This window comes from Cololabis saira, chromosome 20 (assembly GCF_033807715.1).
Source record: "Cololabis saira isolate AMF1-May2022 chromosome 20, fColSai1.1, whole genome shotgun sequence".
Taxonomy (NCBI): Eukaryota; Metazoa; Chordata; class Actinopteri; order Beloniformes; family Belonidae; genus Cololabis; species Cololabis saira.
Window position 1 is genome coordinate 6,476,698 of NC_084606.1, and position 52,500 is coordinate 6,529,197.

The following is a 52,500-nucleotide window of genomic DNA, read 5'->3' on the forward strand; positions in this document are numbered from 1 at the left end:
GAAACAAATTATAATTTAAGAAGGCTGCAGGTCTTTGAAATATGTCGTGTGAGGACTAATTAAATTAGATAAGACTAACTTAAATATAGATGTGTTTCATTTTTGGGAGTCAAATTATGGAATCAACTTAGTGATGAAGTGAAACTGTGTAAATCTCTGTTGAATTTTAAAAAAATATTGAAAAGTAAAATAATTAAGGATTACAATGCTAAATGATTGGAGTATAATTTGGTTAAGCAGAACAATTTAAAGGGAAATTTCTCTTTTGTTTCTTTTCATATTGCAGATAATCTGGGTTTTCTGTTGGAAAGTACAGGGTAGGCAAATATAAGCTTTGGCTTCAGCCTATTCCTTTTTCGGTTACAGAGTTTATTATTATTTTTTGTGTGAAACTGATGAGTGTAAAGTTGTATGAAAGTGTTTTGTCATTTACACACACACAGTTTGAATTGCAAATAATGTAATGTAACGTAATGTAATGTGAAAAAAATAAACAATTCATTAGGTTTACTGAACATAAAAGTTTTAAGTTTTAAGCAATCCAGGAGAATAAAGACTTCCCCGATGCAGTTCTGCGTTGAGGTCCACGACACTCGCCCTGGTAGCAGATCTGCTTGTTCGTGTTGAACTTCTCAGAGCAGAGAGTAACACATTTTCTCAAGGGGGAGCAGCAGCATTATGGATAATGTTGTGCGTCGCCCATGTGAAATCTGGACTTATAAATGTATGAATATTTTGTGATTTTGAGGACTTGTAAAACCAGACTTTGCCCCTTCTTCCTGAAGTCCTGCGACCCCCTGCTGCTAACTCCTGGTTATCTCGGCCTGGGTCGAGATAGTCCGTTTACGACCCCACTGCATGGACGGAGATCAAAACAAGGACCCAGCAGGGTTTCTGCCAGGGAAAACAGACTTCCTTGGGGGTTTTATGACACCTAAGCAGGGGTCGGGATGCAGCGGAGCCAAAACCAGACCTCAAAATGGTACTGCTTCTTTGAACCCCCCCTTTTCCGCTTTAATGTGCCTCATAAAATGGCGCTGTTGCCTGAACTACAACCCCCAGCATGCCTTGCGGGGGGGGGTGGCGCCTACAAGCGGCGTTCATCCAATCGCAATGAGGCACCGATGACGTCACCGCAGCGCGCGTAGGATCAAAACCCCTGCCGCTGCTCCTCCTCGCTCTCTTCCGATCACCCTCTCATCCGAGCTGGATCGTTTGGCTCTGGGCCAAGATCCCATCTCCCTTTCTCCCCCCGGCTGGGGGGAGGTGTAAGGCCCCATCGGGCCGCTCCGTTGGACCTGCAGCCCGTTGAAGCCGCGGTGCACGGAGCCGCCCCCCACCTCTTCTTCTCAACTTCATCTCATCGGCGCAGGCCAAAGCATCCCATCTCCTCTCTCTCCCCCCGGGCTGGGGGGAGGCAGGAGGCCCGCACCGGACCGGGCCCTGCGGGGTCCGGCCGTTGAAGCCGCGGTCCCCCGGGAGGCTCCGATTTCTCACTAAACTCTGTTCCTCTTTAAGTTCACAGATCCAAGCTTCCGACGCCCACGCCCTCCCGGCAACCAGATCGGGACACAGCTGCGATTGAGTTCTCTGACTGAACCCCCCTCCCCGCTCCGAGCCCCTGTCTGCGAACCGGCGCAGGGACCGGGGACGGACGGCCGGCGTCTCGCCCGGCGTGAGCTCTCCCGGGGCCCGGACGGCCGCGCGTCGGCGACCGGCGCAGAGAGGGAAGCACGGCAAGGAGAGTCCGGTCCCCCCCGCCGCGCCTAGGAATGCGTGTGAGCCTCCGTTTGGTCCGGAACCACGGCCCGGCACGAGGCGGCCCCGCCGCTGTCTAATCCGTTTCAGGGGAAGGGACGGGACGCGATAGCCTGACTGCGAAACCCCAGCAGGACCGCGAACCCAGTCGACAAACCCGCAGGCACCCGATCCGGATCCCAGAGGAGACGTGAGCCCGTGTAGCAGTGATCAGTAGGATTTAAGAGTGTTCAGAACTGTGTGTGAGATTGTGAGACCTGGGTTATCAGTAACTTAAGAGTGTTACAGAGCTAAATCTGTGTTCAGAGCTGAGATTACACCACCATCATTATAAGGACTGTTTTCATTAATTTGTAGTCACTACTTTCTGCTAGTCATTCATGTTTTTTAGCGCTGTTTTCTGCAGTTGATCACGGTTTAACACCGGGATCACCATCCGTTCTAATTGCACGTGGCCAAGAGGGCGCGTCCATCTTTAAAAGACCACAGGAACCCTGTTTGAACTGTAGATGTTCTGTATCTTCGTTATTATTGCTTGATTCCTTTTCTTTTTCATTCCATGCATTTAACGTTTATGTTTCATTTTATTGATTGTTGTTTTTCTAGTTAATTAATTGTTTTATGATACTTAAGCCACTTCGCCATCGGGATTTATTGGGTATTTATTTACCATCTTTTGATACCCGTATGTAAATAAATCCTGATTGATGTTTTAACGAGTGGTTGTGTTATTTCATGCAAGATTTGGTCACAAATTGATTTGTTTAAGCAGAGCCTAGTGTTCGGATATCACGCCTTCACTGTTATTCTGTAAGATATAGTAAGATTTGCTGTTCTGCAGGATAATTCAAATCATAATGAGACTGATTTTCTGCTGTTAGTTATCGAATCCCACCGGAAGTAAGGCCCCGGCGGTGGTGCCCCTACGAGAATTATCATTTTTGATAATACAATTTGATAAATAGTCAACTTTATTAATTATTAATAATTCTTCAATAGAATTATCATTAGCCTTGATAACTGGACAGCCAAGCTACCTATGAGTTGCACAACATAAATGGCGCCCCAGCGTGAGGCTCTCTCGAAACGATATTTGTGACCAGTTTGTATGAAATAACAGAACATTAATTTTGATCGGGAAAGAAAATATTTTTATTTTTCTTCCCCCTCATTATCTGATTCCTACGGTTATTTTAAAACATCCCTGTTCTAATGGCAACCTCGCCTCACTAAAGGGTGATTGCTTTGTTAAGTTCTTTAATTTTATTAATTTGAACTTTTATTTTTCATCACACGATTATTAATCTTGTGATTGATTTCCTCTGCAACCTTGCTTCACTGAAGGTAATGGTTGGGTTTGCTTTAAGTTCTGTTAATTTTATTAACCTGAACTTTTTCTATCACTCAATTTTTGTGAATCTGTTTGAGTAATTTCCTCTTGCAACCAGGTTCCATGGAAACTAATGGTTGGCTCGCTGTAAATTCCTGATTTTTATTAATCTGAACTTTTATTGAGGGATCACTATTTTATTAATCTCTGATTAATTCCCTTTTGCAACCATACTTAACTGAAGGTAATGGTTGACTTAATTTCTTTAATTCTATTAATTGAACTGTTGCTGATTACCCCATGTGAGTTATTAATCTTCTCAGATTAATCTCTACTGTGTTTTAAGTTGAATCTTTAATTTAAAGTTATTTAAAGATTCCTCCCTTTTTATTCACTTTATTAATTCCTTTCAGTTGGTTCTTGCTTCTAAGGTTATAACCAATACCCCAGTCTCTCAGGGTTTGTTATCGGTTTAATTTCTTCTAATCTGGGTGATAACGTGAGCTGACTTCGTTAATAAGTGTAATCTCTTGCCAGAATCCCAAGCGAAGCGCTGGGGCCTGGATCGTGAGCTGAGGTGTGGTTATTAATGGCAGAGAGCTCATCGCAGTGGACGGAGAACCAGCAGAGGTGGACATGCAGGCTGATAGAGATCGACCGACAGGCAAGTCTGTTCTTAGGCTGGACCCAAAAGTGGTGAGCCCGGTCATCTCATCCCCTGAGCCCCCTGGTCAGACGCCACCCTGAGTAAGCCAAAAATTAATTACCCGAAAGGAGCTGCGGCCCTTCCCAGTTTTCACTGTTACTGACGCTGAAGAAGCAGCTCAGCGTTTTCTTAAAGTAAACCAGAGGAGAACAGATCACGATTAACAACCAAGGCGCAGACGCCGTACCTCAGAGCGAGGGGGGTCCCACGTTTGACCTTTTTAAGCCAAAGAACACTGAACAGCTGCATTACCTTGTATGCAGCGGCCCCCTCACAATTTTTCTGACCCAGAAGTGGAAGCCCGCTCCACACCTGAAAGGGGGGTAGGATACTTTGGGGCGTTAAAAAAAAATTCACGCCTACACACAATTTCCAGGCTTCCATAGCCGACGTAAGTTAATTTGTGTGTTTTTGTCGCCTAGCAATTAATCAAAGAGTGGTTAAATTGTTGGTTTTTGTTTTTAGGTACAGTGTACATACTGAAACCTAACTAACCCCTCCTTTTATCTTTCATCTACCGCACTTTAAGAGTGATATCACTGTGTTAGGTAAATGAATGATGTTATTGCTTTGAATATGTTTTTCTTTTCATATTTTTGTGCATGGCTCGCCTAGTGGAGGAAACCAGGCGAGCTCACGCCCCCAACCAGAGTTTATGACCACATGGACTGGTGCACCGTTGTTAGATTCGACAACCAGACCCTGCATTCCGGTTTTCGATTCGAAGGGGGGAATGTTGTGCGTCGCCCATGTGAAATCTGGACTTATAAATGTATGAATATTTTGTGATTTTGAGGACTTGTAAAACCAGACTTTGCCCCTTCTTCCTGAAGTCCTGCGACCCCCTGCTGCTAACTCCTGGTTATCTCGGCCTGGGTCGAGATAGTCCGTTTACGACCCCACTGCATGGACGGAGATCAAAACAAGGACCCAGCAGGGTTTCTGCCAGGGAAAACAGACTTCCTTGGGGGTTTTATGACACCTAAGCAGGGGTCGGGATGCAGCGGAGCCAAAACCAGACCTCAAAATGGTACTGCTTCTTTGAACCCCCCCTTTTCCGCTTTAATGTGCCTCATAAAATGGCGCTGTTGCCTGAACTACAACCCCCAGCATGCCTTGCGGGGGGGGGTGGCGCCTACAAGCGGCGTTCATCCAATCGCAATGAGGCACCGATGACGTCACCGCAGCGCGCGTAGGATCAAAACCCCTGCCGCTGCTCCTCCTCGCTCTCTTCCGATCACCCTCTCATCCGAGCTGGATCGTTTGGCTCTGGGCCAAGATCCCATCTCCCTTTCTCCCCCCGGCTGGGGGGAGGTGTAAGGCCCCATCGGGCCGCTCCGTTGGACCTGCAGCCCGTTGAAGCCGCGGTGCACGGAGCCGCCCCCCACCTCTTCTTCTCAACTTCATCTCATCGGCGCAGGCCAAAGCATCCCATCTCCTCTCTCTCCCCCCGGGCTGGGGGGAGGCAGGAGGCCCGCACCGGACCGGGCCCTGCGGGGTCCGGCCGTTGAAGCCGCGGTCCCCCGGGAGGCTCCGATTTCTCACTAAACTCTGTTCCTCTTTAAGTTCACAGATCCAAGCTTCCGACGCCCACGCCCTCCCGGCAACCAGATCGGGACACAGCTGCGATTGAGTTCTCTGACTGAACCCCCCTCCCCGCTCCGAGCCCCTGTCTGCGAACCGGCGCAGGGACCGGGGACGGACGGCCGGCGTCTCGCCCGGCGTGAGCTCTCCCGGGGCCCGGACGGCCGCGCGTCGGCGACCGGCGCAGAGAGGGAAGCACGGCAAGGAGAGTCCGGTCCCCCCCGCCGCGCCTAGGAATGCGTGTGAGCCTCCGTTTGGTCCGGAACCACGGCCCGGCACGAGGCGGCCCCGCCGCTGTCTAATCCGTTTCAGGGGAAGGGACGGGACGCGATAGCCTGACTGCGAAACCCCAGCAGGACCGCGAACCCAGTCGACAAACCCGCAGGCACCCGATCCGGATCCCAGAGGAGACGTGAGCCCGTGTAGCAGTGATCAGTAGGATTTAAGAGTGTTCAGAACTGTGTGTGAGATTGTGAGACCTGGGTTATCAGTAACTTAAGAGTGTTACAGAGCTAAATCTGTGTTCAGAGCTGAGATTACACCACCATCATTATAAGGACTGTTTTCATTAATTTGTAGTCACTACTTTCTGCTAGTCATTCATGTTTTTTAGCGCTGTTTTCTGCAGTTGATCACGGTTTAACACCGGGATCACCATCCGTTCTAATTGCACGTGGCCAAGAGGGCGCGTCCATCTTTAAAAGACCACAGGAACCCTGTTTGAACTGTAGATGTTCTGTATCTTCGTTATTATTGCTTGATTCCTTTTCTTTTTCATTCCATGCATTTAACGTTTATGTTTCATTTTATTGATTGTTGTTTTTCTAGTTAATTAATTGTTTTATGATACTTAAGCCACTTCGCCATCGGGATTTATTGGGTATTTATTTACCATCTTTTGATACCCGTATGTAAATAAATCCTGATTGATGTTTTAACGAGTGGTTGTGTTATTTCATGCAAGATTTGGTCACAAATTGATTTGTTTAAGCAGAGCCTAGTGTTCGGATATCACGCCTTCACTGTTATTCTGTAAGATATAGTAAGATTTGCTGTTCTGCAGGATAATTCAAATCATAATGAGACTGATTTTCTGCTGTTAGTTATCGAATCCCACCGGAAGTAAGGCCCCGGCGGTGGTGCCCCTACGAGAATTATCATTTTTGATAATACAATTTGATAAATAGTCAACTTTATTAATTATTAATAATTCTTCAATAGAATTATCATTAGCCTTGATAACTGGACAGCCAAGCTACCTATGAGTTGCACAACAATAATATTAAAAAGTAAGCAGACTTAAAGCAGATCAATGATAAAGCAGAGTGTTTTATCATATTCTCCAAGTTTAAAATGTCATATTTGTTGAGTAAAAGATTACGGAAGAGTATTAGGGCCATGCAGGAGAAAAAATATTTAAGACGGGAAGATTTTTTTATTGTGCACTTCGAGAAAAAAGTCGAAATGTCGAGATTAATGATGGAATACAATTTCAAGAACAAAGTCGAAATTTTGCCTTTTTTCTCGACATTTTGACTTTTTTCTCGAAATTTAGATTTTTTTCTCGAGATTGTACTTCAACATTAATCTCGACATTTCGATTTTTTTCTCAACATTTCGACTTTTTTCTCAAAATTTTGACTTTTTTCTCGACATTTTGACTTTTTTCTCGACATTTCGATTTTTTTTCTCAACATTTTGACTTTTTTCTCGACATTTTGACTTTTTTCTCGAAATTTAGATTTTTTTCTCGAGATTGTACTTCAACATTAATCTCGACATTTCAATTTTTTTCTCAACATTTCGACTTTTCTCGAAATTTTGACTTTTTTCTCAACATTTCAACTTTTTTCTCAACATTTCGACTTTTTTCTCGAGATTGTACTTCAACATTAATCTCGAAATTTCTAATTTTTTCTCGACATTTCGACTTTTTTCTTGAAATTCGTACTATTTCCTCGACATTTTGACTTTTTTCTCGACATTTTGACTTTTTTCTCGACATTTTCGACTTTTTTCTCGACATTTCAACTTATTACTCGAAGTGCATAATGAAAAAAAAATCTTCCTCCTCTAAAATATTATTTTTATTTTTCTCCTGCCTAGCCCTAATACTCTTCCATATATGACAGTGATGATAGCGACGTGTTTTTTTGTCATGTATTTTCAGGGCACATTTGTATAATGACTCAAGTGGTTTTGGAACTGTTTTATTTGACAGAGACCAGCTGAATACAGGGGTCGGCAACCCAAAATGTTGAAAGAGCCATATTGGAACACAAAAAACTAATATGTCTGGAGCCGCAAAAAAAAATGAAAAGTCTTGTATAAGCCTTAGAATGAAGGCAAAAGGCGGAATGTTGAGAAAAAAGTAGAAATGTCGAGAAAAAAGTCAAAATTTCGAGAAAAAAATCAAAATGTTGAGGAAATAGTCAAAATTTCGAGAAAAAAGTCGAAATTTCGAGAAAAAAGTCAAAATTTTGAGGAAAAAAGTTAAGATTTTGAGGAAAAAAGTCCAAATTTGGAGGAAAAATGTCGAAATGTCAAGAAAAAAGTCAAAATTTTGAGGAAAAAAGTCAAAATTTTGAGGAAAAAAAGTTGAAATGTCAAGAAAAAAGTCGAAATGTCAAGAAAAAAAGTCGAAATGTTGAGATTAAAAAAGGAAAAAGGAAGAAATAAGAGGAAAAAAAGAAGGAAAAGAAAAAAAAGAAAAGGAAAAAAAAGAAAAAAAGAGGAAAAAGAAGGAAAAAAAAGGTCAAACATTTTTGAAAAAGCTCCAGGAGCCACTAGGGCGGCGCTAAAGAGCCACATGCGGCTCTAGAGCCGCGGGTTGCCGACCCCTGAGCTAGTAAAACAATATAAAAAATGCGGTATAATCATAGCATTCAGATACGTACTGGAAGCCTCAACTGTGAGTGAATTCCTTATGTATCTGAAGTTAGCAAGATTACATTTCAGTGTGTTTCTCATTTTTTTAACATGGTTTTTAAAGCTGAGAGTTGGGTCAAGGGTAACACCCAAATACTTGAATTTGTCCATTGTTTATTGTTTGCCCATTTACTGAGACGTCTGGGCAATCTTTCACTACGCGCCTGTTGGTGAAAAACATGGTTACAGTTTTTTCTAAGTTTAAGGTGAGGCATGAGTTATATAACCAGGCAGCAACCTTTTGCATTGCCTTTGTTAATTTATTGGCAACTCTGTAGCTCTTACCATGACTATATATAACAGTATCATCTGCATACAGTGTTATGCTGACATCATCACACATGGAAGGCATAGTCAAGGGGCAACTTTATAAAAAGCCTCCGTTAAGACTTTTGCTCACATGTCTGGGTAAAGTTTGACAACCTATTTTTTTTGTTAGAACAAATCTATAGAAGGAATTTTAGGGGTGTTGTCATCTTGAATTATTTAGCTGGTGACCACTAGAGGCGCTAGAATATTCATGTTCTCAATTCAGGCATATGGTCAGTTTTGGTCAACGTGTACAATTTATATGCATAATTGTCAAGATTAAAACATTGTATATCTAAGGAAATAGATAAAACAATACTAAAAAAAGCCTTTATGAATCATATTGTAATATTTTAGCCAATATTGGATACAAAATATCACTTTTTTATAGACGTTTTTGACACAGGATTTCATAGAAAATGTGTTTCACTGCAAAAAAAAAAGAGAAAAAGATGGTTATTATGTGTGTGTTAGAAACACCTATAAAAAAGTTTCAACTTTTTTTCTCAATTTCAACTTTTTTTCTCGACATTTTGACATTTTTTCTTGACATTTCGACTTTTTTTCTTGAAATTTCAACTGTTTTGCTCGACATTTTGTCTTTTTTATCGACATTTTGACTTTTTTCTCGAAATTGTACTTCAACATTAATTTGGACATTTCGACTTTTTTCTCGACATTTTGAATTTTTTGCTCGACATTTTGAATATTTTGCTCGACATTTCGACTTTTTTTCTTGAAATTTCAACTTTTTTGCTCGACATTTTGACTTTTTTCACATTTCGACTTTTTTTCTTGAAATTTCAACTTTTTTGTTATTATGCGTGTGTTAAAAACACCTATAAAAAGTCATATTTTTTAACCAATATTGGACAAAATATAGCAATACAATTAAAAAAAAAGTTTTTCAATTGATGTTTTATCCATTTCCCTAAATATAAAATCTTGAACATTGAAGATTTTGCATAAAAACTGTACATTTTGACCATTATTGTGACCATATGCATGAATTGAGTATTTGAATGTTACAGCGCCTCCAGTGGTCACCAGCAAAACAATCCAAGATGACAACACCCCTATTATTCCTCCTAGGGGTTCCTTCTAACAAAGAAATAAGGTTGTCAAACTTTACCCAGGAGCGTGAGCATAGTTATCAATCTTAGGGTTTGCCCCCTGACTAGCAGGTAATTTATATATACAGGACTGTCTCAGAAAATTAGAATATTGTGATAAGTGCTTTATTTTCTGTAATGCAATTAAAAAAAAAAAAAAAATGTCATACATTCTGGATTCATTACAAATCAAGTGAAATATTGCAAGCCTTTTATTATTTTAATATTGCTGATCATGGTTTACAGTTTAAGATTAAGATTCCCAGAATATTCAAATTTTTTGAGATTGGATATTTGAGTTTTATTAAGCTGGAGAAAAACAGCGTAACAGCAGAATCAAATTCACATCTTCCTAACTTTTTCACATTTTTTTTCCCCCCGAACAATGAATTTAATAATTGTTCAACCCGTAAAGCCTCCCAGCTTCAGCCCCGACAATCTTCTCAATTTAAGAATAATAATTTGGAATTCCCTTCCTCCCCACCTGGTCAAACTTTCTCATGAATTATTTAAAAAATCTGTGAAACATATTTTTCTTGCCATATCAATAGCTTAATAATATGATGTAAACTTCTACTTACTCACATTTGTCTTTTTTCTTCATTTTTATACAGTATTGTAATTTTTTTTTTCTTTCCTTTGTCTTTTATTTTTTTGGGTGTGTACTTTTCTCTTTCCTTGTGTGTGATCTTAGCTCATTCTGCTTTGTGTGTAATTTTCTGTATGTAATATTTAAGATGAGAAGCTTTCCATGTTCTAGCCAGGAGGCAAACTGGACATCAGAAGTTCTACAAAATGTCATTCCAATGTTATGTTAACTTACTTGAAGTGATTTTGACGCTATGAAAATTTGCATCTGTGAAATTAAGGCTTTTCCAAATAAAATACCGTATTTTCTGGACTATAAGCCGCTACTTTTTTCATAGGTTTTGAACCGTGCAGCTTATACAAAGGTGCAGCTATTCTGTGGATTTTTCTTCCACCGCTAGGGGGAGTGCTAACCGGAATTAGAATAAAAACTAAGACAAAATAAATGCAAAGAAGAATACACTACTTCTTTTTTAGCAGATAGAAGTAGGTAGAAGCAGATTTCAAACAGATAAATAGATAAATAAATACCTCTTGGTTTTGTCCCGTTTTAATCAGCAAAGTTGCTGCCGTGTTAAAAGACACTGTTAGGAAAGATCTATTTAGGTACAAACATGTACATCATTTACAGTTCAAAATCCTTCTGTACATGTAGTAAATATCTAATATAACAACATAAATATCTGCGGCTTCATATCTTTTTTTTTTAATAAAAGTGGGTGCGGCTTATACACAGGTGCGGCTTGTATATCTTTTTTTAATTGTTTTTTAAAAAATAGAGCGGGTGCGGCTTATATACAGGTGCGGCTTATATATCTTTTTTTAATTGTTTTTTTTTTTTTAAATAGAGCGGGTGCGGCTTGTATATCTTTTTTAATTGCTTTTTTAAAAATAGAGCGGGTGCGGCTTATAGTCCAGAAAATACGGTATTAAAAAAAAAGATGTGATTCACAATAATGACGGCGGGCGAGAATCGATGAATCCAGTTAAACATAAATAAAACTCAGCAGGAAAGGCTTGGGCCTCCAGCATCTTCACATCTTCACTCTGTGAACTTCTTGTTCTCTGCGTACCACCGGGCTCTGGCGATCACGTCGTTGGAGAAGTCCCGCGTCGGCGTGAGGGCGTCCAGCTCCTCGGCGCTCGCCGGAAGAACCTTGTCGATGCCGGAGATGTAGGCGACCAAGCCTCCTGGAACAGACCCAGATTCAGACGCTTCACCCCCCAGGAAACATGGAGGAGCAGCTAGGAGCTAGGAGGCACCGCTAGGAGGCACCGCTAGGAGCCACCGCTAGGAGCCACCGCTAGGGATCACCGCTAGGAGGCACCGCTAGGAGGCACCGCTAGGAGGCACCGCTAGGAGGCACCGCTAGGAGACACCGCTAGGAGGCACCGCTAGGAGGCACCGCTAGGAGACACCGCTAGGAGGCACCGCTAGGAGCCACCGCTAGACTCTCAGACCCTCAGCGTCAGGCGCCTTCACCCCCCCCCCAGGAAACATGCAGAAGCACCGCACCTTTGAGCTGGTCCGCTCCGCTCCAGTCGCTCCTCTGGATTCTCACCGTCTTCAGCAGGTGCACCAGGTGCGTCGTTCCGGATTGTATGTGTTCAAAGCTGCACGGGCCATCCTTTTCCGTCACGTGGTGGAAGTTCTTGTTGATCTGCGGAGGAGACACGATGTCAGCAGGAGTCCTGCGGCAGGATTCACCGCTAGGAGGCACCCCTAGGGAGGCACCACTTGGGATGCAGCACTAAGGTGCACCAACAGGGATCCCCCTGGGATCCCCCTTTTTTTTTATCGTCATTTTTATCGTTATCAGGATAAATGCCAGAAATTATCGTGATACATTTTTTAGTCCATACCGCCCATCCCTACCAGGAACTACGTCTGACCAGGAACTACGTCTGACCAGGAACCAAATCTGACCAGGAACTAGCCTCCATGTTGTGTGGTGGATGTAGCTCACCTGCTTGTCCACTGCCCAACTTGAAGGTCTTTCTGAAGAATTCTGTGATGAGAGGAAACACAGGTCCGAGTCAGGTACGAGCAGAGGTGGACAGAGTACTCGACCCCAGTACTTGAGTAAGAGTACAAATACTACTGGTCAAAATTTACTGTTACAAGTAAAAGTAGCTCAGTCAAAATATTACTCGAGTAAGAGTAGAAAAGTACTTGCTTTTAAAGGTACTGAAGTATCCAAAAGTAAATGCTTTTAAATTTACTTTAAGTAAGAGTAAGAGTAAGAGTAAATTTCTTCAGTAAATTACTATATTTTTTCTAAAGTAATTGAAGGATCTTTTAACTCTTGTTTCTGAGAATTAACTCTTTGAAACCAGCTGCACTGATGTGCTGCTTTTAGAACCACATTGTTATATAAAACCTGCAGAAACACCAAAAACAAATCAAATGAATGGGATCATAAGAGGACAGCAGATGATGCAGTTTATTAACAATCATGAACTGAAACCAAATGAACCTGCACCATCCAACTAAGTCTGGATCCCCCTCAAAGACCACTGCTTTACAAAAAACTACATCTCTGCTTTCAATAACTCAATGTTGAAGTCACTTAACTTTACAGGAAGGACATGTACCAGTACAATATAGCAATATAGAGCATAACAAACTGTCCTTTGACAAAAACAGCTTGTGTCCAATAGGATTTTAGGGAAGAAGAAAAAAGAGCAGACCTGAAAGTAACGAGTACTTTTCAGCCTTCCTAGAAATTTACTCGAGTAAAAGTAAAAATATTTGTCTTGGAAATGTATTCAAGTAAGAGTAATAAGTACCAAAGAAATCTAATACTCAAGTAAAGTACAAATCCTCTGGATATGTACTTAAGTACAGTACTAGGGTTGCCACCCGTCCCGTAAAATACGGAATTGTCCTTTATTTGAGAAAAAAATGTTGCGTCCCGTATTGAACTAATACGGGACACGATTTGTACCGTATTTTCATTAACTTTTACTATATTCTAGTTGAATTATTGAAATAAGTTAACATTTACACCATATTCTAGTTGAATTATTGAAATAAATTAACTTTTACACCATATTCTAGTTGAATAATTGAAATAAATTAACCTTTACACCATATTCTAGTTGAATTATTGAAATAAATTAACTTTTACACCATATTCTAGTTGAATTATTGAAATAAATTAACCTTTACACCATATTCTAGTTGAATTATTGAAATAAATTAACTTTTACACCATATTCTAGTTCAATTATTGAAATAAATTAACTTTTACACCATATTCTAGTTGAATTATTGAAATAAATTAACCTTTACACCATATTCTAGTTGAATTATTGAAATAAATTAACTTTTACACCATATTCTAGTTGAATTATTGAAATTAATTAACTTTTACACCATATTCTAGTTGAATTATTGAAATAAATTAACCTTTACACCATATTCTAGTTGAATTATTGAAATAAATTAACTTTTACACCATATTCTAGTTGAATTATTGAAATAAATTAACTTTTACACCATATTCTAGTTGAATTATTGAAATTAATTAACTTTTACACCATATTCTAGTTGAATTATTGAAATAAATTAACCTTTACACCATATTCTAGTTGAATTATTGAAATAAATTAACTTTTACACCATATTCTAGTTCAATTATTGAAATAAATTAACTTTTACACCATATTCTAGTTGAATTATTGAAATAAATTAACCTTTACACCATATTCTAGTTGAATTATTGAAATAAATTAACTTTTACACCATATTCTAGTTGAATTATTGAAATAAATTAACTTTTACACCATATTCTAGTTGAATTATTGAAATAAGTTAACTTTTACACCATATTCTAGTTGAATTATTGAAATAAATTAACTTTTACACCATATTCTAGTTGAATTATTGAAATAAGTTAACTTTTAAACCATATTCTAGTTGAATTATTGAAATAAATTAACTTTTACACCATATTCTAGTTGAATTATTGAAATAAGTTAACTTTTACACCATATTCTAGTTGAATTATTGAAATAAATTAACCTTTACACCATATTCTAGTTGAATTATTGAAATAAATTAACTTTTACACCATATTCTAGTTGAATTATTGAAATAAATTAACTTTTACACCATATTCTAGTTGAATTATTGAAATTAATTAACTTTTACACCATATTCTAGTTGAATTATTGAAATAAATTAACCTTTACACCATATTCTAGTTGAATTATTGAAATAAATTAACTTTTACACCATATTCTAGTTCAATTATTGAAATAAATTAACTTTTACACCATATTCTAGTTGAATTATTGAAATAAATTAACCTTTACACCATATTCTAGTTGAATTATTGAAATAAATTAACTTTTACACCATATTCTAGTTGAATTATTGAAATAAATTAACTTTTACACCATATTCTAGTTGAATTATTGAAATAAGTTAACTTTTACACCATATTCTAGTTGAATTATTGAAATAAATTAACTTTTACACCATATTCTAGTTGAATTATTGAAATAAGTTAACTTTTAAACCATATTCTAGTTGAATTATTGAAATAAATTAACTTTTACACCATATTCTAGTTGAATTATTGAAATAAGTTAACTTTTACACCATATTCTAGTTGAATTATTGAAATAAATTAACTTCTACACCATATTCTAGTTGAATTATTGAAATAAATTAACTTTTACACCATATTCTAGTTGAATTATTGAAATAAATTAACTTTTAAACCATATTCTAGTTGAATTATTGAAATAAATTAACTTTTACACCATATTCTAGTTGAATTATTGAAATAAGTTAACTTTTACACCATATTCTAGTTGAATTATTGAAATAAATTAACTTTTACACCATATTCTAGTTCAATTATTGAAATAAATTAACTTTTACACCATATTCTAGTTGAATTATTGAAATAAATTAACCTTTACACCATATTCTAGTTGAATTATTGAAATAAATTAACGTTTACACCATATTCTAGTTGAATTATTGAAATAAAGTAACTTTTACACCATATTCTAGTTGAATTATTGAAATAAATTAACTTTTACACCATATTCTAGTTGAATTATTGAAATAAATTAACTTTTACACCATATTCTAGTTGAATTATTGAAATAAATTAACTTTTACACCATATTCTAGTTGAATTATTGAGATAAATTAACTTTTACACCATATTCTAGTTGAATTATTGAAATAAATTAACTTTTACACCATATTCTAGTTGAATTATTGAAATAAATTAACTTTTACACCATATTCTAGTTGAATTATTGAGATAAATTAACTTTTACACCATATTCTAGTTGAATTATTGAAAAAAGTTAACTTTTACACCATATTCTTCACCTGTAGGCTATATTCTACATCTTGGCTGATGTGGACATACAGAGCATAGGAGGCTATTTCAGTTACTAGTATGGTTGTCTGTCTGTACAGTCATGCAAGTTCAATGCTATTAAAGCACTTTAAACTTTAAATCAAAGCATTTTGTTTTTTTCATATAAAATAAACACATTTTTATTCAGTTTAGAAGTTTTGGGGCTTTTTTTTGGCGCCTGCGCTGCTGAAACCTGGGCGTCCCTTATTTCTATTTCTGAAAGGTGGCAACCCTATACAGTACTCAAGTAAATTTACTGCGTTACTGTCCACCACTGGGTACGAGTCCCTCCACGTCTCACCTTCCAGGTTACTTTGCCAGCCCTTGTTGCAGCCCAGTTTGAAGCCCAGCACCGTTGCCACGGGGACCAGGACCGCCAGCAGGATGGAGACAACCAGAATAGTCCAGGACAGAGGACCAGGTCCGGCTTGGGGACTGAACTGGTCTGAAAAGACCAACAAGGGAGCAGAAACTCCTGAACTGCTGATACAAAGTCGCCATTACGACAACCGTTTAGTGATCATTTACCAGCGATCCGGATCCTCCGGTCCTCCACCAAGTCCAGCTCCGGGACCTGCAGCCTGCAGGTGAACATCCCGCCCTCCGGGGGTCCTGGAGACAAGCAGTTAAACCACTTCCACTAGTCCTGGTTTCAGTTCTACTAGTCCTGGTTTCACTTCTACTAGTCCTGGTTCCAGTTTCTACTAGTCCTGGTTTCAGTTCTACTAGTCCTGGTTTCACTTCTACTAGTCCTGGTTCCAGTTTCTACTAGTCCTGGTTTCAGTTCTACTAGTCCTGGTTTCAGTTCTACTAGTCCTGGTTTCAGTTCTACTAGTCCTGGTTCCAGTTTCTACTAGTCCTGGTTTCAGTTCTACTAGTCCTGGTTTCTACTAGTCCTGGTTTCAGTTCTACTAGTCCTGGTTTCAGTTCTACTAGTCCTGGTTTCAGTTCTACTAGTCCTGGTTTCAGTTCTACTAGTCCTGGTTTCAGTTACTAGTCCTGGTTTCAGTTCTACTAGTCCTGGTTTCAGTTACTAGTCCTGGTTTCAGTTATAGTCCTGGTTTCAGCTCTACTAGTCCTGGTTTCAGCTCTACTAGTCCTGGTTTCAGTTCTACTAGTCCTGGTTTCAGTTACTAGTCCTGGTTTCAGGTCTACTAGTCCTGGTTTCAGATCTACTAGTCCTGGTTTCACTTCTACTAGTCCTGGTTCCAGCTCTACTAGTCCTGGTTTCAGTTACTAGTCCTGGTTTCAGTTCTACTAGTCCTGGTTTCAGTTACTAGTCCTGGTTTCAGTTCTACTAGTCCTGGTTTCTACTAGTCCTGGTTTCAGTTCTACTAGTCCTGGTTTCAGTTCTACTAGTCCTGGTTTCAGTTCTACTAGTCCTGGTTTCAGGTCTACTAGTCCTGGTTTCAGGTTTACTAGTCCTGGTTTCAGTTCTACTAGTCCTGGTTTCAGTTCTACTAGTCCTGGTTTCAGATCTACTAGTCCTGGTTTCAGCTCTACTAGTCCTGGTTTCAGCTCTACTAGTCCTGGTTTCAGTTTTACTAGTCCTGGTTTCAGTTCTACTAGTCCTGGTTTCAGTTCTACTAGTCCTGGTTTCAGTTCTACTAGTCCTGGTTTCAGGTCTACTAGTCCTGGTTTCAGGTCTACTAGTCCTGGTTTCAGTTACTAGTCCTGGTTTCAGGTCTACTAGTCCTGGTTTCAGTTACTAGTCCTGGTTTCAGTTCTACTAGTCCTGGTTTCAGCTCTACTAGTCCTGGTTTCAGGTCTACTAGTCCTGGTTTCAGTTACTAGTCCTGGTTTCAGGTCTACTAGTCCTGGTTTCAGTTCTACTAGTCCTGGTTTCAGCTCTACTAGTCCTGGTTTTATTTCTACTAGTCCTGGTTTCAGTTCTACTAGTCCTGGTTTCAGGTTTACTAGTCCTGGTTCCAGGTCTACTAGTCCTGGTTCCAACTTTACTAGTCCTGGTTTCAGGTCTACTAGTCCTGGTTTTATTTCTACTAGTCCTGATTTTATTTCTACAAGTCCTGGTTTCAGGTCTACTAGTCCTGGTTCCAGGTCTACTAGTCCTGGTTCCAACTTTACTAGTCCTGGTTTCAGGTCTACTAGTCCTGGTTTCAGGTCTACTAGTCCTGGTTTCAGTTCTACTAGTCCTGGTTTCAGTTCTAGTCCTGGTTTCAGTTCTACTAGTCCTGGTTTCAGATCTACTAGTCCTGGTTTCAGTTCTACTAGTCCTGGTTTCAGATCTACTAGTCCTGGTTTCAGTTCTACTAGTCCTGGTTTCAGATCTACTAGTCCTGGTTTCAGCTCTACTAGTCCTGGTTTCAGTTCTACTAGTCCTGGTTTCAGGTTTACTAGTCCTGGTTTCAGGTTTACTAGTCCTGGTTTCAGGTCTACTAGTCCTGATTTAATTTCTACTAGTCCTGATTTTATTTCTACAAGTCCTGGTTTCAGTTCTACTAGTCCTGGTTTCAGTTCTACTAGTCCTTGTATCAGGTATACTAGTCTTAGTTTCAGGTCTACTAGTCCTGGTTTCAGTTCTACTAGTCCTGGTTTTATTTCTACTAGTCCTTGTATCAGGTATACTAGTCCTGGTTTCAGGTTTACTAGTCCTGGTTTCAGCTCTACTAGTCCTGGTTTTGGATCTACTAGTCCTGGTTTTGGATCTACTAGTCCTGGTTTCAGGTCTACTAGTCCTGGTTTTGGATCTACTAGTCCTGGTTTCAGGTCTACTAGTCCTGGTTTCAGGTCTACTAGTCCTGGTTTCAGTTACTAGTCCTGGTTTCAGCTCTACTAGTCCTGGTTTCAGTTACTAGTCCTGGTTTCAGTTCTACTAGTCCTGGTTTCAGCTCTACTAGTCCTGGTTTCAGTTCTACTAGTCCTGGTTTCAGCTCTACTAGTCCTGGTTTCAGTTACTAGTCCTGGTTTCAGTTCTACTAGTCCTGGTTTCAGCTCTACTAGTCCTGGTTTCAGTTCTACTAGTCCTGGTTTCAGTTCTACTAGTCCTGGTTTCAGTTCTACTAGTCCTGGTTTCAGGTCTACTAGTCCTGGTTTCAGGTCTACTAGTCCTGGTTTCAGTTCTACTAGTCCTGGTTTCAGCTCTACTAGTCCTGGTTTCAGTTCTACTAGTCCTGATTTTATTTCTACTAGTCCTGGTTTCAGGTCTACTAGTCCTGGTTTTATTTCTACTAGTCCTGGTTTCAGTTCTACTAGTCCTGGTTTCAGGTCTACTAGTCCTGGTTTCACTTCTACTAGTCCTGGTTTCAGCTCTACAAGTCCTAGTTTCAGGTTTACTAGTCCTGGTTTCAGGTCTACTAGTCCTGGTTTCAGTTACTAGTCCTGGTTTCAGTTCTACTAGTCCTGGTTTCAGGTCTACTAGTCCTGGTTTCACTTCTACTAGTCCTGGTTTCAGCTCTACAAGTCCTAGTTTCAGGTTTACTAGTCCTGGTTTCAGGTTTACTAGTCCTGGTTTCAGGTCTACTAGTCCTGGTTTCAGATCTACGAGTCCTAGTTTCAGGTTTACTAGTCCTGGTTTCAGGTCTACTAGTCCTGGTTTCAGTTCCACTAGTCCTGATTTCAGATCTACAAGTCCTAGTTTCAGGTTTACTAGTCCTGGTTTCAGGTTTACTAGTCCTGGTTTCAGGTCTACTAGTCCTGGTTTCAGGTTTACTAGTCGTGGTTTTATTTCTACTAGTCCTTGTATCAGGTCTACTAGTCTTAGTTTCAGTTCTACTAGTCCTGGTTTCAGATCTACGAGTCCTAGTTTCAGGTTTACTAGTCCTGGTTTCAGGTTTACTAGTCGTGGTTTCAGGTTTACTAGTCCTTGTATCAGGTCTACTAGTCTTAGTTTCAGTTCCACTAGTCCTGGTTTCAGTTCTACTAGTCCTGGTTTCATGTTTACTAGTCCTGGTTTCAGGTCTACTAGTCCTGGTTTCAGTTCCACTAGTCCTGGTTTCAGCTCTACTAGTCCTGGTTTCAGCTCTACTAGTCCTGGTTTCAGTTCTACTAGTCCTGGTTTCAGGTCTACTAGTCCTGGTTTTATTTCTACTAGTCCTGATTTCAGATCTACTAGTCCTGGTTTCAGGTCTACTAGTCCTGGTTTTATTTCTACTAGTCCTGGTTTCAGCTCTACTAGTCCTGATTTTATTTCTACTAGTCCTGGTTTCAGCTCTACTAGTCCTGGTTTCAGTTCTACTAGTCCTGGTTCCAGTTCTACTAGTCCTGGTTTCAGTTCTACTAGTCCTGGTTTCAGTTACTAGTCCTGGTTTCAGCTCTACTAGTCCTGGTTTTGGATCTACTAGTCCTGGTTTCAGTTCTACTAGTCCTGGTTCCAGTTCTACTAGTCCTGGTTTTGGATCTACTAGTCCTGGTTTCAGTTCTACTAGTCCTGGTTTTGGATCTACTAGTCCTGGTTTCAGGTCTACTAGTCCTGGTTTCAGGTCTACTAGTCCTGGTTTCAGTTACTAGTCCTGGTTTCAGCTCTACTAGTCCTGGTTTCAGTTACCAGTCCTGGTTTCAGTTCTACTAGTCCTGGTTTCAGCTCTACTAGTCCTGGTTTCAGTTCTACTAGTCCTGGTTTCAGCTCTACTAGTCCTGGTTTCAGTTCTGCTAGTCCTGGTTTCAGTTCTACTAGTCCTGGTTTCAGTTCTACTAGTCCTGGTTTCAGGTCTACTAGTCCTGATTTTATTTCTACTAGTCCTGGTTTCAGCTCTACTAGTCCTGGTTTCAGGTCTACTAGTCCTGGTTTTATTTCTACTAGTCCTGGTTTCAGTTCTACTAGTCCTGGTTTCAGTTCTACTAGTCCTGGTTTCAGGTCTACTAGTCCTGGTTTCAGTTCTACTAGTCCTGGTTTCACTTCTACTAGTCCTGGTTTCAGTTCTACTAGTCCTGGTTTCAGTTCTACTAGTCCTGGTTTCAGGTCTACTAGTCCTGGTTTCAGTTCTACTAGTCCTGGTTTCACTTCTACTAGTCCTGGTTTCAGTTCTACTAGTCCTGGTTTCAGTTCTACTAGTCCTGGTTTCAGGTCTACTAGTCCTGGTTTCAGTTCTACTAGTCCTGGTTTCACTTCTACTAGTCCTGGTTTCAGTTCCACTAGTCCTGATTTCAGATCTACAAGTCCTGGTTTCAGATCTACAAGTCCTAGTTTCAGGTTTACTAGTCCTGGTTTCAGGTTTACTAGTCCTGGTTTCAGGTCTACTAGTCCTGGTTTCAGATCTACGAGTCCTAGTTTCAGGTTTACTAGTCCTGGTTTCAGGTTTACTAGTCCTTGTATCAGGTCTACTAGTCTTAGTTTCAGTTCTACTAGTCCTGGTTTCAGATCTACGAGTCCTAGTTTCAGGTTTACTAGTCCTGGTTTCAGGTTTACTAGTCCTGGTTTCAGGTCTACTAGTCCTGGTTTCAGATCTACGAGTCCTAGTTTCAGGTTTACTAGTCCTGGTTTCAGGTTTACTAGTCCTTGTATCAGGTCTACTAGTCCTGGTTTCAGTTCTACTAGTCCTGGTTTTATTTCTACTAGTCCTTGTATCAGGTATACTAGTCCTGGTTTCAGGTCTACTAGTCCTGGTTTTGGATCTACTAGTCCTGGTTTTGGATCTACTAGTCCTGGTTTCAGGTCTACTAGTCCTGGTTTTGGATCTACTAGTCCTGGTTTCAGGTCTACTAGTCCTGGTTTCAGGTCTACTAGTCCTGGTTTCAGTTACTAGTCCTGGTTTCAGCTCTACTAGTCCTGGTTTCAGTTACTAGTCCTGGTTTCAGTTCTACTAGTCCTGGTTTCAGCTCTACTAGTCCTGGTTTCAGTTCTACTAGTCCTGGTTTCAGCTCTACTAGTCCTGGTTTCAGTTACTAGTCCTGGTTTCAGTTCTACTAGTCCTGGTTTCAGCTCTACTAGTCCTGGTTTCAGTTCTACTAGTCCTGGTTTCAGTTCTACTAGTCCTGGTTTCAGTTCTACTAGTCCTGGTTTCAGGTCTACTAGTCCTGGTTTCAGTTCTACTAGTCCTGGTTTCAGCTCTAGTAGTCCTGGTTTCAGTTCTACTAGTCCTGATTTTATTTCTACTAGTCCTGGTTTCAGGTCTACTAGTCCTGGTTTTATTTCTACTAGTCCTGGTTTCAGTTCTACTAGTCCTGGTTTCAGGTCTACTAGTCCTGGTTTCACTTCTACTAGTCCTGGTTTCAGCTCTACAAGTCCTAGTTTCAGGTTTACTGGTCCTGGTTTCAGGTCTACTAGTCCTGGTTTCAGTTACTAGTCCTGGTTTCAGTTCTACTAGTCCTGGTTTCAGGTCTACTAGTCCTGGTTTCACTTCTACTAGTCCTGGTTTCAGCTCTACAAGTCCTAGTTTCAGGTTTACTAGTCCTGGTTTCAGTTCTACTAGTCCTGGTTTCAGGTCTACTAGTCCTGGTTTCAGATCTACGAGTCCTAGTTTCAGGTTTACTAGTCCTGGTTTCAGGTCTACTAGTCCTGGTTTCAGTTCCACTAGTCCTGATTTCAGATCTACAAGTCCTAGTTTCAGGTTTACTAGTCCTGGTTTCAGGTTTACTAGTCCTGGTTTCAGGTTTACTAGTCCTTGTATCAGGTCTACTAGTCTTAGTTTCAGTTCTACTAGTCCTGGTTTCAGATCTACGAGTCCTAGTTTCAGGTTTACTAGTCCTGGTTTCAGGTTTACTAGTCCTGGTTTCAGGTTTACTAGTCCTTGTATCAGGTCTACTAGTCTTAGTTTCAGTTCCACTAGTCCTGATTTCAGATCTACAAGTCCTAGTTTCAGGTTTACTAGTCCTGGTTTCAGGTTTACTAGTCCTGGTTTCAGATCTACGAGTCCTAGTTTCAGGTTTACTAGTCCTGGTTTCAGGTTTACTAGTCCTTGTATCAGGTCTACTAGTCTTAGTTTCAGTTCCACTAGTCCTGGTTTCAGTTCTATTAGTCCTGGTTTCATGTTTACTAGTCCTGGTTTCAGGTCTACTAGTCCTGGTTTCAGTTCCACTAGTCCTGGTTTCAGTTCTACTAGTCCTGGTTTCAGGTCTACTAGTCCTGGTTTCAGCTCTACTAGTCCTGGTTTCAGTTCTACTAGTCCTGGTTTCAGGTCTACTAGTCCTGGTTTTATTTCTACTAGTCCTGATTTCAGATCTACGAGTCCTAGTTTCAGGTTTACTAGTCCTGGTTTCAGGTTTACTAGTCCTTGTATCAGGTCTACTAGTCTTAGTTTCAGTTCCACTAGTCCTGGTTTCAGTTCTACTAGTCCTGGTTTCATGTTTACTAGTCCTGGTTTCAGGTCTACTAGTCCTGGTTTCAGTTCCACTAGTCCTGGTTTCAGTTCTACTAGTCCTGGTTTCAGGTCTACTAGTCCTGGTTTCAGCTCTACTAGTCCTGGTTTCAGGTCTACTAGTCCTGGTTTTATTTCTACTAGTCCTGGTTTCAGCTCTACTAGTCCTGATTTTATTTCTACTAGTCCTGGTTTCAGCTCTACTAGTCCTGGTTTCAGTTCTACTAGTCCTGGTTCCAGTTCTACTAGTCCTGGTTTCAGTTCTACTAGTCCTGGTTTCAGTTACTAGTCCTGGTTTCAGCTCTACTAGTCCTGGTTTTGGATCTACTAGTCCTGGTTTCAGTTCTACTAGTCCTGGTTCCAGTTCTACTAGTCCTGGTTTTGGATCTACTAGTCCTGGTTTCAGTTCTACTAGTCCTGGTTTTGGATCTACTAGTCCTGGTTTCAGGTCTACTAGTCCTGGTTCCAGGTCTACTAGTCCTGGTTTCAGTTCTACTAGTCCTGGTTTCAGTTCTACTAGTCCTGGTTTCAGCTCTACTAGTCCTGGTTTCAGTTCTACTAGTCCTGGTTTCAGCTCTACTAGTCCTGGTTTCAGTTCTGCTAGTCCTGGTTTCAGTTCTACTAGTCCTGGTTTCAGTTCTACTAGTCCTGGTTTCAGGTCTACTAGTCCTGATTTTATTTCTACTAGTCCTGGTTTCAGCTCTACTAGTCCTGGTTTCAGGTCTACTAGTCCTGGTTTTATTTCTACTAGTCCTGGTTTCAGTTCTACTAGTCCTGGTTTCAGTTCTACTAGTCCTGGTTTCAGGTATACTAGTCCTGGTTTCAGTTCTACTAGTCCTGGTTTCACTTCTACTAGTCCTGGTTTCAGTTCTACTAGTCCTGGTTTCAGCTCTACTAGTCCTGGTTTCAGTTCCACTAGTCCTGGTTTCAGATCTACGAGTCCTAGTTTCAGGTTTACTAGTCCTGGTTTCAGGTTTACTAGTCCTGGTTTCAGGTCTACTAGTCCTGGTTTCAGATCTACGAGTCCTGGTTTCAGGTCTACTAGTCCTGGTTTCAGTTACTAGTCCTGGTTTCAGTTCTACTAGTCCTGGTTTCAGCTCTACTAGTCCTGGTTTCAGTTCTACTAGTCCTGGTTTCAGCTCTACTAGTCCTGGTTTCAGTTCTGCTAGTCCTGGTTTCAGTTCTACTAGTCCTGGTTTCAGTTCTACTAGTCCTGGTTTCAGGTCTACTAGTCCTGATTTTATTTCTACTAGTCCTGGTTTCAGCTCTACTAGTCCTGGTTTCAGGTCTACTAGTCCTGGTTTTATTTCTACTAGTCCTGGTTTCAGTTCTACTAGTCCTGGTTTCAGTTCTACTAGTCCTGGTTTCAGGTATACTAGTCCTGGTTTCAGTTCTACTAGTCCTGGTTTCACTTCTACTAGTCCTGGTTTCAGTTCTACTAGTCCTGGTTTCAGCTCTACTAGTCCTGGTTTCAGTTCCACTAGTCCTGGTTTCAGATCTACGAGTCCTAGTTTCAGGTTTACTAGTCCTGGTTTCAGGTTTACTAGTCCTGGTTTCAGGTCTACTAGTCCTGGTTTCAGATCTACGAGTCCTAGTTTCAGGTTTACTAGTCCTGGTTTCAGGTTTACTAGTCCTTGTATCAGGTCTACTAGTCTTAGTTTCAGTTCTACTAGTCCTGGTTTCAGATCTACGAGTCCTAGTTTCAGGTTTACTAGTCCTGGTTTCATGTTTACTAGTCCTGGTTTCAGGTCTACTAGTCCTGGTTTCAGATCTACGAGTCCTAGTTTCAGGTTTACTAGTCCTGGTTTCAGGTTTACTAGTCCTTGTATCAGGTCTACTAGTCCTGGTTTCAGTTCTACTAGTCCTGGTTTCAGTTCTACTAGTCCTGGTTTCATGTTTACTAGCCCTGGTTTCAGTTCTACTAGTCCTGGTTTCAGTTCTACTAGTCCTGGTTTCAGGTCTACTAGTCCTGGTTTCAGCTCTACTAGTCCTGGTTTCAGTTCTACTAGTCCTGGTTTCAGGTCTACTAGTCCTGGTTTTATTTCTACTAGTCCTGGTTTCAGATCTACGAGTCCTAGATTCAGGTTTACTAGTCCTGGTTTCAGGTTTACTAGTCCTGGTTTCAGCTCTACTAGTCCTGGTTTCAGGTCTACTAGTCCTGGTTTTATTTCTACTAGTCCTGGTTTCAGCTCTACTAGTCCTGATTTTATTTCTACTAGTCCTGGTTTCAGCTCTACTAGTCCTGGTTTCAGTTCTACTAGTCCTGGTTTCAGGTCTACTAGTCCTGGTTTTATTTCCACTAGTCCTGGTTTCGGATATACTAGTCCTGGTTTCAGATCTACTAGTCCTGGTTTTGGATCTACTAGTCCTGGTTGCAGTTTAGGTTTTAAATGATCATCTCTGGACAGGTTGAGTACAAATGTGTAAAGTATCGATCAGGTTTTGTTTACCTCGGGGGGGGAACCTGGCTCTGACCGAGTGGACCTGATCCGCACCGACCCACGACCCCGGCACCAAGGGGAGGGGCTTCCCGCCGGCGTCCAAAAGGGGGAGGGGCTTCCCGCCGGCGTCCAAAAGGGGGAGGGGCTTCCCGCCGGCGTCCAAAAGGGAGAGCTTCAGTGGCATCAGGGGGAGGGGCTTCGGCGGCAGGTTCCGGACCCTGGTCTCACACAGGATGAGCAGCTGGTTGTCCGCGGTCCGGGACACGCCCACGTCCAGCCTCTCCACCTGGACTGCAAACACACACGTCTTTTTCCCATGAACACTAGTTCCTGGAACTCAATCAAGTCCAACACGACGGGGAGAACTAAAACCACTAAACTGAAGATGACGCAGAAAAACACTCAGAACTTACAGACGCGGAGCGAGACTGAAGCTTCGGCTCTGGACCGTCTCCAAACTACACACCTGGACCAGAAGAAAGATTCAAACATCAGCCGCAACATGTGGAACATGTTCCGCTCAGAACATGCTAGGACAACATGCTAGGAGAACATGCTAGGAGAACATGCTAGGACAACATGCTAGGGGAACATGCTAGGAGAACATGGTAGGAGAACATGCTAGGATAACTTGCTAGGATAAAGTTTTATGAGAAAGTGCTAAGGCAACTTGCTAGGAGAACATGCTAGGAGAAAGTGCAAGGACAACATGCTAGGAGAACATGCTAGGAGAAAGTGCTAGGACAACATGCTAGGAGACCATGCTAGGGCAACATGCTAGGAGAACATGCTAGGACAACATACCAGGAGAAAGTACTAGGAGTCCATGCTAGGAGAAAGTGCTAAGACAAGGAGAAAGGAGTCAAGGAGAAAGTACTAGCTGTCCATGCTAGGAGAAAGTGCTAAGACAACATGCTAGGAGAAAGTACTAGCTGTCCATGCTAGGAGAAAGTGCTAAGACAACATGCCAGGAGACCATGCTAGGAGAAAGTGCTAAGTGTGGGAAGCAAGAGAGGGGTGTGGCTCTATAATTATGTGCAATTTGTGTTTATGGAGCCACACATAGATCGGATGTGGGCCAATATATATTATAATTATAGTAAGGGGGATGATGTAATATATTATTTAAATACTCTTGGCCAAGTGATGAGCGCTATGTGTTTGTGTGTGTAAACTGAATCCCTATGCTGGAATGTGGTCTTGCCCAATCTATGTGGGGAGGGTTTATAAGAGCTCAACCGGGGTGGTGAAGGTTGTTGTCAGTGATCTGTCTTATGGTATATAATAAATGCCCACACAAGGGTTAACTTTATTTCTGCCTCAGCCGCCTTACTTCCCCTTATTTAAGGCCGCCCATTCACAGAGAACATGTTCTCCTAACATGTTAGGGGAACATGTTAGGAGAACATGTTAGGATAAAGGTTTATGAGAAATTGCTAAGACAACTTGCTAGGAGAACATGCTAGGAGAAAGTGCTAGGACAACATGCTAGGAGAAAGTGCTAGGACAACATGCTAGGAGAAAGTGCTAGGACAACATGCTAGGAGAAAGTGCTAGGACAACATGCTAGGAGAAAGTGCTAGGACAACATGCTAGGAGAACATGCTAGGGGAACATGTTAGGAGAATATGTTAGGGGAACATGCTAGGAGAACATGCTAGGAGAAAATACTAGGATTCCATTAGGGGTGTAACAATATATCGTGCAACGAAATTTCGGGATACAAAAACGCCACGAAACGTGTCGTGGAGGTGACTAAGTGTATCGCGATATTGGGTTATTAATATTAATATATTGTTTTGACTAAAAACGCGCATCCGACCGCGCCTCGACCCGCAGACCAAAATCTTACTCCACTCAGAAGAAACTAGTACCGTTTTGGTCCCGATCACGGGACTCTTGCAGGGTTTTGAGCTCTGAACTTTTACTGATGTAAGGCTGGTGTAGAGTTAAGCCTTACCTTATTAAAATTAAACCTTTTTGGGGTTGTGAGTAGGATAAACACGGGGACAACTTCTGCTGAGCTCCAGTGTACCTTTATTTAACCAGGCAAGCAGATTAAGAACACATTTCTTATTTACAAATGCAGCCTAGGGGGGTAAGGGGAGGGAGCTAGGGGAGGGAGCAGTACGGCACCTAGTGCCGTACTGTGGCGTATCACTACGCCCAATCTAAAACAGACTAATCACTACAGATAAACTGACTAGTGTCATTATAGTCCCTGATTTACATCAGAATATAAAGAATATATTTATAAAATAATGAACCCTGAATTACCAAAATAACCTTCTTAACAAAAATAAATCTCCTCTTACACTTATAAGGTGAGCATGAATCAATCTTTTTATGATGTAAAATTATGTATTTATTTACTTTTATTTATTTATTTATTTAATTTTAGTTGTTAAATTTCTGGAAAAGAAAAAAGTCAAATCATACATGAGAGCAACTATTCAGTTTGTGGCAAAATATTTGTACTTGTATGAAACTGAAGATGCATAATGCAAACCTGACATTTACTTTTAGTTCAGTTTGTGGAAAATGGTTGGCCTGGCTTTCTCTTTCAAACTTAAACAGTTATAAATCATTACAAACTGTAACAATAGGGCAAATGCACAGTATTGTTTTGTATTTTGTGTCTTTCAAATAAAATACATTTTTTCCAGTCATATGTTCCTCATTCAAGGTTGTTAAAAAAATACTGCTATAATATTGTATCGTATCGTTATCGTGACCTCAATATCGTGTATCGTACCGTATCGTGAGATTAGTGTATCGTTACACCCCTAGATTCCATGCTAGGATAAACTGCTAAGACAACATGCTAGGAGACCATGCTAGCACAACATGCTAGGATAGATTGCTAGGAGGCCATGCTAGGACACCATGCTAGGATGAAGTGGAGAACACGTCTTCCCCTGCACCTTAGCCGGTACCCACCGGTACTGGCCGCTGTCGTTGGGCGTGAGGTGTCGTATCTTCAGGGATCCGTCCTCGCCGAGCTCCGTCCGACCCCGGAACTCGTCTGCGATGTCCTTCCTCATGTCCTCGTTCCTGCGGTGGACGTAGGCCGTCCGCTCGGACCCGCCGCTCACGTGGTACCACTCCAGCATCTCCACCTGCAGCCCGCGGACCGGCGGCGTGACGTCACACGTTAGCACGCCGTCTCCGCTAACGGCTGCAGCCACCGCCGAGGGGGGCGGAGCTCTGCCTGGACACACACACGGGTGGACAACTGTTGGTCCGGGTCCCGGGAGGAGAGACCGGTCAGAGACGTTCTATAAACTCTACCGTCTAAAGTCGTTTTCCCATCAGATAAACTGAAATTTAAAATTAAAATGAAACTTGCTTCTTTGCTTAATAATACCGTTATTGTTATTATTGAAGTCTTTTTGGAAGGGAAAAAAAGAATATTAGACTGATCCGATGATTGATATCAGGTTGATATCAGACATTAAAGTAGCAGATAAAAAACAAGCGGCAAAATAAGGCGCAAATATTAAAGTTGTACTGTATCTAGTGTTGTATGTTCCAAAACGATGTGGGGAGAGGGGCGGCCACGCCCACTTAGGAGACAGGAAGTGAGGTCAGAGGGGCGGCCACGCCCACTTAGGAGACAGGAAGTGGATACGATTTCATACCATTGGCTGTAACGGTAATGCGCTATCTTCTGTATAGAGGATCTTTGGACCTTTAGATCCTGGACGAGAGACCGGTGTTCTGCCAATTTCTGCTGCTTTGCGAAAAAGTGCTACCTAATGGTTTTTTACCTTTGTAGAGCTACAATTTTACTCTGTTTTATTCCCTAAACCACTTCCTTTCCCCTCCAAGTGATCCTTGTCTCTTGCCAGGCCGTCATTGTAAATAAGAATGTTCTTAATGACCTGGGGCCTCATTTAAAATGGAGTGCGTAGGATTCATACTAAAAGTGCACGTACTCTCAAAAGCCGAAAATGCCGTGCGCAAAAAAAAATCCGGATCAATAAAACCATGTGCACGCAGACTTCCACGCAGTCCAGCTGGAAGGTTGCGTAGCTGAATCCGCCCCTTTACACGCCCAGAAATGCATATGGATGAGCCTGCTGAGCATGCGCAGTGGCTTTCTGCAGCCTGTTTGGCGCAGATCCATGGTTTGGCGTCAGAATGAATTAGAAGTAGCAGCCACCGTGACACTGACTTTCACGGAGACCTAGATGTTGTAGATGATGTGGAGGACAGGAAAACCACATTATTTGGTGGTCACAGTAAAAGTTAGAATAACTACCGGTATATAAATAGTATACAATAAAATAAAGTGAGTGGGTGGCAGCACGCCGTTGCTGCGCTAAACGCCGTGAGTTCCCTGGCGCAACAGGGGGGACATGCCCCCCGTCTTTTCGAAACCATGTTTTTTTTCCCCCTTACTTTTTACAGTTTAAAAACTAACGGTAGGATCAGCCTTAAATTGCAAATTATCAAGACACTGTATGAAAGCGATACGAAAACGGCCCCGCAGCCCCACTCCCCCTCCTCCCCCCGTCTCCCCTCAGAGCTGCTCAGGGCGGGTTTATGGTTCCGCGTCACCGACGCAGACCCTACGCCGTAGGCTCTGCGTCGTTTTAACGCGGGACCCTAATTTAGGCACCATATACAAGCAGCACATAAAGGTTTCACGCGCGCGTAAAACTCATATATATGAAAAAAAATCTGTGTCCCTTTAGGGAAGAAATGAGGGGCTCCGTGGGGCTCCCTAAACGCAGCCCCTCATTTGTTCTGTCCTAAAGCGGGTGAAGAAGAGGCTGCAGCTCCAGCAGCTCCAGAGTCCTGACTGACAGCTTCACACACAGACGGACACGATCAGCGCTATATTATTTTATTTTATTATTTTATTATTTTAAGCCTGACATATGTTGTGATATGTGATGACATTATTAAGAGTATGACATGAATCTGGCTTCATTTCACCACCTCACAGCCTGCCTCGCCAGTTCCCCGTGTCTTAAGTAGATTCTTACGGGAGGGTCCTAGTTGCCGTAAAGATACGCAGATTTTTCGGTTAGTTTTTTCTTTTTAGATCCGAGGATTTGCGTGGAAGGTGGCTTCCGCAACTTTCAGGCGCTTTTTCTGCGCAAGCAAGCTTTATAGATGAGGCCCCTGCCTGGTTAAATAAAGGCCAATGACTGAATGAATATCAAATGAAGCCATAGAATTGTTGTTTTCTTTTCCTCTTTATCGTATAATGTTCACAAAGTGTAATGCAATTCATGTCATGGGTCATGTATTTTGAAGGATCCGTTTAGGAAACTTCACATATTGTCAGTATACGATATAAACATACTTCAATCATGCATATTTATTTATAAATGTATCAATTTCTCCCACTTGCTTCCTAAATCTTTTCATGAATTGTTTACAGCCAACTCTCAGGTCCGTTCTTACAACACAAGACAGTAATAAACTTCCTCCCCCTTTTTGTCGCACTACACACAGCCAGTTTTCTTTTGCTTATAGAGGCTCCTTAATCTGGAATTCCTATCAGTTTGTGGTAAGACGCACTAAGTGCTTATTTGTGAGTGAGGAGCCTCGACCAATGGCGTGCGTCGCTGGCCTATTTAAGGGGAGGTGATGGGGAACCCGGAAACAAAGCGCGACTCTTCGCCCCCGCCCACTGCGGGTCCCGGTCGGTTTCCTGTCTCGTTCCTCTCCCACCTGTGGCTTCGGCCGGCTCGTGTCAGAAGCGGATCTTGCAGCAAGATTCCGTGCTTAATTGCAACTGGTACGTAGTCTATGTTTTCAGCATGCTGTGATGGCACCTTTTCTACTTTTAATTTACTGCCGACCTGTATGGAGCCAAATCAAGGCCAAAAGTTTTGCTAATTTGAAAATAAAATTTGAACCTGAAAATTATTTTTTACAGTTTCAATTTTATTTTTTTCAGTATCAGATCTTTTTTTCAGTTTCACATATTTTTATTTCAGTTTCAAATCTTTTTTTCAGGTTCAGACTTTTGGCCCCGATCTGGCGTGGGGGGCGTGGCATCAACTGAGAGGGGCGTGGCATCATGAGTGACAGCAGAACAGAGAGGGCGGGGGACGTTCCTCAGTCATGTTGCCTTCAGGAAACATAGGTTGCAGAAGATATCAGTAGAAGTTTGATTCAACACTGTATATACACCATATTCACGTGATTGGCAGTGGAAAAAACTGATATTAGTGACACATTTCTGTTTAAAAAGCTGTTTTAGACCGTACTTGGCACCAATCGCAGTATAAAAGCAATAAACTATGCCAGACTGTACAGTTCAACAGCCACACTTTAAAGTTTGACATTTCCCACTTCCACATACTACCAAGTACGGTCTAAAACAGCTTTTTAAACAGAAATGTGTCACTAGTATCCGTTTTTTCCACTGCCAATCACGTGAATATAGTGTATATACAGTGTTGATTCATACTTCTACTGATAACTTCTGCAACCTACGTTTCCTGAAGGCAACGTGACTGAAGAACGTCCCCCGCCTTCTCTGTTCTGCTGTCACTCATGAAGCCACGCCCCTCTCGGTTGATGCCACGCCCCTCTCAGTTGATGCCACGCCCCCACGCCAGATCGGGACCAAAAGTCTGAACCTGAAAAAAAAATTTGAAACTGAAAAAAAAAGAAGTGAAACTGAAAAAAAAAGACGTGAAACTGAAAAAAAAAAGATTTGAAACTGAAAAAAAGATTTGAAACTGAAATAAATATATTTGAAACTGAAAAAAAGATCTGATACTGAAAAAAATAAAATTGAAACTGTAAAAAAGAATTTTCAGGTTCAAATTTTATTTTCAAATTAGCAAAACTTTTGGCCTTGATTTGACTCCATAGACCTGCACCTGATCGCTTTTTCAGCATGTTCCGGCGTCCAGTTTCCTTCCAGTCTGCGCAGCGCGCATTCTGTGAGTTTTGGGGCTCGCTCCGAGCGTCTGTTAATCAGGCGACTTGTGGAATTGGGCGAGCCTCACTAGGATTAATTAAGACGCCTGGCATCATCTGGTATGTGCTCTTTTAACGAATCTTGCTTTCAGCAGTTATTATTTGTAGCATCAATTAGCCTAAGTGTGTTTATGTATTTTAGGGGTTGCCGGATTTGGTCCCGCTGCCGTTCTTGTCAACGGTAAATTTACTTGAGTACTGTATAAGGTTGCCACCTTTCAGAAATAGAAATAAGGGACGCCCTGATTTCAGCAGCGCAGGAGCCAAAAAAAAAGCCCCAAAACTTCTAAACTGAATAAAAATGTGTTTATTTTATATGAAAAAACAAAATGCTTTGATTTAAAGTTTAAAGTGCTTTAATAGCATTGAACTTGCATGTCTGTAGAGACAGACAACCATACTAGCAACTGAAATATCCTCCTATGCTACGTATGTCCACATCAGCCCAAATGTATAATATAGCCTACAGGTGAAGAATATGGTGTAAAAGTTAATTTATTTCAATAATTCAACTAGAATATGGTGTAAAAGTTAATTTATTTCAATAATTCAACTAGATTATGGTGTAAAAGTTAATTTATTTCAATAATTCAACTAGAATATGGTGTAAAGGTTAATTTATTTCAATAATTCAACTAGAATATGGTGTAAAAGTTAATTTATTTCAATAATTCAACTAGAATATGGTGTAAAAGTTAATTTATTTCAATAATTCAACTAGATTATGGTGTAAAAGTTAATTTATTTCAATAATTCAACTAGAATATGGTGTAAAAGTTAATTTATTTCAATAATTCAACTAGAATATGGTGTAAAAGTTAATTTATTTCAATAATTCAACTAGAATATGGTGTAAAAGTTAATTTATTTCAATAATTCAACTAGAATATGGTGTAAAAGTTAATTTATTACAATAATTCAACTAGAATATGGTGTAAAAGTTAATTTAATACAATAATTCAACTAGAATATGGTGTAAAGGTTAATTTATTTCAATAATTCAACTAGAATATGGTGTAAAAGTTAATGAAAATACGGTACAAATCGTGTCCCGTATTAGTTCAATACGGGACGCAACATTTTTTTCTCAAATAAAGGACAATTCCGTATTTTACGGGACGGGTGGCAACCCTAGTCTGGAGTGTGGTGTGGGGGATGCTCCTTTTGGGTTAATTTGGGGTAACTTGGGTTTTGTCGCCCTTGTTACCTTGTGTAACTGATATATTGTGCGTGGTCAGCAACCACAGTGGTCAATCTTTGGTTTTGTCCCCTCCCATTACTTTTGAGCTGTTTATATTGGTTTCATATGTTTGTGTACTTATTTTGTTTTCCTCCTTAAACCCCTTTTTGTTTCTTTGCGTTTCCCGGCAGGGTGGCAGCCAACCCTTTCGGTGGTGGTGTCCTACTTCTGTGTGTATGCATTCCACGTATGCTCAGTTTTTGGTTTATTTAATTTACTTCTTTGGTTTGCAGTGAGTGTGACACGTGTGTTCGCATGCTATAGTTCGGACTCTGGCTTCATCCCTTGGTGGCTTGCCCCCCCTGCTGGTGGGCCTCAGCCCTGTCAAGCGTGAAAATCCCTTCATCCCTGCCCCAAAAATATTGTCGAAGTGTGACTCCATTGCTGATTATGGCTTACAGTTTAAGATTCCCAGAATATTCGAATTTTTTGAGATAGGATATTTGAGTTTTCTTAAGCTGTAAGCCATGATCAGCAATATTAAAATAATAAAAGGCTTGCAATATTTCAGTTGATTTGTAATGAATCCAGAATGTATGACATTTTTGTTTTTTTTAATTGCATAACAGAAGATAAAGGACTTTATCACAATATTCTAATTTTCTGAGACAGTCCTGTATTTTTCATTGAAGTTCCCATCTTTCTCGTGTTTATTATCATTTGCCACATAATTAAAGCAACATACTAAATTTAAGAAAAAAATACTAATTATCCGATTAGTCGACTAATCGTTTCAATAGTCGGTGACTAGTCGACTATTAAAATAGTCGTTAGTTGCAGCCCTAGTTGAAAGAGCCATATTGGACCAAAAACACAAAAAACGAATATGTCTGGAGCCGCAAAAAATGAAAAGTCTTGTATCAGCCTTAGAATGAAGAAACACATGTTGCATGTTTCTATATTAGTTATAACTGGGGGATGATTTTTTTTTTTCATTATGCACTTCGAGAAAAAATTCGAAATGTCGAGAAAAAAGTAAACATTTCTAGAAAAAAGTCAAAATGTCGAGAATAAAGTCAACATTTCCAGAAAAAAGTTGAAATGTCGAGATTAATGTTGAAGTACAATCTCGAGAAAAAAGTCGAAATGTGGAGAAAAAAGTCGAAATGTTGAGAAAAGTCAAAATTTCGAGAAAAAAGTTAAAATGTCGAGATTAAAAAAGGAAAAAGGAAGAAAAAAACAGAACAAAAGGAAAAAAGAAAAAAAGAAAAAAGAAGGAAAAAAGAAAAGAAAAAAAAAAGAAGAAAAAAAGGAAAAAAAGGTCAAACATTTTTGAAAAAGCTCCAGGAGCCACTAGGGCGGCGCTAAAGAGCCGCATGCGGCTCTGGAGCCGCGGGTTGCCGACCCCCTGTTTACACGGAAAACGAAGCTCAAAGTCACCAAAAACCATCATTTCTGAAAACTCCAGCCAAAGTGCAGATTTGCAAAAACTCTGTCTTCACGTTTGCTTGTAAACGGAGAGAAACGGACATTTAGGCTTCAGAACGTCACATTATGCGACAGAAACGTCACCAGCGTCATGAGTGCCACCTGTGTTTACAATTTATTTGGCCCCCGTCAATATTTTCTTGTATTTTATCTGTTTTATATTCTAACGTCACACTTTAAGGGGACCTATTATGAAAAACAAGTTTTTTCTTGTTTTAACACATATAAAGTGGTCTCCCCTCACCCTGCCAGCACAGGGGACATGAAATCCCATGAATTTCTGCAAGGTCTGTGACTAGGGTTGCCACCTTTCAGAAATAGAAATAAGGGACGCCCTGATTTCAGCAGCGCAGGAGCCAAAAGAAAAAAGCCCCAAAACTTCTAAACTGAATAAAAATGTGTATAAATGTGTGTAAAAGTTAATTTATTTCAATAATTCAACTAGAATATGGTGTAAAAGTTAATTTATTTCAATAATTCAACTAGAAATCCGGTGTAAAGGTTAATTTATTTCAATAATTCAACTAGAATATGGTGTAAAAGTTAATTTATTTCAATAATTAAACTAAAATATGGTGTAAAAGTTAATTTATTTCAATAATTCAACTAGAATATGGTGTAAAAGTTAATTTATTTCAATAATTCAACTAGAAATCCGGTGTAAAGGTTAATTTATTTCAATAATTCAACTAGAATATGGTGTAAAAGTTAATTTATTTCAATAATTCAACTAGAATATGGTGTAAAAGTTAATTTATTTCAATAATTCAACTAGAATATGGTGTAAAAGTTAATTTATTTCAATAATTCAACTAGAATATGGTGTAAAAGTTAATTTATTTCAATAATTCAACTAGAATATGGTGTAAAAGTTAATTTATTTCAATAATTCAACTAGAATATGGTGTAAAAGTTAATTTATTTCAATAATTCAACTAGAATATGGTGTAAAAGTTAATTTATTTCAATAATTCAACTAGAATATGGTGTAAAAGTTAATGAAAATACGGTACAAATCGTGTCCCGTATCAGTTCAATACGGGACGCAACATTTTTTTCTCAAATAAAGGACAATTCCGTATTTTACGGGACGGGTGGCAACCCTATCTGTGACCCCCGCCCGGCAGAATCCCCCAGTGTCATGTGACATTTTTGAGCCGTTCAGAATCTGCTCCCGTTGTGACGTCACGACGGGAGCAGATTTCCATAGGTCGGCCTCCGCTGCTGAAACCACGCCCACAACTATCTCCGCCGGCTGGAGCTTCAGCCATTGTTTAGAAGCGGTGGCTGTTTGAACAGCGAGGGAACAGTAAAAATGAGGTTTTGCATCGACATTTACCCTCATAAAAGGATCAGTTCCCACAGCACGGACCCGGCAACTGCACACGAGTCAGCGGTAAGTGACGTTATTTTTTTTATGTTATTTATATTTATCTAAAAAGTATGATCTTTGCATGGGTTAAGTATTTAGCTTAGCTCCGGAGCACCGGAGCTGCTGCCGGAGCTGCTCACGGACCGGACCGTCGAGGAGCCCCGGACCCGGAGCTCCGAGCCCGGAGCGCCGGGCGCCGGCGGCTCTATTAGTACCGTAATACATTTTTCTTCTCTTTATGGTTTCAGATTTTCCAAGCACCTGGAGCTGTTCAACGACACCTTTAGAAGAAATGCACGGTCCTTCCTGAGCCAGCAATGTTATTTATATATTTCAACAATAAAGTTGCCATTTGTGAAAATTCAGTGTTGTGATTTCTTTACAGTTAACATGATTCATTTGTCTTGTAACATAAATGAAATGAGGAATCGGAGTAAATAACTGTGGTGTAACTGTTTAGAATTAAATTAAATCTTCCTGTGTGAAGACGAGGTGACTAAAGGCTGATTTATGGTTCCGCGTTACACCAACGCAGAGCCTACGGCGTAGGGTACGTGTCGATTTAACGCAGAACCGTGGACACGCTTTGCTACGCAGCCGCTGCTCTCTTCCCCGGAGCGACGCTTTGTCTCCTCCCCTCCTACACGTCATTCAAGCAGCCAATCAGCGCAGAGCCTCATTATCATAGCCCCCCCCTCAGAATGAAGCAGAGAAAAAGGCTTTAGAAGCGGTAAAACTAGAGACATGGCCCACAGGCTGAATTTCTGATTTATGTAGAAAAAACAAGATTTAGATTGTTTTTAAGACATTCAAGGCCTTTTTAAAATATACATTAAATGCCATAATATGTCCCCTTTAAAAGTAACTCCACTTCTCTGTCACTCCAAACCAAAGACTCTCGTTCATCTTGGAAGTAACTGGAAGTTACACGTGTCATTTGTTGATGTTTTTTTCCAGGATTCTGATTGGCTAGCATGACTTTATCTTCTCGTTACACTGCCCCCTGTAGGTTTGGCTGCTCATAGCACCTTAACAGATATTTATGCAGGTTCCTGGAAATGATGGTATTTTTCAAAACGTAGAGGGGAAAATATCCGTTGTTGAGAAATTTTGAGAAAAAAGATGAAATGTCGAGGAAAAATAGGACATTTTGAGAAAAAAGTTGAAATTTTGAGAAAAAAGTTGAGAAAAAAGTTGAAATTTTGTGACAAAAGTCGAGAAAAATGTTGAAATTTTGAAAAAAAATATAAATTTTGAGAAAAAAGTCGAGAAAAAAGTTGAAATTTTGTGAAAAAAGTCGAGAAAAAAGTTGAAATTTTGAAAAAAAAAGTTGAAATTTTGAGAAAAAAGTCAAGAAAAAAGTTGAAATTTTGAGAAAAAAGTCGAGAAAAAAGTTGAAATTTTGTGACAAAAGTCGAGAAAAATGTTGAAATTTTGAAAAAAATTAAAAATTTTGAGAAAAAAGTCGAGAAAAAAGTCGAGAAAAAAGTTGAAATTTTGTGAAAAAAGTCGAGAAAAAATTTGAAATTTTGAAAAAAAAAGTTGAAATTTTGAGAAAAAAGTCAAAATGTCGAGAAGTAACTCCACTTCTCTGTCACTCCAAACGAAAGACTCTCGTTCATCTTGGAAGTAACTGGAAGTTACTCGTGTCATTTGTTGATGTTTTTTTCCAGGATTCTGATTGGCTAGCATGACTTTATCTTCTCGTTACACTGCCCCCTGTAGGTTTGGCTGCTCATAGCATCTTAACAGATATTTATGCAGGTTCCTGGAAATGATGGTATTTTTCAAAACATGGGGGGGAAATATCCGTTTTTGAGAAATTTTGAGAAAAAAGACGAAATGTCGAGAAGAAAGTCGAGAAAAAAGTCGAAATTTTGACAAAAAAGTTGAAATTTTGAGAAAAAGGTTGAGAAAAAAGTCGAAATTTCGAGAAAAAAGTCGAAAAGTCGAGAAGAAAGTCGAAATTTTTAGAAAAGAGTCGAAATTTTGAGAAAAAAGTCCGAATTTTGAGGAAAAAGTTGAGAAAAAAGTCGAAATTTTTAGAAAAAAGTCGAAATGTCAAGAAGAAAGTCGAGAAAAAAGTTGAAATTTTGACAAAAAAGTTGAAATTTTGAGAAAAAGGTTGAGAAAAAAGTCGAAATTTCGAGAAAAAAGTCGAGAAGAAAGTCGAAATTTTTAGAAAAGAGTCGAAATTTTGAGGAAAAAAGTCAGAATTTTGAGAAAAAAGTTGAGAAAAAAGTCGAAATGTCAAGAAAAAAGTCGAAATGTCAAGAAAAAAGTCAAAATGTTGACTCCACTTCTCTGTCACTCCAAACGAAAGACTCGTTCATCTTGGAAGTAACTGGAAGTTACTCGTGTCATTTGTTGATGTTTTTTTCTAGGATTCTGATTGGCTAGCATGACTTTATCTTCTCGTTACACTGCCCCCTGTAGGTTTGGCTGCTCATAGCACCTTAACAGCTATTTATGCAGGTTCCTGGAAATTATGGTGTTTTTCAAAACGTAGAGGGGGAAATATCCGTTTTTGTAAATACCGGCTCTGTGTAAACGTGGCCTTAGTTAGTAGTCGTGTTAATCCTTAAAAGCACTGCAGTCAATCCTCCAATATGGCAAGCCTTGCAAACATTGCAGATATTTACAACTGCATTTTGACTAGTCGTAATTACATTGTGACTAGGCATGGGAAGATATGAAAATTTCATATCACGATATTAGTGGACAAAAATATCACGATTACGATATTATCACGATATTAGCGTGTCGCTTATAAAATTCTTAAAATGCAAGGAAAAACACTAACCGTGGATCCACTGGTTCCTTCAGAACATTTATTCTCAAATCATTCTCAACACAGTGACACTTGAGGTCGAGAACAAATAGTGTACTGTAAATGTTATGCATTACATAGTGTAAACTATAGTACCGGTACTTATTTGAACTTTCTTTTTTTGTAAGAAAATACTTCCCTGAGAGTCGAAAGAAATAAGTGACAAATAGAAATAAAGTGACAAAGTAGAGCCAAATGCACACTGATTGTATTACTCTCTGAAACTTTAACAGTGGCTGGCTGCCTGCTACTTAGTACGGCTCTCTGGAAAAATAATAAAATAAAGGCACTGCTCTGTAGTATACAAAACAAAAGCTGCATGGCCAACACAAAGATTGAGTGAAAATAAAGTGCCACAGTAGTCAAATGCACACGGATTGTACTACTCTCTGAAAAAATATTAAATAAATAATAATAATAAATAATATTAATAAAATACATGAAAAAAATAACACTGGCTTCTACCTGGCTGGTAGCCTTGTGTGACAAAAAAAAAAAAAAAAAAAAAAAATTGGCGATAATTACAGTACCCCACGATAACGTTATCGCGGCCGTTTTTTATCGCGATATACGATAATATCGTATATCGCCCCATGCCTAATTGTGACTAGTCAGAATTGTCATTCTAGATATCTATAACATCATTTTGACTAGTCAAAACTCTAATTCAAGATAACTGTAATTACATTTTGACTGGGCAGAATGGAAGTTAAAGGTATCTCCAATTTGAGATATTTCTAATTAAAATTCCTTTCAAGATATCTATCACTTGATTACAGATGTCTACAATTAAATTATGACTATCCGTAATTCCAGTTTGAGATATATGTACAACGTCATTTTGACTAGTCATAATTCAAGTTCAAGATATCTACAACTTCATTCTGACTAGTCAAAACTTTTAAGATATCTAAAAAAGACAATGTAGATGTCTTGAATTGAGGGGAATTAAAGGTATCTTGAACTGGAATTATGACTAATTAAATTAAATTAAATAAGATACAGCTAGTCGTAATTCAGTTGCAGATATCCGTAATTCACATAGCGGATATCTGCAACTGAATTGTAGATGTCTGTAATCAGAAACCCCACACACATGACTGGCAGAATGACGTTGTAGATATCTGAAATGACAATTGTGGACAGGAAGAATGTCATTGTAGATATCTGAAATTCTCTTTTTGACTAGGAAGAATGGAATTGCGGATATCTGCAACACATACCCATTATGTGAGTTTCAGCTTCACTGTTATGGGCTCAAATTAAAGCCATAAATATTTTGTATCTGTAAATAAACTTTGTACTTGTAGAAATATTTTGTGCATGTGTAAAACATTTTTGTAGCTGTGGAATTAATTCGTCTGTGTGCAACATTGGATATACAAAGCTACAAACTTTTTTTACAAAAGCTACAAACTTTTTCTACAACTACGAATTATGGCGAATTATGGCACTGTTTTGACGTGCCAATAATAAGAGCCAATCAGCGATCTTTGGCACGGGTTTCAAAGCATTTCTGGAGAGCCAATCAGCACATTGCATCGCCTACTGACGTCGCCGCCATATTGGATGTTCAAGACTGCGCTGCAAACTAATACAAGTAAATGGACTTATTTTCATAAAGCGACTTTCTACAAAGAAATGTACGTTTTACGTCTCATTTATTCATTCACACACGCACTAATATACTTGGGAAACAGTTAGGCACCAAATATAATATATTTAATTTTCTCAGATGGCAAAAATAATAACTTTATTGATCCCACAGAGGAGTAATTCATGTTATATCAGCTATAGAGAACAAGGTAGTGCCGGAAAACAATATATATCCCCCCTCACAAAAATAGAGACATATTTTTTCATCAACAAAACAAATTTAAAAAAATTCAAATAACAAAATAACATATTTGAACCATTAAATAAAATACATAAAATGTAATGTAATGTATAAAAATGTAAAATATGCTTGAGTTATTTGTGACTTATTTTTATTTGGTGCCTAACTGTTATATATATATATATATATATATATATATATATATATATATATATATATATATATATATATATATATATATATATGTATATATATATATATTCCTGTATATCCAATGTGCTGATTGGCTCTCCAGAAACGCTTTGAAACCCGTGCCAAAGATCGCTGATTGGCTCTTATTATTGGCAATTCAAAACAGTGCCATAGTTCGTAGTTGTAAAAAAAGTCTGTATAAAAAGTTTGTAGCTTTGTATATCCATATTAATTCCACAGCTACAAAAATGTTTTACACATGCACAAAATATTTCTACAAGTACAAATATGTTTTGCAAGTACAAATATTTTTTGCACAAAATATTTCTACAAGTACAAAGTTTATTTACAGATACAAAATATTTATGGCTTTAATTTAAGCCCATACACTGTTTTGGTCCAATTATTACGGAGTAATCCTTCTCATTTCATCAGCGGGCGGCGTGCACATTTAAAATATTCGAAAGAGATGACGTCTTCACACTACATTACCCACAATGCAGTGCATACATCAGCATAACAACGGGCACCATCTCCATGGCAACAGCGGCCCGAGCCCGGTGCATCTTTACATGACCAGTGAAGAGAGAGACGTTGCAGACGCAGCGTCAGATGATGATCCGCTTATCACTATCTGCAGGAATTTTACCAGTGTTGTGCAAGTTCATACTTTTCATGAACTCATTCAAAGTTCAGTTCACATAGTTTAAAAATGAACAGTTCACGTTCATAGTTCACCATTTTCATTTTGAACTAGTTCAAATTCAGTTCATTTCAATATTTTTAGGTGAGAACTATGAATGAAACCCGAATATTGGCAATAACCCGAATTTGCACGGCCATGTAAACGCCAATAACCCTTTGAATAACCCGAATTTGCTCATATTTTGGTTTTTAAAAACCTGAATATGACCCCTGGGTTACTCCTTTTAAAACCCGAATATTCGGTCATATAAACGCCTAACGGAATATCCCGATCAAACGGAACATGAATTTGTTTTCTGCGCATGCTCTGTTCACAAGGAATCTTGAGCTGCGTCCGAAATCACATACTTCCACCCTAATGAGTAGCAAAATGAGTATGCAAGATTTTTTAGTGCGTCCGAAACATTAGAACGTACTCAATAGTAACTCTATCCATACTCATTATGGAGAATTTTTTTGTGTGGATTGATGGACACTAGAGGAGCAGAAACTTCCCACAATGCAATGCAGCGGCGTTTGGTTGCTAGGTGATACGTATATGTTAGGGGTGTAACAATATATCGTGCCACGAAATTTCGGGATACAAAAACGTCACGAAACGTGTCGTGGAGGTGACAAAGTGTATCGTGATATTGGGTTATTAATATTAATCTATTGTGTTGACTAGTAACGCACATCCCACCGAGCCTCGACCCGCGGACCAAAATCTTCCTCCACTCAGAAGAAACTAGTCCCGTTTTGGTCCCGATCACGGGACTCTTGCAGGGTTTGAGCTCTGAACTTTTAAGTCTGGTGTAGAGTTAAGCCTTACCTTATTAAATTAAACCTTTTTGGGGCCGTGAGTAGGATAAACACGGGGACAACTTCTGCCGAGTTCGAGAGCACTTTACTGTCCGCACAACAGTGTAGGATTTTAGAACATCAACACAGCACCTAGTGCCGTACTGTGGCGTATCACTCCGCCCAATCTAAAACAGACTAATCACTACAGATAAACTGACTAGTGTCATTATAGTCCCTGATTTACATCAGAATATAAAGAATATATTTATAAAATAATCAACCCTGAATTACCAAAATAACCTTCTTAACAAAAATAAATCTCCTCTTACACTTATAAGGTGAGCATGAATCAATCTTTTTTATGATGTAAAATTGTATGTATTTATTTACTTTTATTTATTTAATTTTAGTTGTTAAATTTCTGGAAAAGAAAAAAGTCAAATCAAACATGAGAGAAACTATTCAGTTTGTGGCTAAATATTTGTACTTGTATGAAACTGAAGATGCATAATGCAAACCTGACATTTACTTTTAGTTCAGTTTGTGGAAAATGGTTGGCCTGGCTTTCTCTTTAAAACTTAAACAGTTATAAAGCATTACAAACTGTAACAATAGGGCAAATGCACAGCATTGTTTTGTATTTTGTGTCTTTCAAATAAAAGACAATTTTTTTCCAGTCATATGTTCCTCATTCAAGGTTGTTAAAAAAATACTGCTATAATATCGTATCGTATCGTATCGTTATTGTGAGATTAGTGTATTGTTACACCCCTAGTATATGTCATAAGTATAATCTTAAGTATAATAATATTATTATATAATATTAATATTATAATATTCGTATTTAATAACATTATATAATGTAATCTTGTTTCGGCCAGAAAACACGGGAAAGAGCGGAGCGGTGCTGCTACCGCTGCTGTTACCATGGTAACAGCTGCTACTGCTGCTGTGACAGGTTACCATGGTAACAACCCCCCCCCCCCCTCCCAACGGCAGGAAGTGCCGTGTGCGCTCTCTTAATAGTACGTCTGAATTAATGCACACTACTGATATTTACTCAAAAGCGTGCCGAATTTAAGTATACTTTTTAGTATATACTGTTTAGTACGGCATTTCAGACTAAACAGTTGGTCTTTTGAGTCCAGGAAGTATTTCTCCAAATATTTCTTCAATTATGTTAACAGTGTGTATACATTTTTTATTATCAATTCTTTTAATACATTCAAGGTAGTTATTGAAATCAATTTCAAAAGCAGGAAAGAAAGGTCGACCTTTGGAAAATTTGGTTTTATGTATGTGGAATTTTGCAATTAGAATAATCAGATTAATTAAGTGTTGCATTTTCCTATCTTTATTATTATAGTATAACAGTATATCTTTGGCATTCAAATTAATTGGTATGTTGGAATGTGATGTGATGTAAGCTTCAATTTTTTTCCAAAAAATCTGGGAAAAACTACATTCAAAGAAAAGGTGCCTAATCGTTTCCACTTCAGCATTACAAAATACACAATTGGCCTCAATATTGACAAATTTTGACACAAATTTGTTAGTGGGGTAAATGTTATGTGTAATTTTATATTGAACTTCTTTAATTTTATTGGAGATAGCAAATTTATGTGGAAGGAGCCATGTTGTTTTCCAATTAATGTCAGAGAAAGAGGAAGACCATACACATTTTCCTCGAGGTGTAATTTTCCTTTTCCTGAAAAAATGATTCCTTATATGTTTATTGTTACAATGGTGACTCATAATGTTTATACCAATAATAAAGAAGGTAAAGACAACTTTCTCTGCCTCTTGCCTTTCAAAATGACCTTTTATTAATTGGAGAATGCCACTGGGAATAGCTTTTATCACTGTTTGAAATTCTTTATAGGTAACAGGGAAGATTTTAGATCTAAGAAATTCTTCATAACTAAAAATTTCACCTACATCATTTTGTAAATCCTTAAGATATATTATTCCTTTTTCAATCCGATGTTTCAGAAATAGTGATTTATTTTTCCTAGTTATGAACTCATTGTTCCATATAATAGTTTTATGTGGAGAGAAGTTATGGATAAAGCATAGTGTTGCTGCTGAAAGGGCTTGTTGGTGAAATTTAGATAATTTTAGTGGTAATTTTGAAACATCATAATCACAATTTAGGAGAAAAGGTAACCCTCCAACTTTCCCAAAAATATTCTGAGGTATAAAAAACCAAAGAGATTCTGGGTTTTTCAAATATTCTTTTATCCATTTTGTCTTAAAGGTATAGTTTATATCCATATAGTCTAACATCTCCATGCCGCCCTCCCCTCTCGGGGCTGCCAAGATCTCTTTTTTTAAACGATGGCATTTGTTTTTCCAGACAAAACTAATTAGGGTATTATTTATTTCTTTACAAAGGGATTTTTGAACAAAAAGAGAGAGAGTAGGATATACAAATCTAGAGATACCGTCTGCTTTACTAGTCCAGGAAGTTCTTATAAACACGGAGAAACGCAAGACCACGCCACACTTTTGGAGTGAGGAGACTAATCACTTCATAAAGTTTACAAGAATGAGTCCATGAGAAGCAACTTGCACAACACCTGCAACTTTCCACGTGACTTTCTGAGCCTCCGAGCGTTTGTGGATCTAAACCCCCCCGGTAAAAGTGGCCCCCTCACCTTCAGCAGGGGCCGCGGGGACCCGGGGGACCCCCAGCCCCCCCAGCCCGCAACAGACCAGCAGCAGCAACGACAGCTGCATCTCCGTCTCTGGACGAAAAACTAACGGAAATGAGCTGCGTTCAGGGGAAGCTGGGAACTCGCAGCTCCCCGTCCTGAACCGAACCCCCCGACAAACACACTAGGGTTGCCACCCGTCCCGTAAAATACGGAATTGTCCTTTATTAGAGAAAAAAATGTTGGGTCCCGTATTGAACTAATACGGGACGCGATTTGTCCCGTATTTTCATTAACTTTTACACCATATTCTAGTTGAATTATTGAAATAAATGAACTTTTACACCATATTCTAGTTGAATTATTGAAATAAATTAACTTTTACACCATATTCTAGTTGAATTATTGAAATAAATTAACTTTTACACCATATTCTTCACCTGTAGGCTATATTATACATCCTGGCTGATGTGGACATTATTATAGTCCCTTATTTCTATTTCTGAAAGGTGGCAACCCTAACACACACAGACACACACACACACAGACACACACACACACACACACACACACACACACACACACACACACACACACACACACACACACACACACACACACACACGGGGGGGGGCACACACACACACACACACACGGGGGGGGGTTACGGAGTTACTCTCTCTGTCGGGGCGCTTCACTCCAGCGCTGCTGTTTTCGAGGTGCACGTGAAAGCAGCACGAGCGTAACGTCGATTGTGTTGTACCCGGTTGGGCGCGGTATGGCAGCCACACTTCCGTCAGTCTGCCCCAGGGCAGCTGTGGCTACAGAACTCACATATATATACACATACATATATATATATATATATATATATATATATATATATATATATATATATATATATATATATATATATATATATATATATATATATATATATATATATATATATATATAATATGTATGCAGTACTTGAGATGAGGGGGGATGGCATCCCCCCTGAAATAAAAACGGTCCAAATCATCCCCCCCTGTAAAACTGCCATCCCCCTTTCCATCACTTATGTCATTTCATCAATGAATGTGGTTTTACTGCTATTTCAACATTTAGAGTCATCACCAGAAAAATAACACCAGAAAAATAACTTATTTGACAATTTTCACCTGTTTCAAGTAAATTTTCACTTGAAATAAGTAGGAAAATCTGCCAGTGGGACAATATTTATCTTCTTATTACAAGCAAAGCAGATTTTTCTGCTTATTTTAAGTGAAAATCTACTTGAAACAGGTGAAAATTGTTGTTTTTTTCCAGGGATGAGTCTTGTTTTAAGTGTGATGAGATTTTTTTTACTAAAATGAGACATTTTAACAAGAAATAAGACAAATATTCTTGTTAAGTTTGTGAGTTTTTGCAGTGATCCATGTTACTTATCCTGTGAAGGACAGAGTCATATTGAAGTTCAGAAAACTGTTTTTATTGTTGTGTTTTGATGTATTTGATGTAAGCCCAGTGGATATTTAAAGCTTACAGAAGGCTGCATTTAACTGCTGCTATGTCATTCCTGCAGTATTTCTGCAGGTGTTTTGGTCACTGCTATTATTTGTGATATATTATATTATTTGTAATCAGCACAAATTATCTGTCCCCATATGATAAAATCCACCATCCCCCCTGATATTTGTATGTATGTATTTATACATATATGTATACATGTACCGTATATATACATACAGCCATCTTGAAACAAAGTTTCAAGATGGCTGTATGCAGTAAACGTTGGTCAAGAGCAGAGACCATTTATTTAATAAATAGCTTGGAGGACCTGGAAATAATTAAAAGAACAGATGGCAGGAAACATAAATGATGCTAATAATGTGGTCCTCCATGTTGTTGCTAATCGAGTATTTTGTAGTAGTTTGTTTTCTTCCTGTAGACGTAAATCCATAAAGACGTCCGTGTCCCTGGTACCACCCAACCGTCTCAGGCCCCTGGTACCACCCAATTGTCTCAGGGCCCCCAGTCCCAACCAACTGTCTCAACCGTCCAACCTGGACGGTTGAATGTTGGCACTTTCTTTTTATTTCAATCATTTTAGGTTTTATTCATTAGTTCATCTAATGTCTGAAGAGCTGTAAAGGTGCAACGGCTGCAGAGGTCGTCCTGTAGAAGACAATCAGACGCTGCTTCTGTCTTTAGCTGCATTTCATGTTTATTAGCAGGTACAACAGTAAAAGTACATCCAGGAAAACCAACGGTTTCAAACATAAAAACACATTTCTGATGCAGTGATGATTAAAACAAAGTTGAGATGCAGTGACAAGCTCATGCTGACGGGGTTTCCCCCGCAGGTCTGCAGGGGCTCTACAGAAGGACAGGGGGGGACAATGTCCACAACGGGACAATAGGAGTAATAGAAGACACCTGGACTGTAGCTGTAGCTATAGCTCAGCGGTCGGCAACCCAAAATGTTGAAAGAGCCATATTGGACCAAAAACACAAAAAACAAATATGTCTGGAGCCGCAAAAAATGAAAAGTCTAGTATAAGAATGAAGGCAAATGGCGGAGGCGAAATGTCGAGAAAAAAGTCGAAATGTCGAGAAAAAAGTCAAAATGTCGAGGAAATAGTATGAATTTTGAGAAAAAAGTCGAAATGTCGAGAAAAAAGTCGAAATTTCGAGATTAATGTTGAAGTACAATCTCGAAAAAAAGTCGAAATGTCGAGAAAAAAGTCAAAACTTTTAGAAAAAAGTCGAAATGTTGAGAAAAAAATCGAAATGTCGAGATTAAAAAAGGAAAGGAAAAAGGAAGAAAAAAAAGAGAAAAAAAGAGAAAGAAAGAAAGAAAGAGGAAAAAAAGGTCAAACATTTTTGAAAAAGCTCCAGGAGCCACTAGGGTGGCGCTAAAGAGCGGCATGCGGCTCTAGAGCCGCGGGTTGCCGACCCCTGCTATAGCTAAATAAATAAACTGTAGCTGCTACACAGGAAGATCCATCACAAGCTCCTCCCACTGGCGACATCACTTTGCCGCCTCATGCTCAGGGGGTGTGGCCACCCCCCAAGGCATGCTGGGTAAGTAATGTGCCAGCCACTCCCCCCAGCTGCTCCGTGGCTCCTCCCCCGTCTCCCACCCCCCCACCACCCAGTCTAGCCCCTCTCTGCCCCCCCCCAGCTCCTCCCTCTCCTCCCGCAGGATCAGGCTGTAGCGCTTCCTGGACGCCCCCCCCTGATGCTGCCCCTGTCGCCGGCTCCTGCTGCACCCCGCCTCGCCAGAGACCCGGGACTCCTCCATCACGTCCCTCCATCCCTCTATCTCCTCCTCCCTGCTCTGCAGCCGGTACAGGGTCTTCCTGTACACCCCCTTCCCCTCCATCCCACCTCCAGCCCCCGCCCCTTCTCCTGCCGGCGTCAGGGCGATAACTTTCCTTGCTCCCTCAGTCGCTGCTACCCCTGCTGCCCCTATCACCTCGGCTGCCCCTGGTACCACTGCCGCCCCTGCCGCCCCACCACCCTTCGCTCCTGCTACCCCTGCTACCCCTATCGCCCCTGGTACCCTTGATGCCCCATCGTCCTCCGCCGCCTCCCTCTGAATGAACAGCACGGAGCGGTACAGGGCCACCACGCCCTCGTCCTTAGCCCTGCCGGCCACCAGCAGCATCATCCCCTCGCCGCCTCCCCGTCTCACGGCAACGGCGGCACTCAGCGGCCGGTACACCCTCCGGTACCATGTGACCAGCCACACCGCGGTCGCCAGGACGCTGGCCGCCGACGCCGCACACAGCAGCAGGCAGCCAGCGAACAGCCAAACGCAGAAAACCCCAGCGGTCCCTGCAGAGGTGACCCTGAGACGCCGCTGGACGCCGACGGGCGTGCTGGTCGCCGGGGAGGAGCTCGGTGCCGCGGTCGGTGGTGCAGTCGGTGGTGCGGTCGGAGCTTTGGTGGCCTCCGTTGTGGTGACCACCGGGAGTTTTGGCGTCGTGGCCGCTTCTGTTGTTGTGACCACCAGGAGTTTGAGCGTTGTTGGCATTACAGGAGCACGTGTGGTCGGTCTGGCGGTCTCGGTGGTGGTCTTGGCGGCGGTCGTCGGCGCCGCGGTGGACAGTCTGACTGCAGGAGTCACATGTGAGGTCACGTCAAACTTGTCCACCACCGAAGCCCCCGTTTTCACCTCTGAGCCGTGGTCGGACCACTCCACGAAGCTGGTGAAGGTCTGGTACCAGGACCAGGTCACCACGTTGTAGTAGGCGGTGTGGGTCTCCAGGACCGGGACTGTGGACTCTGGGAAAGGGGTCGTAGGTGCAGGGGTCGTCCGGGACGCAGGGGTCGTCCGGGACGCAGGTGTCGTCCGGGACGCAGGGGTCGTCCGGGACGCAGGGGTCGTCCGGGACGCAGGGGTCGTCTGGGACGCAGGTGGGTCGGTCGGTGGCCGGTAGTCACCAATTTCTTCCTCCAAGGACTGGCACAGATCCGACTCTTCCAGACTCATCACGGGTTTACTTCGGTGCTCCGGAGGAGAGTCACACACCTGCAAAACAGAACACACCGACCAATGACACCTGGATCCGGTTCTGGTCCAGTAAAACCGTTTACTCCAGGACACTGGACTCAGCAAGTGAAGCTTGCAGACTAGATAAACTAGAAATCTAGAGTCTCAGAGCCTCCAGACCCCCTGAGTAAGTCAGACGTTCAGATCCAGGACAGAAGAACCAGGACCAGGGTCGGGTCTTAGGGGGGTCTGGGATCGGGTTCAAGGGGTCAGGGATTGGGGTCCAAGGTTTAAGGGGTTCAAGGGGTTCAGCGTCTGAGGGATCAGGGTTTGAGGGGTCAGGGTTTAAGGCGTCAAGGTTTAAGGGGCCAAGGTTTAAGGGGCCAAGGTTTAAGGGGTCAAGGTTTTAGGGGGTCAGTGTTTGAGGGGTCAGGGTTCGAGGGGTCAAGATTTGAGGTTTAAGGGGTCAGGGTTCAAGGGTTCGATGTTTTAGGGGGTCACGGTTCAAGGGGTCAGGGTTTAAGGGGTCAAGGTTTGAGGGGTCACGGTTCAAGGGGTCAAGGTTTAAGGGGTCAAGGTTTGAGAGGTCAAGGTTTAAGGGGTCAAGGTTTGAGAGGTCAATGTTTAAGGGGTCAAGGTTTGAGGGGTCAATGTTTAAGGGGTCAAGGTTTGAGGGGTCAATGTTTAAGGGGTCAAGGTTTGAGGGGTCAATGTTTAAGGGGTCAAGGTTTAAGGGGTCAAGGTTTGAGAGGTCAAGGTTTAAGGGGTCAAGGTTTGAGGGGTCAATGTTTAAGGGGTCAAGGTTTAAGGGGTCAAGGTTTGAGGGGTCAATGTTTAAGGGGTCAAGGTTTAAGGGGTCAAGGTTTGAGAGGTCAATGTTTAAGGGGTCAAGGTTTGAGGGGTCAATGTTTAAGGGGTCACGGTTCAAGGGGTCAAAGATTGAGGGTTCAAGGTTTAAGGGGTCAAGGTTTGAGGGGTCAGGGTTTGAGGGGTCAGGGTTTAAGGGGTCAGGGTTTGAGGAGTCAGTGTTTAAGGGGTCAAGGTTTGAGGGGTCAGGGTTTTAGGGGTCAAGGTTTGAGGGGTCAGGGTTTGAAGTTTGAGGGATCGGGGTTTGAGGGGTCAAGGTTTTAGGGGGTCACGGTTCAAGGGGTCATAGTTCAAGGGGTCAAAGTTTGAGGGTTCAAGGTTTGAGGGATCAGGGTTTAAAGGTGACCTATTATGGCATTTAATGTATATTTTAAACAGGCCTTGAATGTCTTAAAAACAATCAAAAGCTTGTTTTTTCTACATAAATCACAAATTCAACCTGTGGGCCACGTCTCTAGTTTTACCGCTTCTAACCTCCTCCTCTATGGGGGATTCTGAGGGGAGGGGAGGCTATGATAATGAGGCACTGTGCTGATTGGCTGCTTGAATGACGTGTAGCAGGGGAGGGAACAAAGCCTCTCCGGGCAGAAGAGCAGCGGCTCCGTACACTATTAAAGCGTGTCACATGCGATGCGATCGAACTTCAGTGACAAAATTAATTCCATTGCTTTATTTTCTGTTGGACTGTCCTAACTGGCCGCGAGTTTAACGGCTTCAGTGTGGACAGAGAGCGTCCGATGTCACGCAGCTCGGCGTGATAGTCGGACGCTCGCATGCAGTTACACGGTGTAAACGAAACGAAACGGTTCGAGGGTTGGGTCAGCTTCTCCCAGACTGATCGTAGTTTCAGTTCTACGATCAGGACTAAAGCCCCGTCAGACCAAAGGGGGTCAGCTGGTCTTGGTTCCCGGGACTCACCACACTATTTACGTCGGAGTTGATGACCCGGCCGTCTCGGACGTAGACGTTATAATCGTACTCCTCCAGGTAGGTCCTGAAGTAGCCCAGGGAGCAGGAGCAGGACCAGGGGTTCCCGGACAGGAACAGGTAGGGGATCTCCTCCTTCTGGCTGAACCACTGGTCCGGCATCAGCCGGATCTGGGGGGACAGGAAACACCTCCGGTTTAGGACCAGCAGCAGCAGGGGGGTATCATCCCGGCTGGGGGGTATCAGGGGTCCCACCTGGTTCCCCTCCAGGTACAGGGTCTCTATGGCCAGCAGAGGGTGGAGCATTAGAGCCGGCAGCACCGAGATCCGGTTATAGGACAGATCCAGGATCTGAAAGACAACAGGACCATCATTTACTAGTACTACTAGTGGTACTACTACTGCTACTGCAACTGCTACTACTGCTGCTACTGCTACTGCTGCTGCTACTACTGCTGCTACTACTACTGCTACTACTACTGCGACTGCTGCTGCTACTACTACTGCTACTGCTACTACTACTACTACTACTACTGCTACTGCTACTGCTACTGCTACTACTACTACTTGGCAGGCTGAGGGGACACCACTTTATATACGATAAAGCAAGACAAAACGTGTTTTTCATAATAGGTCTCCTTTAAGTACTATCAAGTACGACCGCGGCCACCCCCGCACCCCTGTAGACACCTCATAGACTGCCGCTGCCTATTGGAGCTGATATTTAGCGCGGCCGCCATCTTGGATGGGTCTCAAATGCGCCCCCAGTGCATTTATTTCTACTGAGGAAGGTTTATCCCCGACTACAATAATTCATAACTCCTCGAATTTT

General features: G+C 40.8%; 1 protein-coding gene across 1 annotated transcript; it reads right to left on the bottom strand.

Moving 5' to 3' along the window:
* Nucleotides 1-12,214: 12,214 nt before the first annotated feature.
* LOC133420945 (uncharacterized) lies at nt 12,215-45,486 on the bottom strand. The gene is made up of 7 exons (XM_061710823.1): nt 45,395-45,486; nt 28,340-28,610; nt 25,813-25,865; nt 25,409-25,690; nt 16,234-16,317; nt 16,007-16,150; nt 12,215-12,324 (listed from the first exon to the last, which is right to left on the bottom strand). Exons 1-7 carry the CDS (start codon nt 45,474-45,476, stop codon nt 12,215-12,217), a joined length of 1,026 nt encoding a protein of 341 aa, XP_061566807.1. The 5' UTR covers nt 45,477-45,486.
* Nucleotides 45,487-52,500: the final 7,014 nt, after the last annotated feature.

Coding starts and splice junctions, on each gene's coding strand:
- LOC133420945 (XM_061710823.1), bottom strand. CDS start 45,476: ATGCAGCTGTCGTTGCTGCTGCTGGTCTGTTGCGGGCTGGGGGGGCTG. Junction 28,611..45,394: donor CCCCGCGGCCCCTGCTGAAG/GTGAGGGGGCCA, acceptor GTGTGTGTCCAG/GCAGAGCTCCGCCCCCCTCG. Junction 12,325..16,006: donor CTGGCAAAGTAACCTGGAAG/GTGAGACGTGGA, acceptor CTCTCATCACAG/AATTCTTCAGAAAGACCTTC.